At 37.0% G+C, this 72,089-nt stretch overlaps 3 protein-coding genes and 1 non-coding gene across 5 annotated transcripts; 1 reads left to right on the forward strand and 3 right to left on the reverse strand.

Annotated features, from left to right (window-relative positions):
• Positions 1 to 15,994: 15,994 nt before the first annotated feature.
• On the reverse strand, positions 15,995 to 16,101 carry LOC111882491 (small nucleolar RNA R71). The gene has a single exon (XR_002847162.1). It is a non-coding gene; the product is annotated as a small nucleolar RNA R71 (small nucleolar RNA).
• Positions 16,102 to 17,017: 916 nt separating this feature from the next.
• Positions 17,018 to 17,863, forward strand: LOC111882477 (uncharacterized). The gene has a single exon (XM_023878840.1). It carries the CDS (start codon positions 17,018 to 17,020, stop codon positions 17,861 to 17,863), a length of 846 nt encoding a protein of 281 aa, XP_023734608.1.
• Positions 17,864 to 45,978: 28,115 nt separating this feature from the next.
• LOC111882482 (probable serine/threonine-protein kinase At1g54610) lies at positions 45,979 to 53,223 on the reverse strand. 2 transcript variants are annotated; one of them, XM_023878849.3, is made up of 7 exons: positions 52,373 to 53,223; positions 51,994 to 52,278; positions 50,014 to 50,331; positions 48,432 to 48,653; positions 48,251 to 48,345; positions 47,780 to 47,888; positions 45,979 to 46,796 (listed from the first exon to the last, which is right to left on the reverse strand). In XM_023878849.3, exons 1-7 carry the CDS (start codon positions 52,790 to 52,792, stop codon positions 46,446 to 46,448), a joined length of 1,800 nt encoding a protein of 599 aa, XP_023734617.1. In that variant the 5' UTR covers positions 52,793 to 53,223; the 3' UTR covers positions 45,979 to 46,445. The 2 variants fall into 2 exon arrangements, with proteins under 2 accessions (XP_023734617.1, XP_023734616.1); XM_023878848.3 differs by having other exon boundaries at positions 45,979 to 46,799.
• A 4,857-nt stretch (positions 53,224 to 58,080) lies between these two features.
• On the reverse strand, positions 58,081 to 63,719 carry LOC111882487 (TSL-kinase interacting protein 1). The gene is made up of 8 exons (XM_023878856.3): positions 63,452 to 63,719; positions 61,581 to 61,713; positions 61,041 to 61,201; positions 59,918 to 60,162; positions 59,647 to 59,791; positions 58,931 to 59,431; positions 58,492 to 58,584; positions 58,081 to 58,387 (listed from the first exon to the last, which is right to left on the reverse strand). Exons 2-8 carry the CDS (start codon positions 61,696 to 61,698, stop codon positions 58,334 to 58,336), a joined length of 1,317 nt encoding a protein of 438 aa, XP_023734624.1. The 5' UTR covers positions 61,699 to 61,713; positions 63,452 to 63,719; the 3' UTR covers positions 58,081 to 58,333.
• Between the last annotated feature and the right edge of the window lie 8,370 nt (positions 63,720 to 72,089).

Below are 72,089 nucleotides of genomic sequence, written 5' to 3' on the forward strand. Positions count from 1 at the left end.
AGTAGTGTAGATTGTATGCTAGTTGTCTTTATGATGCTTACATGGAAGACCCGGAGGTGGCTCCGAGCACTTGTCTGTAAGACTCAGGGTTGTGGGCCCCAACCTGGCAAGGATGACCACGAGGCGGCTCGTGGCATAATGGCAAGACTATGGTTGGCACATAGCACTTTTATTGATTGATTAGATATGTCTAATATGTTTGGCTCATGGTTATGTTTTGTATGTGGTATTTTGGGGAACTCACTAAGCTTTGTGCTTACAGTTTGTGGTTTATGGTTTCAGGTACTTCCGATTCGAAAGGGAAGAGCTCGGCTTGATTGCAGCATACACACCTATGTTGTTCTGCAACTTATGATTTTGGTAATTATTCTGGTAATTGTTTTAATTTGGAATACCTTAATGTTGGATAAATGTAAATGGATGTTGAATCTATATATATTAAAAATAAAAATTTTACCCTCGATTTTTGGGATGTTTCACATGATTCAAGTAAATCAAACCGATGTGACGATTAGATCTTCAAATTCTTATTCTTCAAGCAAACTCTCCTTCAAAGGTATGCCTTTTGCAAGTTTCTGACTTCCAACTTCGAATATCTCAGAATATCCTCTCTCCAAAAGCTTCTCCAATCGATAATGCAAAGGAGTATTTATAGTTTTCCAAAATACATGGCTCACGTTGTGAGATAGGGGTCTCACGTCGTGAGCTAGGTGTTTATCCGTATCGAGCAAGGATTTTGACTTTCCCCGTACTAATCTTCTAAAATTTCCTCCTTGCGTCGTGAGTGTAACATTCTGTTTGAAATAAAATAAATAAAATAAGTAAATAAATAATTAACCCTAAACCCCGAGAGGCATAATATATTTTATTGAAGCTCTAAATCCATAATATCTCAGCGAGGTTTTGGTCTTCGGGAGTTAAAAGTCATAATCGAGAGTTTGGGGGTTAAAATGGAATTTTTGGATTAATTTGGGAAGAATTTTGAAGATTGAGGGTTGTTTAGTAAATTATGGGTTTGATTTGAAAGGATTTTTTAAGACAGGCGATGCTTGGTAATTATTATGACTTAAATTGAAAGGACTTTGGAGTGATAGGGGTTGAATGGTAACTTATGGATCTGTTTTGAAAAGGTTATGAATGGGAGGGACTAGAAGTGTCAAATCTATATCAAGATTGTATGGGACACGGGACTTAAATCTGTCACTCCTTCACTCCCATTTTTGGATAATTATAACCCTAACCCTAACATTACTATTGTAGCCGCCACCTTGGAGTGCCCTCAGTCGTTGTTGCGTTGCCAAGCCCGCCGCCGCCTCTACTTCGCCATCGAAATGCCACCACGATTGTCGGACGTCGTGAAAAAGGCAAAACGTCACGTGGGTCATCGGAGTTGAGAGTCATGATTGTTGATGTCGTTCGTCGGCAAGGATGCAACCTCCATTTTCCCGCTGCTACCGCCCCTCCTCCTCCCATTTCTTCTCCGCATCAGCTAGCTCGTGCCGTCGTCGGCGCCATCGCTCTTTGCGGCTGTATCGTTTTCTTGAAAAACATCTCCGGTCATCGCTACAGCTGATATGGTGGTTGTGGTTATGTGTTGTAATGCTTCTCAGTGATTGCGAAGTGGGTGTGTGTGTGCATTCTCTAGCTGGAAAGCATAGGCAACCACCATGGTAGCCAACCATGGTGGTTGCTGTCTCCTTGTCTTCTTCGGCCGCCACCAGCCGCCGTGAAGGGTGGTTGTGTGCATCTTTTGGGTGTATGCAGGAGCGTATTTTAATAGTGTGACATTGTATGGACTTTTTTTTGGCCAAGAAACTGAAAAAAACCTACCACCACCATGAGGAGGTGGCTGCCACTGTTTTGCCGCCACTAGCCACCATCTCCGGTGGCTGTGTGTTCATGTGTGTGTGGATTGGTGCTTGGAGTACTTTTGTCTTTATTTTGGCCTAGAATCATAACCACCACCACCATGAAGTGGTGGCCTCCGCCGTGATCCGTCATCGACCACCACCGCCCGAGGTGGCAGTAGGTGATGCTCGACATAGTGAAACCCTAATCGGCCCAATAGCTTAATATTGGACTTCGTTGGCTGGTGGTTGGCTTGAAAACCCTAATTAAGGTTTAGAAAACCCTAATTTTGGGAAATGTTAGTTTTGGATTTGCCAGGACCCATATTTAGACTGTTAGATTGGAGTTTTGAATTATCTCCGACTACATTGTATGATTGGTCTAGTGGAGTGATGGACTTAATGGATTAAGCCCTTAATGGTTTATGTGACATCCCCAAAATCTCGGCCAGAAAAGACCGATTTCATTTATGCTTTTTAAAACATTTTCAGAGTAAATCCGTTTGATTTTAAAAGAGATGCGGAATTTGTTCCCAAAAACAAAACATGATAAAATAGATATTTATCAAAACATTTCATATAGAAATATGATTTCATTTCATAATCAAAAGTCGGGATGTCATGTTCCGATATAGATCATAAAGCATAAACGATAACATCACAAGTCGTTCAACAAATATATACATATACAGACTTGTAAACAAAACAACTTGATGATTCGTCCATCTTAAGCTCTTGCGCCACTTCCTGTAATACAAATAAACTGAGTGGGTCAGGCTTGGGAGCCTGGTGAGCATATAGGGTTTTCAAACCCACAATAATTATATTTAATTACAACAATCAACAATAAACCCGATTACCCATTCCCGTTATCCTCACCTTACGTTCCTAAAAATAACGTCTATGAACTTATTTCAGGATTTTCATCGGGACGGACATTACTGCAGAGGGGCTTCCTCAACAATAAGTGTCCTAAAGGCAACCATGTGGGGGATAGAGTACACCGGTGAACACGTCGTTCACAACACCTACAGGTAATGAGCCTGCTAGTGTTCCACAAGACAGTCTAGAATAGTCTGTGGTCGTCATCCATACTCTGCTGAATGACTAGAATAACACCAATAACACCGAGGCCTCTCATCTGTTTATTTCACACCAATTATCTACCCATGTTCTACCCAACATATTAGTAGATAAAAAAATATACATTTTTATACATCGTTTATAAAACCTGTATAGCATGCTTTAATAAATACATATTCCACATAACAGATGAGGCATACACACATAACACGTATTTCATAGAGAATATATCAGATCTATGAGATAGAAGAGAGTGAATATACATTCACACATATAACCACAAAATATTTACACGTTGCACGTATTTTATATTAAATACTTCATAATATCGCGTTGGAAAGAAAATAACTACACATTCACATCCCGTATTCTTAAATACGTTTAAAAATTACTTGTATAATATCGCGTATTGAAAAGGGACTATACACTCACCTGATCAGAAGATGATCCGACAGCACTACGGCTTATAGAAGTAGTATCTCTCCGTAGATCTGGAAGATCTTCACAAAAACCGGGCTCCTCGCGGGCAGGGCTTCGGCTCGGGAATAACGCTCTTCGGGATCCTCGGGGCTTCGGATCTTGCTTCGGGGCTCGAGAATAATACCGGGGCTTCGGGATATGATTGGCATGCAATTTGAGGCAAAACTTAGAGAGAGGGAAGAGTTTGAACAAGAGAAAATGGCTGATTTCGAGTTCTATTTATAGGCTGAGGGTCTGGGATTACGCGGGGCGTAATCTCAAATTACGCAGGGCGTACTCAGTACGCGGGGCGTACTCGGTTACGCGGGGCGTACTTTGACGTCACTGCGTGTGTCGACTGGTGGCACTCGAGTATTGGTCAGACAAGTTGCATCCGACTGAGTACGCGGGGCGTAATTGACTTGTCGAACTTCTAAATTGCGTAACTTTCGCATATGAGCTCCGTTTTCGACGTTCTTTATATCCACGCGAAGGTCAGACCATACTCTACAACTTTCATTTAGACTCTGTCGGCTAATTTTGACTTTTATTTTTATTATTTATTTTTAGAAGGCCGGGACAGAAAAACTTCGTTATAAATTCATAACTTCTTCGTTTGACGTCCGTTCTCGCCTAACTTTTCATCGTTTCGCTACTAAAAACGAGATCTTTGATTCTCATTTAGATTGTTTCGGCCAAAAACCGCTCGATCTCAAATCGAGTATTCGGGCTGCATACTGCTAAGTCGAAACTTAGAAAAATCATAACTTCCTCATACGAAGTCAGATTTGGGCGTTCCTTTTATGCACGCTATCGGTTTAACGAAATCTACGACTTTCGTTTAGATTGCTAAGGCTAAATATCGCTCTATCTTAAATTCATATTTTACATCACTCGACGTCGTGCCGGTTCTGTCGCGAAACTTCGACAGGTCATAACTTCTTCGTTATAACTCGGATTTTGGCATTCCTTATATCTCCTGAATCCTTGTTTCAACCACTACAACTTTATGCAAAGATATCGGGCTTATCTCACACTTTAATTTTGATGCTTATTTTATTCTTAATTCATTAAATTATAATAATTAAGAAAATAAACACATAAATCATATAATTCACAAATAATACATTTTTATTATTTCAAATTGGGGTTACAAAGGTTAACCTAGACTATTACATTGCTAAAAATGGCAATCCCAGAAACACGGGCGTTACAGTTTAAGTAAGAACACTTAACCCTAATCGTCGTTTTATGTGGAAACCCTAATTATGATTGGTCTTCAAGTTGGGCCTCTCTTTTGGGCTTTGGTGTTTGGATTCTTGTTGGGCAATCTGAGGACAAGTGTATAGACCAGATTATTTGGATGGGCTTTAGGGTAAGGCCCATGTAAGGGGTATAGGGCTAATTTGGAAAATTAGGCCATAATTGGGCCTTGGTTGATTATCTGACTTTTGGGTCTTCGGAGTATGAGTTAGGCCTTGGTCTTGGACTAAGCTATGTTAGGGGTAAAATGGTCCTTTTACCCCAAGTGTTTATTTATGGTTATGCATTGAAAACCAAATGGTTAATTTGGTTATTTTGACAATTGACAGTTCGGGGATTTGTCAGCCAGCAGCCAAAGAATTATTTGCGGGACTTCAACAATGCAAGGTGAGTTTCCTACTTGTTTAAACGGGTTGAAGGCACCAATGTCGGCTCGTGTAGTTTATATGTTCTTGATAGGAACACGGAGTGTGGGCAGGGCCCATATCTCATTATTACCTGAGTATAGATATCATTTAGATTGTTGGATTACTATACTTGTTGTCTGTGTGATACATGTATGTTTTGTTAGGAATGTGAGTGTGGGTGAGGCCCGTATCTCATCATTAGTTGAGTGTGGGCGGGTCCCATATCTCATAGCATTATTTAAGTATGTATGTAGGAATGATTGATAGATTTGGCTATACTTGTTGTCTGTGTGATACTTGTATGTATGTTTAGTAGTTGAGTGTGGGCGGGGCCCGTATCTCATAGTCAGTCGAGTGTGGGCAGGGTCTGCATCTCGAAGTTAGCAGAGTGTGGGCAGGGACCGTATCTCCTAGTTAGTCGAGTATGGGTGGGGCCCATATCTCATAGTCAGCAGAGTGTGGACGGGGCCTGTATCTCCTAGTTAGCTGAGTGTGGATGTAGCCCGTATCTCCTTGAGTGTGGGCGGGGCTCGTATCACCTAGTAGAATGATTATGTGTATGGTATGTGGTAGTTTGGGGAGACTCACTAAGCTTAGTGCTTACAGTTTTTAGTTTTGGTTTTAGGTACTTCCGGTAGCAAGGGGAAGAGCTCTGGATGACTGCAGTGCACACACCATTTGTTTAGCCTGGGATGTTTTTACTCTGATATATTGATTTGAGTTTTGATAAGATACTCTGATTGAATATTATGACTTATGTGTTTGGATGAAATGGTTTTGATAATTATGGTTATTTTAATAAATAAAAAAGAAATTTTTAGCCGTGATTTTTTTGATGTAACAGTGAGCTTGACGAGTCACGTCGTGAGCTTGGTTTTTCAGCTAAAATCTTCTTCTTTTAAGCTCCAAACCTTCAAAGTTCCAATGCTTGTCAATTCTAGTCCTTATTCTTCAAGAGTGTCTGTAACACTTGGATTTTTGGTATGTTCCTTTTAGCCCCTTTTATTTATTTATTGCATATTGGCCCTTGGAGTAGTACGCGGGTGTACCATATGGTACGCTTAGCCTACTAGCTGAGAAGCTAGTAAGTGGGGTATGGTACGCTTAGCGTACTAAGGTGGAGTTGGATCGCGGATGCAAGGCCTTGTACGTTGGGCAAACGAGGGTTACACTTTGCTTACTCGAAGGTTAATGAAACCCTAATTTTAGGGTGTTTCGCCCTATATAAAGACCTTAAGTCCCTTGGGGTGGACTCTTTACTAGCCTCCATATCTTCTAAACCCTATAATCGGCCTTAAGCCTCCATTGTTGTATTTTTTAGCTCGTGAGAAGTATTTGGTGTTGGTTTTGTTCATTTTGAAGAGATTGAAGGAAGTGGAAGGTTCACAATTTGGTGGGAAACTTGGAGATCCAGAATCATCACCCATTTTGTAAGCCTTTTGAGGTATCAAGGTTCATACCTTGGCTTTTGAATGCTTAGATCTCTTTATGTCTTGATTTTTTTTGCTTTTGGTCCCTTTTTGGGTTGGCTGGCGAGTTAAGACGTTGTAGAGATTGTCCTTTTACCTCTGAAAATTTTATGAAGTTCTTAAGCATAAAGGTGCAAGCTTTATGGGATTTTTGGTCACATGCATGTATTAAGTTATCTATTAAGTCCTTTTTAGCTTTAAGAGCTTCATTAATCCATGCATGCATGTCAAGTTAGCAACTTTACGTGATAAATCAGCTCAAGGAAGTTAGATCTATGTCTTGGAGTAAAGTCTTTATGGATTAAGAGTTGGAATTGAGTTTTCGCTGAATAGGGAAGTACGTTGGGCATATTAGCAGGTACGCTTAGAATACAATCCCTAAAGTGAGTACGCTACGCATACGTGTTGAGTATGACCTGCTTACTAAGTCAGTTAGGCTTCACATATTGGATCTTCAGTTGGGTCTTTCTTTTAGGCTTTGGTGCTTTGGGCTTGTTTGGCCATTTGGATTCTTATTGTTTTAGGCTGGGAATATGTTGGACATTGGATTATGGCCCATGCAAGAAATTTTGGCCCAATTTGGAAAATTGGACCATGTTTGGGCCTTGTATGATTATCTTGGTCATTGGGCCTTTTAGATTGTGAGTTTGGGCCTTAGTCTTGGACCACACTAGTTAAGGGGTAAAATGGTATTTTTAGCCTGATTATGGACAGAGAGTTATGGATTGGAATCCAACTATTAATGGGATGAATATTTTATTATTTGATATTGATAACTCGATGATTTGTCAAACCAACAGCCAAAGATTTATCAGTATGATCCAGCAGTTCGAGGTGAGTTTTCTCACAGTGTTTAGCGGGTCGAAGGCTCCAATGCCAACCCATGATCTGTTATGTTATATTACTCGTTATCTGTTCGACACGTGTATGTGTATGTGTTGTATGCTTACTAGGAGAGGCCCGATGGTTATTTTGTATGCTATTACCTGTTATGCTTATATGAATTGTATGTGGGCGGGGTTCGTTATGCGAGTTACGGTGGGGCCCATTGTACTCATTGGGTAAGGCTCGTTATGTGATATGTATGTATGGTATGTGTTATCCTGTGGAAATCACTAATCTTTGTGCTTACGGTTTTCAGTTTAAGTTTCAGGTACTTCCAGTTCCATGGGGAAGGGCTCGAGATGATTGCAGAGCACACACCACCTCGTTCTGCATTTTGTGATTTACTCAGATTTGATATTATGTTTGATACACTTATTTTATCTGCATTTTATTGATGGTGTTTTAGAATACTAATTTTATTAAATTAAAAATGAAATTTTTGGGTCTTATTTTTGGGACGTTACAAGTTGGTATCGGAGCCTTGGTTTGAGGGATTTAGACATACTCTCGGGTGTGTCTGAACTCAAACTAAGGATTTGGTAAAGTTTTTCAAAAAGAAATGTATTTTTAATAAATGAGTTTTTTAAGACAAGAAAGGGTGTGGTGCATGCAATCAGCCGAGCTCGACTAAGTTTTCCCAAAATACCCATATATGTTATATGATATGGTTTGATCTGTGAATTTGTGAATCGCATGCTAGTTAGCACTAAGGATCTGCTCAGTTTCTTTTGCATGATAGAATTCTAGGTGAGATGCTTTTATATACCCATTATATGAGCTTGTAGACTTGCATGATAGTACTGATCAGTCAGTGGTAGGATGGCCTGATTAGGTGATGCTTGGTTCTGGTTAATTGATGCTCGAATGTTGCTTGCTTTGTGCTTTTAGGAGTTCTTACTAACTTAAGCTAACTAGTAAGAGAATATGCTAAGTTAACTATTATGGGAACTAAATAATTTTAAAATGTTCGGTTTTAACTCTATTGTGCGCCTCTTGTTTGAGTCAAAGCGTTGTAGTGTGATACCTTTCATTCAAAGAATTATTTGGTTTTAGTGATACGTAATTGTATTAGTGAGCTAGTTAGAGGAAGTTATCGGGAGTTCCTTCTGCAGCTGATGGTGGAGAGTGGTGTGGAATTTACCCTAGGAAAACCTAGGATGAGATCAAGTGATGGGAGCCTTATCTAATAGGGAAAGTTGTATGGATATAAAGTCACTTGGTGGATTCAAGGAAATCCTCGAGGAAAGTATGGATAGATATGGAAGGTAGTATGGGCTCGTACGATTGGAAGCAGAGGATTTGTACTCGATTTTAGGAGAGTTGCGATGAAACCGAGAAGCTTGTAGAGATTGTAATCCCTCGATGTATTCTAATGCTTATTCTGATGGTTTATATGGTCTATTTTTAGTATGGTGACATTGCGAGGCAAACCTGTTGGTGGTTCTGGTGCTGGAAAGGGCTCGGGCTTAGGTTCTGGAGTCGGGCAGCTAGATGATCAGACTAAGGGGTTTATCTCATCTGAGATTATGTGTTTCATTCTCAAGCAGACTCATGTGATCTTTGATACGGTCAAGGAGAGCATTCTGGAGATTCTAGTTGAGCGGTTGAGCGCCTTTTGCTCTGAGATGGTGGCCTTGGTTGGTGCGCGTTCATTGATCTTCAGGGATTTCCGGGCATATGGAGCTCCAAATTATCATGGGGAGAAGGACCCGATAATGAGCAGAAGGTGGTTAGTGGATATTGTTAATGCCTTCTACACCAGCAGTTTCCCCAAGGGGAAAATGTCAGGCTTGCTCCCTGACTTCTGAAGGATAGGGCATGAGATTGGTGGGAGGAGGTTGGGCGCTCCATGGGTGATGTTGAGTTAATTCGATGACCTGGAATGATTTTGTGACCAAGTTCAGGGCTGAGTTCGCACCAGTGATTGAGGTGCAATAGTTGGCACGAGAGTCTCAAGATCTCCGCCAGACTACTGAGATAGTGGTTGAGATAACTACGATGTTCCGGGAGAGGGCACTTTTGGTTCTGTAGTACGTGGCGGATGAGGAGATGAAGAAGGCTCGGTATCATGAGATGTTAAGGAGTGAAATTCGACAGTTTGTGAGTCGATCTGATGCAAGACGTTGGAGGATATGATAGCATAAGCTAGGGAAAGGGAGATTGATCTGGAGATGGAGAGGAAGAGGAAGTCGGATGAGGATCGTGTATCAAGGGGTTCGGGTAAGAGGCATGTAACACCCAGAAACTAGAAGGCTAATTAAGGAAAGATATTATGAAAATTGAAGGTCTGCTCATCGAGTCCAAGGGGGACAACTCGACGAGTAGAAATAAGTTTTCGGGACGTGGGTGAAGAGACCTATTCGATGAGTTAGGGAGGACCAACTCGACGAGTTGGTCTGGATTTGGGAAACCCTAGATTCGGGGTTTTCCACTCTATTTAAGCATCTTAATCCCCACCTTATGGCCTTATTTCCAGCCTCCAAGTCCCAAATCCTAATCCACGAAACCCTAGAGCTTTGTGTGAGCTTGTGAGCCATTTTGAGTGATCTTGGTGTGTTTTTGAAACTTAGGGAAGAAGAAGGAACTAGAGGATTCAAGAAGAAGATAGTAGATCCAAAGACTTCTTTCCATCCCCTTCAATTTCTGGTAAGCAAGTCTCAACCTTGCTTAGTAGCTTGATAGATCTCTTTCTTTCACTTTATGAGGGTTTTTGGTCAAAGAAGCTTATTCCTGGGAAATGGACGTCCCAAGTGATTTATCGTTCAGATCTGGGATCTAAAAGGGGTTTCATCGCATAAAGGTGCAAACTTTATGACCATGGAATCCCTATGTAAGTTTTAAGGTGTTGTTATGGCCTTTTAAGCCCCAAAAGGTCATGCATTGAAGGAAAGCTTTAGACTTTACGTGTTCAAATGATGTTTAAGGCCTAGATCTATGTTAGTGTGCTTTAGCTTTGAGTATTATGGCTTTTGGACAAAGATATATGTCCTAAAGAACTAAGGTTTTAGATAAACCCATTAAGAGGGACTAATAGCAGGTAAAGTTGGAAAATTTACCCTTGAAAGGGTATTTCCAGTAAGTAGAAGGAGTATGGAGTTTTGAACTGGAGAGTAGAGGCTTAATCTGTTAAGATGGCCCAAACAGACTATGGGACTCGTCTAGTCCATAGAGGAACTCGACGAGTTGTATCGTGTTGTCCCAATTTTAGTTTAAGGTAGAAATCGACGAGTCTGTGAAGGGACTCGACGAGTTGATTCGGACAATCGCCACTATGAATGGCCAGGAAAATCGGCGAGTCAGGGGGTGACTCGACGAGTTGGGTCGCGATTTCAGGGTTCTGGTTTATAGAACTCAGCGAGTTGATGGAGCAACTTGGCGAGTTGAGTCAACTCGGAGTGTTGACTTTGACTTTTACCAAGCGTTGACTTTGACTTTGACCATGAGTAAAATGGCCATTTTACCCTAAGAAGGATGAGTAGTTCTTGACTAAGTATTATGTTGGTAATGGTAGCTCGAGAAGTTGAGAGATAAGCAGTTCGGAGATCTGCCAGCTAGCAGCGAGAGGTTTATTCACGGGATTCTACAGTCAGCTTGTGAGGTGAGTTTTCTCTAGTAGGAACGGGTCGAAGGCACCAATTTCGGCTCGTTTATGTATGATAGTGGATACTGGATTTAGATCCGATGTCGCGGTTAGCCCGATGTAGTTTATATGTTTTCGGATTTATGTTCGATGTCGGGCGAGGCCCGAGGAAGGTTTATATGAATTTTTCCGAACTACAGTTCGATGTCGGGTGGTACCCGAGGAAGGAATGCATTTGTGATACTTGTATGTGCCTGGTAGGGAAGTGAGTGTGGGTGGGGGCCCGTATCTCATTACTAGCTGGTGGACGAGATTACATATCTAGGGGCCTTGAGACTAGCAGTTGTAGTGTAGTGATTGACTGTTATGTACTAGCATGACTATATGTTATTGTTTATATGCATATAGTGGACAGGGCCTAGAGACAGGCAAGGCCTAACAGAAACATATATGTATACCGAGTGGGGCTCGATGCCATTCGGGGCCTAATGCCAGATTCTTCCGATGTTGGGCGGGGCCCGATGTCGCGGGCTAGGCCCTATATATGTGCTTATGTGTATGGTATGTGGTAGTTTGGGGAGGCTCACTAAGCTTCGTGCTTACAGTTTTCAGTTTTTGTTTCAGGTACTTCCAGTAGCAAGGGGAAGAGCTCGAGATGACTGCAATGCACACACCATTGATTTAGCCTAGGATGTTTTTACTCTGATATTTTGACATATGATTTAGATACAATATTTTGAACTATGATATTTTTGGGATGATTGATGAAATATGGTTTACTTGACTTTAAAATGAAATTTTTGGACTATATTTTTGGAATGCTACAAGTTGGTATCAGAGCCTTGGTTTGAGGGATTCGGGCACACTCGCGCGTATGTCTGAACTCAAACTAAGGACTTGGTATGAAAACTTTCGAAAGAAAATCATTTTTATAAAAAGGACTTTGAGAAAAATAAAAGGATTTTGAAAGGAGAAAAGGACTTTGATAAAGAGAAAAGGGTGTGGTGCATGCAATCAGCCGAGCTCAAGTAAGTACTCCCAAATTACCCATACAAGTTTATGTTATGATATGTTTATGAGAACTGCATGCTAGATTAGGACTAAGGATCTAGGAAGGATGCCTTATGTGCCTGTTATATGTGTATCAGCTTTATGAACTGCATGATAGTACAAATTAGTCAGTGATATGATGGAATGATTAGGATATTCTTCATTATGTGTACTCAATGCTCGAATGTTGCTTGCTTTGTGCTTTTAGGAGTTCTAGTTATATTTTACTAACTAGTAAACGAATATGTTAAGTTACATATTGCACGGACTAAATAATTTCAGAAGGTTAGGTCTAGCTCTATTTCGCAGCTCTTGTCTGAGTCCAACCATTGTAGAGTAGGATCTCTCATTCGAAGAATTATCTAATCTTAGTGATATGTAATGGTATTTGCGAGCTAGTTAGGGGGAGATAACAGGGACTTCTTATGCAGCTGATGGCCGAGAGTGGGATGGAGATTACCCTAGGATAATCCAAGGATGAGATTAGTGCTAGGAGCAGTAGTAGTGAGAAGGGACTTGGTGGAGTCGAGGCAATCTTTGTGGAAAGTACGGATAGATGTGGAAGGTAGTATGGGACCGTACTACTGAAAGCAAAGGGTCCGTACTCGAGTCAAGGAGGGCTGAGATAAAACCAGGAAACTTGTAATGTGTGTGTGTGGTCCCTTGATAGTGATGAGTATTCGGATGGTTGTTATGATATGTTGCAACATGGTGACGCTACGTGGTAGACCAGTGGGCAGTTCAGGTGTCGGTGAGGGATCAGGCTTGGCCTCTATAGCCGAGCAGCTGGATGAGCAAACGAGAGAGTTTATTTTAGATGAGATTACGCGCAAGATTTTAGACCAAACTACTGTGATATTTGGTACGGTCAAGGAGGGAATTACGGAGATTTTGGATGAGAGGTTACCGAGATGGCGGCCATGAAAGGGGCATGCACATTGAAGTTCAGGGAGTTCAGAGCCTGTGGAGCTCTAGACTATCATGGGGCTAAGGACCTCATTGCAAGTAGACAGTGGTTGGCAGATGTCGCCGACGCCTTCCGTTCTAGCCGGTGTCCCGAGGGGGACAAGGTACGACTCGCCTCCTGTATTCTGAAGGACAAACCGTGTGATCGGTGGGAGGAGGTTGGACGTGCTATTGGAAATGATGACGCATTGGACACGATGACATGGAGTGACTTCTTGGCCAGGTTTAGGGCTGAGTTTTCACCGGTTATTGAGGTGCAGGAGTTAGCACGAGAGTTCCAAGACCTCCAGCAGACTACGGAGACAGTGGCGGAGATCACCACCAAGTTCAAGGAGAGAGCCCTTCTTCTTCCGTAGTATGTGGCGAACGAGGAGATAAAAAAGGCTCGATACCACGAGATGCTGAGGAGCGACATTAGATAGTTCGTGAGCCGGTCCAGCTGCAAGAAGCTGGAGGATATGATCGCTCGATCTAGGGAGAGGGAGATCGACTTAGAGGCGAAAAGGAAAAGGAAGTCGGACGAGGTTCAGGCATCCACGAGATCTGGCAAGAGGCCCAAGACATCAGATTCTAGATCGAGAGGTCATCAGGACCGTAGCCGTTGTGGCAAGTGCGGAAGGACACACGAGGGTGCGTGTAGGAGCGGCAGTAGTGGTGATTCAGGTTGCCTCAAGTACGGCCGAATCGGTCATTATAGCAGGGATTGTACTGCTACCATCACCCAGGGATCAGATCTGATCTGTTTCTATTGCAGTTAGCGGGGCCATAAGAAGGCCCAATTTCCGAGTTTGGCTACAGCTGGAAAGGTGATGGTACCTGCCCCTGTGACATTGAGGATCACAGACGGTTGTCAGGTCCAAGCAGAGGCTCCTGCGGAAATGAGCAGGGATTTCCAGTTGATTACAGAGGAGACACGAGCAGCTTCCGATGTTGCAGGTGCGTATCTTTTGCTTTTCTATCAATTTCTGTTTATGATTTTATTGTTATTTTCTTCCATCCATATGAGTAGTTGTATCTTGGGATTATACTTCCTGTTTACGTTCGGATTATATGCCATCTGCATACCATGAGTCTTAGGGTAATAGTGAGGGGACGTCTCCGTATAAAGTGGGTTCTCAGGATGCGGTAGCTGTAACAAGTGTGATTGGAACTCAGAAGTGTTCTAAAAGTCTTTAAGGGACTTACTGCTTTAGTGTCGGTTGGTTTTGGAAACACTTACAATGATAAGCGTTGGTTTCCAGCAAGATTGATCATTGGATGATACGAAGGATTGGGGATCCTTCTAGCCAGCTGTGCTATAAGATGTTAGGTGAACCAAAGTGGGGGAGAGTTCTCCAAGGGTTCGGGAATAGAAGGAAGTATGAATTTAGGATGAGTTCACATTCTCGTCAGGAATGGAAGGCAGACCCAGTGGCTGATTGGATTGAGGGTGATATTTGCATACTTAGCTATATTTTTAGTATAGATTTATATCATTTATTAGCTAATTGTTTACATTTTATGGACAAAGGGTACTTAATAACGTTCAAATTGTATTTTCAATCTAGAAAGGAAGCTCGGGAATGGAAGAAAGAAGAAAGATGCTTAATTCTGAAGCTACTCGACGAGTAGAGACGACTACTCGACGAGTACATACGAAGATTCACGAAGAGTTACGAGAAGTCCTTGCCGCATACGGATTCAACGAAGGGACTCGGCAAGTCGGTAGGCTACTCGACGAGTAGCCCCTGTTTTGAGATATTTATAAATAGCAGCCACAAATCCAAATGAGTTCTCTTTCTGGCTTTAGTTAAGTTTTAGTTGAAGTTTCTAGTCTTGTAAAACTAGAGAAAACCTTATTTTTATTACTTGTCTTTTAGAAAATATTAGATATTAGTTTTAATTTTCCGTTCCCTGAGTTCGATACCCTACTTATTTAGTCATACCACAATTGACAGGTCCACTGCCTTCATGTGTTAATTATATAATCAAAAGTAGGTTTAAAACTAGTTGAGTTTACACACATCAAGTTTTTGGAGCCGTTGTCGGGGAACGGTTCAAAAATTAATTCTAATCTCTAGTTTTATCGATCCTTTGTGTGAGATTTATCTTGCACAAAGTTATTTCTTAGGTAATTTAGTAATTAGGATAAGTTTAGTTAATATTCTATTTTTAGGAGTTAGTATATAATTTTTTCATTTCTGCTCTGAACTCGCCGAGTGCAATCGAAGCAACTCGGCGAGTCCATCGATGTTACACAATTTCGTGTTTATTTTATTTTTGTTCTTTTTACGCGTTTTTCTTGTTTTGATTTCAGGTTTACATGACCCGAGGATCCAACACACCTTTGGTCCCTCCATTTGAAGACTCGGAATCCGTACTTAGAAGAAATAAAGATAAAGTCATTTAAGACAATCACCCGCCGAAGAAATCACCATTCAAAGACCTCAAATCAGTTTTTGGGAAGAAAAAGGACAAGAAAGAAGGTGAGGCCAGCAGTCAACAAAGTGAAGGAAGTAAATTAGAGAGTTTTGAAGATAATACAAAAGAAACCGAGATTGAGTACAATTACGACTCCAAATCCGAAGAAGAAAGTGAATTTGAAGACGAACCCGTTAACCCCATGGCTAACATCGATGAAGTTCCCCTGGGAGAATGGAATAAGAGGATACGAGATGATACCAGCCTGGGACTTGTGCAACCCATCATTCCCGCTACTGCCACTTTCGAACTAAAGGCCACATACTTGCTCAACTTAAGGAAATCCCTTTCTATGGGAAAGATCACGTAGACGCTTACAAGCATTTGGATGAGGTCAATGATGTTGCTGATTATTTTAATGTTCCAAATGTTCCTCGTGAAACCATGCTGCTTCGTATGCTTCCAGTCACATTCAAGGGTGCTGCAAAGGATTGGCTAAAATCACTACCACCAGGATCCATTACTACATGGGCCAAAATGAAGGAAGAATTCATTGATCAGTTATGTCCTCCTTCAAAGATAGCCAAACTGAAGAGAGCAATTGCTAAATTTGAGCAACAAGCTTGAGAGTCCTTATACGAGGCATGAGAGAGATACAAAGGTCTACTCAGAAACTGCCCACATCATGATTTTAATAGTCAACAAGAAGTCTCCATTTCCTATGATGGAGTCAATGTAACAACTAAGAAGCTCCTTGACTCGCAAGGACCCCTCACAAAGAATCCACCCCCGGTGATCAAAGAACTAATTGAAGAATTCTCTAAGCACTCTAGAGAATACCATAACCCAAGGAATGACTTGACTAGAGGGGCAGTAAATTCCATTAACGGTGATATGGCAGCAATGATGGTAAAGTTTGAAAGCATGGACCGAAGAATGACTAAGATGGACCAATCCATCCATGCTATTAGGGTAGCATGTGAAAACTGTAGAGGACCTCACCTTACAAAAGATTGTGATCTTGATGAGAATGGGAACCGGAAGGTACAAGTATGCTATTCAAGTGGTGATAGATTTGATGATAATTGGCGAAAACCGAGGAAAGAATGGCTACCATATGATGAGTACAAAAAGACAAGGGAAGAAAAGTATAAGCAAAAAGATAGAGGTTTTTACCAAAAGGAGGAATCGGTACATGAAAAGAAAACAGATTTGGAAGACATGCTTACAAGATTCGTAGCCGTATCCGAGAAAAGACACAATGATACCGATGCTACACTTAAAGATCAACAAAATATGTTGAGAGAACACCAACTTATGATGAAAGATCAACAAGCTTTGCTTAGGAATCAGCAAGCATCTATTCTTAACATAGAAAAATAGCTGGGGAAATTTGCACAACAAGTGAATGAGAGAAGACCGGGTGGACTTCCAAGAAATACCAAAAGTAACCCGAAAGATGCACATATAAATATAATCACAACTAGGAGTGGGAAGATTATAACCCTTCTGACTCCTATTCAGCATGAAGATCCTAAACTAGTGCAAGAGCATAAAGAAGAGCATGCAGAAACACAGAATCCCAACTCGACTCGCCGAGTCGAAGAAATGGATTCGACGAGTCCCCCAGCTGAACAAAAAAACCTGCCTCCGGTTAAATCATATCAGCCTCCACTTCCCTATCCAGCTCGAGCTAGACAAGAAAAAAATGAAGTAGACTACCAGAAGTTTCTAGAACACATAAAAGCTCTTCAGATCAACATGCCATTCATAGAAGTGGTTGCACAAATGCCAAAATATGCAAAATTCCTCAAAGAGCTGCTAACCAATAGGAAAAAGATGGAAGAAGTAAAGAAGTTGGTCCTAAACGAAAACTGCTCAGCTACTATGTTGAACAAACTCCCTAAGAAGAAAGGTGATCCGGGAAGCTTGGCATTGCCCTGCCAATTTGGAAACTTAGCTACCATTTATGCATTGGCTGACTCGGGGGCATGTGTAAACCTCATGCCTTACTCATTTTTCAAAAAGTTAGACCTTCCAGAGCCAAGGCCCATTCGTATGGCAATTCACCTAGCAAACAAGACGGTTACATTCCCTAGGGGAATATGTGAAGATCTCTTGGTGAAAGTGGATAAGTTCGTGTTCCCCGTGGACTTTATAGTTTTACACATGGAAGTGGATCCCCAAGTTCCGATCATACTCAGAAGACCTTTTCTCAATACAGCAAGTGCTATCGTCGACATGCGAGATTCTAAACTTACCCTTCGGGTAGGAGACGAATCAATCACTTTTGGAGTTGATCAAGCCATGAAATATGCAAGGAGTAGTGATGACACGGCATTTTCGATTGACATGTTTGAAGAATTATTAGAAGATTGGAATGAAGATGAGCCAAATAAGTACACTGTCACATTTGAAGAAGAATTTGATGCTGACGGGACCTGCTGGAAATAGAGAGACTGCTCGAGGAAGCTGATTATAACGATCTGATCAAAAATGCAGAAGATTCGACTCGCCAAGTAGCCTCGCCCGACTCGGCGAGTCCATTCAAAGAACCCCAAACAGTCATGAATATTACCACGGACTCGACGAGTTCCCTAGATGGACTTGACATGTTCAGCATTTAGAACACAAAAATTGAGCTTAAAACACTACCAGATCACTTGGAGTACGCATTTCTTGAAGATGGCCAGCAAAAACCTGTAATTATAGCTGCTGATTTGGCCAGACATGAGAAAGAAAGCCTTGTGGGTGTACTAAAGAAGAGGCGAGGTGCTATAGCATGGAAGATAACCGACATCAAGGGACTTAGTCCGGCCTATTGTTCCCACAAAATCAACTTAGAAGATGGATCAAAGCTGTAGTACAACGCTAAAGAAGACTCAACCAGAACATGCAAGAAGTTGTGAAAAAGGAGGTGGTGAAACTACTAGATGTCGGAATCATTTATTCGATCTCCGAAAGCCCATGGGTGAGTCCGGTTCAAGTGGTTCCAAAGAAAGGAGGTATGGCGGTAGTGGCTAATGAAAATAACGAATTAATTCCAACGAGGACAGTAACCGGGTGGCGTGTTTGCGTCGACTATAGGAAACTAAATGAGGCTACATGCAAGGATCATTTTCCGTTGCCATTTATCGACCAAATGCTCGAGAGGCTTTCCGGTCATCTATATTATTGTTTTCTCGATGGGTTTTCAGGGTACTTTCAAATTCCAATCGACCCACAAAACCAAGAGAAGACTACTTTTACATGCCCGAGTGGAACATTTGCATATAGACGCATGCCATTTTGGTTATGCAATGCACCAACTACTTGATGGCTATCGTTCATGATATGATCGAGAAGTTTATGGAGGTTTTTATGGATGACTTCTCGGTTTTCGGGTCCTCTTTTGAAGATTGTTTGTCCAACTTGGATCTAAAGCTAACAAGTGTGAAGAGTATTGTTTATAAAAAGTGTGAAGATCCGTAAGTATGCTTGTCGATTTTGAAAACATGTATAATTGTTGAACTTTGTATACATCACGTAGGTAAAAGTGTTGAACTCCCCGGGAAAACCCGATGTTTTCCCAATGCGTAAATTACATGACTTGTTTATTGTTATACCGATACGACGATTGTTTTTGATTTCCCAGGTGACATTGGATTAATTAAGGGTTGTGAGTTGTTACAATCACGCATTATTGAAAATGACTAGTTTGTAACTACAAATTATGAACGATCCTTGAGGCGTCGTCCATACTACTCACATAATCCAACCACCCTGACTTCTCTTGTTTAACGTCACCAATCTACTTACTCGGTTTCTCATAGCCCCACAACTGAGGAGAAAGGAGGGTAAGAAGCCTCCTTTATTTCCATAAGTCATTCAAGGCTATCGGGAATGCGAAAGGCACTTGGCCCGACTCGCATTTGACTTCTCGACTTCGCTAGCAGTACTAATGGACCCTTGGGGCCCAACAGCACAATAGAGCTATTGAAAGTCCTTTTACATGGAATTAGGTCATAGAAGGCCCATTAACATGTAAGCGCGTCCCCTTCGGGCCCAAAGATCATGTTATTGGGATAGCAAGGCCCAACAAGAACGATTTGAAACTTTCAAGCCCAAAGATTGAATATTGACTCCTCGTAATTGTCGCGTGTTTATTGAAGTACTACGGTTATTTGATTTTTGTTTTGTTATTGATTTGAGACCGAATCAATTTGTTTAGTAACGATATTGGTTGTTGGAAGTGTAATTGTTATTACGTTTCGTTGGTAGTCGTGGATCTCGTATTTTGTCTTAAGGGATTTGTTTGTTTAAAAGTAAAAATTTTACCTTTTCACAACCCTTCTTTTATAAAGTTAACACTTTTAGTCCTTTATATAAAAGAATTTCCATTTTAGTCCTTAAACCATTTTTCTTGACACTTTAGTATCATAACTTGTTGAAAAGAAATTATTAACCATATTTTGTTTTGTAAACAGCTTTAGTCTTTTCAGAATAATGTTTTCTCTGTTAAAACCCTCAATTTCGCAAATTTTACAGTTTTGGTCCAAAAGAGAAAAAAGTTACATTTTTGGTCCTTTTTGAATTTGAAAAGCATTTTTGACCATTGAAATAGTTTTAATACACTTCAAATCCCCTGTTTTACAGAAAACTTCCTTTTCAGCCCCTCAAACTTGAAAATCTCGCATATTGAGGCTTATTGGGCCGAAAAAGCCCAAGTTTAGCCCATTAAGTGTAAAATTTACATTTTTAGTCCTTCAAAAATGTTTTGTTTCAGATAAATTATTATGGAAACTGTTTGGACTGCTTTGACCCTCCTGAAACTATAATTTGTCGGTTTGGGCCCTTAGTTTTGTATTTTTAACAATTTAAGCCCAAAAATGAGTTTTATGTTCAAGTATGTTCAACCTAACCATATAAACTATTTTTCTTGAATTGATTAGTATAAAATAGTTTAGGTTATGTTTATTTCCTTCCCCGTGTTTTAGATCTCGGTTTTACACACTTGTTGAATAACATATTCATCACAAACACAAGATATCACACACATACATGCATCAAATCACACATAGCATACAATTACACATAGATCTACACATTTACTTGTATTCTCCCCCATAAAAACTCATAAAAACCGAAAAGAAGGGGTATGAAACTCACCTTGGTGTGGTTTTGGTTTTGGAAGGAAAAGATGAGAAGAATTCGATCCTAGCAACCTTTCTTGGAAGATCTCGAACTTGGATGCTTCTAAGGTGCTAGATCATAAGTTTGAATGAATTAAGAGATGATTCTTGAATGAAATGAAATAGCTATCTTATGGATCTAAGCAATATCTTACCTTAGATGATGATTTTTATGGAAGAAATCCCTTGAACACCTCTTAGATCTCAAAAATATGGAGAAGAAATGAGAGAGTTTCTTGAGAGAATTGTGAGTGAAATGTGTGTGTGTGCTTGGATTCGGCCGAGAGCAAGAGAGAGAGATAGAGAGGAGAGAAGAGAGGTTTTGAAGTGATTTGCATGAAAACATGAGATGGTGCATGGGAATCCTATGGACAAATGTGAGGTGGCATGGGAAAGTCAACTCTTCATTCTTTGGGTTGGGCTTGGGCCGAGAGTTGGAGAGGGAAAAAGAAAAGGATTGGGCCTTGTATACTTAAGCATTTTTCATGGTTATGTTAAGTGATGTTTGGTCCAAATAAATATAAATGTGATTTTTATGACCTATTAGGGCTAAATTAGGTTAATTATAGCCTAATATCGTTCATTTAAATAATTTATTTCATTCTAGGCCCAATATGGCCCAAAATATTGAAATAAATGGAAGTGGGTCCAATTAGAGCCCATTTAAGAGTTCTAAGCCCAAGATAGTCAAATTGGAAGCTTATTGGTACATTGGGCCCAATAAGGAAGTCCTAGTCCAAAATGGACTTAAACAAGAACTTCTAGTGTTTCCAATTGCTTATTGACTACTTCAAATGCTTGTATGAGGTGTTTGATTGAAATTTTGTTGTCATAGAGTAAGCATCATGTCACACCCCAAAACCACGAACGGCGGAAACGTTCAGGGGTGGAGGACGTCATGTACAGTATCACAACAGTGTAATATAATAAACAAGCAACAACATCATCCATTGCATTACAAGTAGAATTTTAATACATGTGTGTTCTTTCATTGTAGTAAGACACCAAAAATATACAATCAAAATAGAAGACAAGTCTTGTCTACTCCGTCTTCTCAAAACCTGGCCATCGTACCTGTCTACTGTTGACCTGAGAATACAAGTTATTTTGAAAGCGAGTATCAGCTTTAAAGCTGGTGAATTCATAAGTATTTAAGTGTCATTGTCATGCTTATGAAAATCTATCATGAAGGCCATGTAAACCTTTAAGTGAAAATGTTGATGTAAGTATGAAAAACCCTATAAAAACCCTTATTTTCTATAAGTATGAAGTGTAGTCTTCTACCAAGACCCGAATGTTTTGTTATGACTATGTAGTCTTCTACCAAGACCCGAATGTTCTATCAGTATGAATTGTAGTCTTCTACCAAGACCCGAATGTTTTGTAAGTAATATGATAGCTTTTCCTTTCTATTGACTAGTACTAGAGTACTTAGTCTAACTCCTCGTTTATGTGAAAGTATCACAAAATAAAGTAAACAGGAAAATATAATCATGTAAGTGTTATTGTCTTGGGTTACCAGGACAAACACGACATCGCCGAAGCGAAAGATAGACCCTATGGACATCCGAAGAGTGTCCCCTCATCCTCTGTAGCGGCAGCAGGGTGGAGGGAGGGTTAGTCCCCGTATCGATCTCTTAATACAGATCGTCAACCTAATGATCCTCCGAAGATTCACATCTCATCCACTATTGCAACAGTTGGACAGAGGGATGGTTAGTCCCGTCACTGACTACTAAGTAAGTAACAACCTTAAACATCCGTAGACATTCATCGACCACTGGTGCTAATCAGTGGGGTTCGGAATGGTAAGTCCCGCCGAATCATCCCATTGAACTGGGATGGGAAAGATAATTTACACAGTAAATACTAATAAATCATCCTCGTAATTCTAAGTACAAGTATCCAGGTAAATAAATACAGGATAATGCACCTAAGTAACAGTGTTCCTGTATGGTATTCATGTAATGTGTTCATGTAAGCGTAATCATGTATCATGTAAGTATATGTAAACGTACTCAGGTATCATGTAATCAACTGTAATTGTACTCATGTATCAGGTAATGTACTGGCATGGACTCATGAATAAACTGACTCTTGTGTGATTCCTTGTAAGTGGAATAATGTTTTGTTTCTTCAAACTATCCGTATGATAATTAACTGGAAAGTATGTGGTTGTTCAAGTAGATTTATGCACCCTCGATACACCAGGGTGCGGGAAACTAAACGAAGGATGAAAACTATAATCTCTAACATATAAATGAACATATGCGCATAAGTATAGTTTGATTCAAGAAGGTAAAATAATGGTTTTGTAAGATATCTAGGAGTTTTGAACAATAATTTAGAGTGACTTGATGTCATTAAACATTTCAAAACTAATACTTTTGTTATCAAAGTTTTATAAGATAGAAAACCTTTTCATGTGACACCTTTTGAAATATGTGAAATCTACTGAGTGAAAATACAGTTATAAAATACATAAGATTGATTTAATAACATACTGTTTTCCACTTGTATTCCCCCCATTAAAGCATTTAAAATCATTTAAAACATTGATTAAGGGGTATGAACTCACCTGTAGTTGGTGATTGGGATGAACTGAACGGTATAGGATGGCTAGGTGTCAAGCGAGGACTTGTACACGCACTACGATCCTAATGAACATATAATCACACATATATGCACTCAATTAGACTCAAATCACTAATTGATAATGTTAAGACATCCTAGACATAATAAACACTTTACATAAGTGTTTTAAGCCTTAAGGATTGCATCTAAGCTATTGTGGGACAAGGTATTTGTGTTTAGGGTTCCAAAGGACCCTACATGTGAGTTTACTCCCCATAAACCATCACACATGGAGTTTACGGTTGTAAACTCTTGAGTTTACGGCCGTAAACTCCCAACCTTGGGGGTTTGGTGTGTTTTGAAGTCCCAAATGATTCCTAGAATTATTCTAACTTGGTGGTTAAATCCTTGGAAAAGTTTAAGGTCTAGAAATAATCCAATTAGGAGTTTACGGCCCTGAGGCCATTCCCCTTAGAGTTTACGGCCGTAAACTCTAAGTATGGTGTGTTTTTGATGCTTTCAAGCCTCTTGCACTTGTGGTATAGGTTCTAGACTTTTATTCCTAGCATATGAAGGCATTAGGCACACCTTGGTGCCCTTTTTAGGAGTTTACGGCCCAAGAACCATGTCTTGGCCGTAAACTCACTTTGTTAAGTGATTTTGATGTGGTTCAAGCCCTTGATTTAATGGGAACAAGTCTAGGTAATTGTCTAAGGCTTTAGGAGCCTTAAAAGTACCATTTGAGTTTGATTTTTGGAGTTTACGGCCTATGATATTCTTGGGCCGTAAACTCCCAAACTTGGGTGGATTTTGATTGTTTTTCTTGTCCTTAATACACCTACAATTTAGTCTAAGGTAGTTGTATAACACAAGGGTCGGTTTTGGCTTCGTTTCGGGAGTTTACCGCCCAAGAACACCTTGGGGAGTAAACTCCTAGATCTAATGATTTATCCATCTAAATCATGTTATAAGCACATAATAAGCATTCTAACACTACTAGAAAGAGTTACTCACATTTTGGTATAAAAACCCGAAGATCCGTGAGAGAGAAAATGGCTTTTCTGTAGTTGGAAATGTGAATAATGAATGAATTTGGTTCAGAATTCTATTTATAGTCCTGAGATATTTTGGCAGAAAATATTTTTATTCCTGAAATGATCTCTAATATAATAAAGTGTTGGAATAACAGTGTTGCACAAAACCCTAGTGCACCCACTCTCCTGATATTTCCTGAAGTGTAAACCCAGAATTACTCAAACTTACGCGAAAAAGTCTGAAAATTAACTATGACTGCTATAACTTCTATTGAAGTGATATAGTTTGTACAGAATGGAAATTTCGGGTTGTCACACATCATACATGCTCTCATGTCTTTGATTCATAATTTGGCTTAAGTGTTGTAGTTACAAGGCACAAAAATTTCTAGTTGTGACATCATCCCCCCGTTAGAGGGAATTTCGTCCTGAAATTCTTTTGAAAGCTAGATCTTAGAATGCTAGAATAGATGAGGGTACTTTTTCTTCATTTGGTCTTCGCGTTCCCACGTGAATTCTGGCCTACGCTTCGCGTTCCACCGTACCTTCACGATCGGGATGCGACTTTGCTTAGTACGCTTCACCTCCCTGTCCATGATTTCGATTGGTTCTTCCACAAACAGGAGATTCTCATCTATTTCAATTTCGTCAAGGGGAATGACGAGAGTTTCATCTGATAGGAACTTCTTTGGATTGGAAACATGGAACACGGGGTGTACACTGCTTAGTTCAGCGGGTAGCTGCAGTTTGTACGCCACTGGACCTATTCGGGCAACGATCTCGAAAGGTCCAATGTATCGTGGGTTCAGTTTTCCCCGTTTTCCAAAACGAATGACCCCTTTCCAGGGTGAAACTTTTAACAGTACTCGATTCCCGACCTAAAACTCTAAGGGCTTTCGCCGTTTATCAGCGTAGCATTTTTGTCGGTCGCGCGAGGCTTGTAGTCGAGCTCTGATTTGAACTATCTTTTCTGTTGTTTCACGTATGATCTCCGGTCCCGTTAACGCCTTGTCCGATGCTAGTTCCTTTGCTAGCTGGGTTTCTCCCACCTCAGCCCAACACAACGATGATCTACACTTACGTCTATATAGCGCTTCGAAAGGAGCGACTTTGATGCTCGAATGGTAACTGTTGTTATACGAGAATTCAACTAAGGGTAAGTGGGTATCCCAAGACTTCCCAAAGTCTATCACACATGCGCGAAGCATGTCTTCGAGCGTCTGGATGGTTTGTTCGCTTTGACTGTCCGTTTGTGGGTGATAAGCGGTGCTCATGTCGAGATGGGTTCCAAGTGCTTTCTGAAGTGATTGCCAAAAACGAGAAGTGAACCTACTGTCTCTATCTGAGATGATAGACACTGGTACTCCATGAAGCCTCACGATTTCTCGGATGTATACTCGTGTCAGTCTCTCCATCTTGTAGGATTCTTTTATTGGCAGGAAATGGGCGGATTTCGTTAGTCGGTCAACTATTACCCATATAGTGTCTAATCCATCTGACGTCTTGGGTAGCTTGGTCACAAAGTCCATGGAAATCCCTTCCCATTTCCACTCAGGGATTATTGGTTGCTGTAATAACCCTGAGGGCTTCTGGTATTCCACCTTTACTTCGGCGCAAGTAAGGAACTTGCTGACATATGTGGCAATTTTTGCCATCATGTTAGGCCACCAATAATGTTGTTTAATATCCAAGTACATTTTGTCTGAACCTGGATGGATGGAGTATCGCATCTTGTGAGCTTCATTCATGACTACCTCCCTAAATCCTCCAAGTTTAGGGACCCAAATACGGTTCATGAAATAGTATACTCCGTCCTCTTTTACCTCTAGATTCTTCTCCATTCCGCATAATGCTTCGCTTGCTCTGTTTTCCGTCTTCATGGCATCTGACTGGGCTACCCTGATCTGAGTGGTTAGGTGAGATTGGATGGTTATTGAGAGAGTTTTCACTCGACGATTAGAGTACTCTTTCCGGCTCAAAGCATCGGCTACCACATTAGCCTTGCCTGGGTGGTACTTGATTTCGCACTCATAATCGTTTAATAGTTCAACCCATCTTCTTTGTCTCATATTCAACTCTTTTTGATTCAGGATGTGTTGGAGACTCTTGTGGTCCGTGAAGATAGTGCACTTCGTACCATAGAGGTAATGCCTCCAAATCTTCAGAGCGAAGACCATTGCTCCCAATTCCAGATTGTGGGTTGTATAGTTCACTTCGTGTGTCTTTAGTTGGCGGGAGGCGTAAGCTATCACCTTTCCGCGCTGCATGAGAACGCAACCTAAACCCTGATTTGACGCGTCACAGTAGACCACGAAATCTTCCGTTCCCTCTGGTAGAGATAGTATCGGGGCACTGCAGAGTGCTTGCTTCAGAGTTCGGAATGAAACTTCTTATTTGTCCGTCCATTTGAATGGTACACCCTTTTGTGTAAGCGAGGTAAGTGGCTTGGCGATCTTAGAGAAGTTCTGAATGAACCTCCTATAGTAGCCTGCTAGGCCTAAGAATTGGCGAATTTCTTTGGGTGTTGTCGGAACTGCCCATCCTTCCACGGCTTTGACCTTAGAAGGATCCACATGTATTCCTTCCCGACTAACAACATGACCTAAGAAGTTCACGCTACAAATCTAGAACTCACACTTGGAGAGTTTTGCGTATAGTTTCTCCGTCCACAGGGTTTCCAGGATTTGTCGGAGATGTTGGCCATGCTCTTCTTCGCTTCGGGAATAGACTAGAATGTCGTCAATGAAAACGATAACAAAGTTGTCGAGGAATGGTCGACAGATATGGTTCAATAGGTCCATAAATGCGGCAGGGGCATTCGTTAAACCGAAGGGCATTACGACAAATTCATAATGTCCATAACGATTTCGGAAAGCGGTTTTGGGTATATCCTCTTCCCGGACCTTGAGTTGATGGTATCCAGATCGTAGATCTATCTTAGAGAAGTAACTAGCTCCCTGGAGTTGGTCGAATAGATTGTCGATTCGTGGGAGTGGATAGCAATTTTTGACAGTGAGTTTGTTTAGCTCCTTGTAATCGATGCACATCCTAAAAGATCCGTCCTTCTTTTTGACAAAGAGGACTGGAGCTCCCCATGGCGAGTAGTTGGGTCGGATGAATCCTTTGCCCAAGAGTTCGCTGAGTTGGCTGGACAATTCCTGCATCTCAGCAGGAGCTAGTCAGTAAGGCGATTTAGCGAGGGGAGTTGCTCCTGGAACAAGATCAATTCGGAATTCAACTTGTCTCTCTGGGGGTACTCCAGGAAGATCTTCAGGAAATACGTCTAGGAATTCACGTGCTACTGGAATGTCTTGAATGCTAACCTCTTCCTTGGTTTTATCCACTATGTGAGCCAGGAACGTCAAATCGTTCTTTCGCAGATGGTTCTGTGCCTGGATGCACGAGATGAGGCGCAGGTTCGTGCTAGGTTTGTTTCCGTAAATAACTAGGGTTTCGTGATTGGGAAGGTGAAGGCGAACAGCCTTCTCAAACTCATAGTCGGTGTCCGTGTATTCGTCAGGACCGACGGCGTGTGCTTCCCCTTGATTCCCTTCAGGTTCATCTTCAAGCATCCCGTGAGCCACTAAGACTTGATGGAACTGAATACCCTGCTGCTCTCCCTCCATGAAGACTGGGAGAAGGTATATGAATAAACTATCGTTACTCCTATGACTCTACAACTATTGTATAGACTGAACGGATGTTCTCTTCTTGGAGGTAAAGGGGTATGTTTTTAGGTTCCCTAGCTATCACGATCTCCTCAGGACATGTGATAGTTGTACCTTGTAGGAAATGTAGTTGATCATGCTACATCCACTCCTTGATACGACTAAGAACAGTCCTAGCTTAACCGAGATACTAGCATTATCTTGTTTGGTTCGGTATTATGTTCTTTTTCCTAATACAATCAAGGATGTTTTTATTGTTATGTTTTACTTGTTTTGTTCAGAGTTGTGTTAGTCCCTCTTTTTGGTTTATAGTTGCATATCAATGTGTGGTTAGATACACTAGTTCACTATAAACAGAGCTCTGATACCAACCTGTCACACCCCCGAACCAGACGGCGGAAACGTCCGAGGGCTCTTGTGACTTTAATTGAATACCATCACAATGATTATACATGAATCATAACATCATTCATCACCATGCATTGAAATATTACAACTGATATTGTTTACATTCAGTACATTGTTTTAACATTACAATTTCATAACATAAACCGTTTGATCATTAATCTAAGCAAAACACCATGATATAACTTGATACATATTCTTATGTTTACCTGTTACCTGAGAATACAAGTTATTTTGAAAACGGTCAACATATGAAATGTTGGTGAGTTCAAAAGTAATGTTATGGAAAATGATTTTTGTGAAGTTTGAAAACCCAGAAAATCCGATATTTTCTGAAAAGAGTTGTTTATAAAAAGTGTGAAGATCCGTAAGTATGCTTGTCGATTTTGAAAACATGTATAATTGTTGAACTTTGTATACACCACGTAGGTAAAAGTGTTGAACTCCCCGGGAAAACCCAATGTTTTCCCAATGCGTAAATTACATGACTTGTTTATTGTTATACCGATACGACGATTGTTTTTGATTTCCCGGTGACATTGGATTAATTAAGGGTTGTGAGTTGTTACAATCACGCATTATTGAAAATGACTAGTTAGTAACTACAAATTATGAACGATCCTAGAGGCGTCGTCCATACTACTCACATAATCCAACCACCCTGACTTCTCTTGTTTCACGTCACGAATCTGCTTACTCGGTTTCTCATAGCCCCACAACCGAGGAGAAAGGAGGGTAAGAAGCCTCCTTTATTTCCATAAGTCATTCAAGGCTATCGGGAATGCGAAAGGCACTTGGCCCGACTCGCATTTGACTTCTCAACTTCGCTAGCAGTACTAATGGACCCTTGGGGCCCAACAGCACAATAGAGCTATTGAAAGTTCTTTTACATGGAATTAGGTCATAGAAGGCCCATTAACATGTAAGCGCGTCCCCTTCGGGCCCAAAGATCATGTTATTGGGCTAGCAAGGCCCAACAAGCACGATTTGAAACTTTCAAGCCCAAAGATTGAATATTGACTCCTCGTAATTGTCGTGTGTTTATTGAAGTACTACGGTTATTTGATTTTTGTTTTGTTATTGATTCGAAACCGAATCAATTTGTTTGGTAACGATATTGGTTGTTGGAAGTGTAATTGTTATTACGTTTCGCCGGTAGTCGTGGATCTCGTATTTTGTCTTAAGAGATTTGTTTGTTTAAAAGTAAAAAATTTACCTTTTCATAACCCTTCTTTTATAAAGTTAACACTTTTAGTCCTTTATATAAAAGAATTTCCATTTTAGTCCTTAAACCATTTTTCTTGACACTTTAGTATCATAACTTGTTGAAAGGACATTTTTAACCATATTTTGTTTTGTAAACAGATTTAGTCCTTTCAGAATAATGTTTTCTCAGTTAAATCCCTCAATTTCGCAAATTTTATAGTTTTGGTCCAAAAGAGAAAATTTTTACATTTTTGGTCCTTTTTGAATTTGAAAAGCATTTTTGACCATTGAAATAGTTTTAATACACTTCAAATCCCTTGTTTTACAGAAAACTTCCTTTTCAGCCCCTCAAACTTGAAAATCTCGCATATTGAGGCTTATTGGGCCGAAAAGCCCAAGTTTAGCCCATTAAGTGTAAAATTTACATTTTTAGTCCTTCAAAAATGTTTTGTTTCAGAAAAATTATTATGGAAACTGTTTGGACTCTTTTGACCCTCCAGAAACTATAATTTGTCGGTTTGGGCCCTTAGTTTTGTATTTTTAACAATTTATGCCCAAAAATGAGTTTTATGTTCAAGTATGTTCAACCTAGCCATATAAACTATTTTCCTTGACTTTATTAGTATAAAATAGTTTAGGTTATGTTTATTTCCATCTCCATGTTTTAGATCTCGATTTTACACACTTGTTGAATAACATATTCATCACAAACACAAGATATCACACACATACATGCATCAAATCACACATAGCATACAATTACACATAGATCTACACATTTACTTGTATTCTCCCCCATAAAAACTCATAAAAACCGAAAAGAAGGGGTATGAAACTCAACTTGGGTGTGGTTTCGGTTTTGGAAGGAAAAGATGAGAAGAATTCGATCCTAGCAACCTTTCTTGGAAGATCTCGAACTTGGATGCTTTTAAGGTGCTAGATCATAAGTTTGAATGAATTAAGAGATGATTCTTGAATGAAATGAAATAGCTAGCTTATGGATCTAAGCAATATCTTACCTTAGATGATGATTTTTATGGAAGAAATCCCTTGAACACCTCTTAGATCTCGAAAATATGGAGAAGAAATGAGAGAGTTTCTTGAGAGAATTGTGAGTGAAATGTGTGTGTGTGCTTGGATTCGGCCGAGAGCAAGAGAGAGAGAGAGAGAGAGAGGAGAGAAGAGAGGTTTTGAAGTGATTTGCATGAAAACATGAGATGGTGCATGGGAATCCTATGGACAAATGTGAGGTGGCATGGGAAAGTCAACTCTTCATTCTTTGGGTTGGGCTTGGGCCGAGAATTGGAGAGGGAAAAAGAAAAGGATTGGGCCTTTATGCTTAAGCCTTTTTCATGGTTATGTTAAGTGATGTTTGGTCCAAATAAATATAAATGTGATTTTTATGACCTATTAGGGCTAAATTAGGTTAATTATGGCCCAATATGGTTCATTCAAATAATTTATTTCATTCTAGGCCCAATATGGCCCAAAATATTGAAATAAATGGAAGTGGGTCCAATTAGAGCCCATTTAAGAGTTCTAAGCCCAAGATAGTCAAATTGGAAGCTTATTGGTCCATTGGGCCCAATAAGGAACTCCTAGTCCAAAATGGACTTAAACAAGAACTTCTAGGGTTTCCAATTGCTTATTGACTACTTCAAATGCTTGTATGAGGTGTTTGATTGAAATTTTGTTGTCATAGAGTAAGCATCATACATGCTCTCATGTCTTTGATTCATAATTTGGCTTAAGTGTTGTAGTTACAAGGCACAAAAATTTCTAGTTGTGACAGTGGATAGATCAAAGATTGATACGATAGCCAAATTACCTCTTCCAACAAATGTCAAGGGGGTAAAAAGCTTTCTAGGCCATGCGGGATTTTATAGGCGCTTTATTAAACACTTTTCAAAGATCACAAGGCCTTTGACTCAATTACTCTTGAAGGATGAACCATTTGATTTTTCCAAGGAATGTCATGAAGCATTCCATTTGCTAAAGGAAAGATTAACCACTACTCCTATCATGATAGCACCCAATTGGGACTTTCCTTTCGAGCTAATGTGTGATGCTAGTGCTTATGTAGTGGGTGTTGTTTTAGGACAAAGGGTTGATAAACATTTTCAACTAATCTACTATGCAATCAAGACATTGAATGTGACCCAAGAGAACTACACTATTACCGAGAAGGAGCTGTTAGTAGTGGTATACGCGTTTGACAAGTTCCGACCATACTTAGTTTTATCCAAGACAATTGTTTATACTGATCACTCTGCATTGAAGTATCTATTTGCTAAACAAGATGCGAAGCCTAGATTGATACGTTGGGTCCTACTTCTACAAGAGTTTTATATCGAAATACGCGATAAAAAGGGGATGGAAAACGTTGCTGCCGATCACTTATCAAGACTAGAGAACCCACTTTTGCAAGAGTTAGAAGAAGATAAAATTGGGGATGATTTTCCCGATGAGTATATTTCCGTAATAGCAGGAGAAGTGCCATGGTTTGCGGATATAGCAAATTATTTAGCAACCAAATATATCCCAAATGATTTGACTCGCCAACAAAAGAAGAATTTCTTTTCGGAAATTAAATATTACTTTTGGGACGAGCCATACCTTTTCCGAAACTGCGCGGACGGAATGATAAGAAGATGTGTATTCGGGAAGGAAAGTCAAAAAATTTTGGCACATTGCCATAGCGGACCCGCCGGGAGACATCATGGAGCACATTACACGGCTAAGAAGATTTTTGATATTGGATTTTATTGGCCTACAATTTTCAAGGATGCTGCTCAATATGTTCAAGAATGTGACTCATGCCAAAGAGCGGGGAATATATCATCCCGAGATGAAATGCCCCAACATAGCATCCAAGTGTGTGAAATATTTGATGTGTGGGGGATTGACTTCATGTGACCCTTTCCCATGTCTAAAGGGAATAAATATATCTTGGTGGCGGTTGATTATGTTTCTAAGTGGGCGGAGGCACAAGCATTACACACTAATGATGCTCGGGTGGTGGTATGATTTTTGAAGAAACTATTCTCAAGATTTGGAGTTCCTAAAGCTCTCATTAGTGACCGAGGCACTCACTTTGCAAATGATCAATTGTCCAAAGTATTAAAAAGATATGGGGTGCAACATAGGTTCTCAACATCATATCATCGGCAAACAAGTGGCCAAACCGAAGTAACAAATAGGGCGTTAAAAAGAATTTTAGAGAGATCGGTTGGAGGAAATCGAAAGGAATGGTCGGATAAATTAGATGATGCACTTTGGGCCTTGCGAACAGCTTTTAAGACACCTATTGGTACTACACCATATAGGCTATTCTATGGGAAAAATTGCCACTTGTCGGTTGAAATAGAGCACAAGGCTTATTGGGCATTAAAGGTGTGCAATTTTGATTTGGCTGAACTTAGAACTAACCGATTAATGCAAATGAATGCCTTGGACGAGCTTAGGAATGAAGCCTACACTAGTTCCTTGGTTTACAAAGAAAAGACCAAGAATTGGCATGATAAAAGACTGAAGGGTAATAAAGACTTTAAAGCGGGACAAAAGGTGTTACTTTTCAATTCAAGGTTCAAACTTTTTCCGGGCAAGTTGAAGACACGATGGGATGGTCCATTTGTAGTAAAGCAAGTTTTTCCACATGGGGAGATTGAGCTTATATCAAGAGACGGGGTTACTTTCAAGGTTAATGGTAATATAGTAAAGAAATATGAAGAATGAGTTCCAAAAGATGAAGGACTTGAAGAAGGGCTACTCTTGAGAGGCACTACAAAACCTTAGAGCGTAACAAAGTCCAGCTAAAGACTCTTCAAAAAGAAGCGCTTCCGGGAGGCAACCCGATTTTAGAGTTTGCTTTTCTTTTTCCTTTATTTCTCATTTTATTTTCATTTTTCTTAGGATTTGTTTTTATCAATATTCTTCTTCTGTATTCATGATGATTGCTTGAGGACAAGCAATGTTCAAGTGTAGGGTGGTGGCATTTTAAACATTTTAAAATTTTTTTGAAGCAAAGCATAGTACTCGTCGAGTCCATACGCTTACTCGGCGAGCCCGTTTGATAAAACCTGATTTTACACGAATTTGCGTTGCTACTCGGCGAGTAGGAATACCTAATCGGCGAGTCCACGTAATTTCCAGAAAAAAATATTCATTTTTACATTCGGTAAAAGGGGGGTTTTACCCTAATTGTAAAACATTTGCAGTCGTCATCCCTACACGACGAGCAAAGTTTTCTCTCAAAGATTTCATCTTGATCTCTCTTCTCTCTCGTAATCCAACTCAAAGGTAACTACTTTTCATTCTTAATTTGTTTAAAGGTTCAATCTTTGGTAAGTTATGCCTTTAATTTCTGCAAAAACCCTATTTTGACTAAACTTGAATTTTAGGGTTTTGATTTCTTGTTAAATTAGGACGTTTTAGACAAAAATTTCTTGAATGGTTATGCTTCTGGGACATACCGAACCAAACCCTTGGGATAATTTACACATTTGGTTGAGTTATTCCACCGAACAGATCTAGACTCGCAAAGTTCGTCCTACTCGCCGAGTCTGTTCGTGGACTCGGCGAGTCCATGCTGCTGATGGCCAGAATCTGACAACTTTTATTTTCATGTGCTTTTTTGGTTGTTTTCTTGGTTGTGTTGTGCAGAAAACACGTACAGGAGGGGGAAAACTTCAAGAGGGGTTAATCATGGGAGCATTCCATGGCTTAATTTTCCTCAAATAACTTCAAAGTCTTCACTTGCACGTGCTAAAAACAAGCTGGAGGCGTTGCAACGCAAAGAGATTTACGTTCCTAATGAATTAGATTGGGCATGGATGGGACAAGCTGGGTTGGAGGAAAGGCTGAACCGTTATTTGGTCAAATCTGTTGAAGTGGATGGGTAACAATAATTTGTGACGAGTGGACTCAATTATTCAAGCTTCAAGAACTCGTGTATCAAGAGTTGTGTTGGGAGTTTTTTGCTACCATTTCTATCCGGGGTGGTAATGACTATTACAGCTTAAATGTTATTTCATTCTGCCTTGGGGGAGAGTTGCGTCAGTGCAGCATTGCAGAGTTGGCATGGAGACTTGGTATTTATGATCAACACGTGATAATGTCTGAAACTTTTGAATCTTTCTTGGAATAGTACCATAAAGACTTGCCTGAAGATGTGGTTGCATCGACTTGGTGGACCACAATTGCAAATCGGGTTTACATTCCTTCATCCGCCCAAGAGGGGAGCATCCGTTCCCCGATTCATCGCTTGATACATCGTCTGATCGCGAGTTCTATTAACATGCGAAAGGATGACGATAAAGTCCCTACTCTAGATATCTTCTACATGTGGAGTATTATCACTCCCAATGTCTTTTGCAATTTGCCATATTGTATTGCAAAATATTTGGCGGGGGGGGGGGGGGGGGGGGGGGGGGGGCAGTCAAGGATCGGGTCACTTCAAAGATTAACGGGGGCATGTTTGTGACAAAGCTTGCCCTTATGGTATTTTGGACCAACAAGAGCACGGGCATTAACAATGATTTCTAGTCCTCCCTTTAGCATAACATTATTTAGGAGGGCTAGGATTATTGAGGATTTTGGTGGGGGGATATTTCTATCCCCAATGATGATGAACCATTAGTGCCAGAGGAACCGGGAAGAAGGGTGATGCAAAGGAGAGAGCGAGTCCGGGAAGACCCACCGGTTATTCCGGTGGAGGAAGAGCTACCCATGGATTGGTACAACATTGAGTCGAGAAGGTACCAAGACAAGATGGGGAGAGGCGTGAATTATGTTAACGATTCATTTGCTTATTTATTTGAGCAATTGAATTTAGCACCAAGGCCGGGACCCGGATTCCCATATATATCAAGTTGGTACGAAAGGATGCAAGCAAGGAGAACCCAAGCTGGAGGGAGTGGGCAGCAAGGAGATGAGGAGGAAGATGAAGAATGAAGTTTGATTTTATGTTTAATTTGGATGATTTAAAAACACTTTGCTATGTTTGTTTTTGTTTGGTTGTTTGGAACTTTAAAATTTTAGGACTTTAAGTAAGGATTTGCTTTTATCACTTTTGGTTGTTCTTGTTTTCAGATTGAGGCTAGGATGCATGCGATAGTTTCAAGTGTGAAGTCGAGAGTAAGGGTCAAGTCTAGAAGAATATGAGCTATTTTTTAGTTTAAGGTTGAGTCTGTTGTCAAGAGAGGGTTAAGAGTGTTGTTTATTAAAGGAAAAAATGAAGGAAAGACACTAAATCATCATACTCAACCACAGCAGAAACAGACTCGAAAACAGAAGAGACATTTATCACTCATCGATGTACTCGCCGAGTGCATCTTTTGGGCTCGGCGAGTCCGCTTGAAAAATCATGATTTATCTGCTTAAAAGCCTTCTGCTCGTCGAGCAGCCACATTTACTCAGCGAGTCACTCGATATTTCACTAACAACATTTGGGTTTTGACCATATTTGATATGGGTTTACTCATGTTCTTTTAAAGTTGTTTTCCGAGGATTTTTCAAGACTATTTTCCTGCATATTTGGAGTTGTACCACACAAGATTTGACACCCAAGGCATGGATGAGTTGTTCCCATGTCTAAAGTCAGCTGAAGATGGAGCTAAAGTGAAGAATATCAACCTCGCATCTACTATCCCAGGGGAGTTTGTTCCAATTCCCTCTTTATTTATCATTCATAATATGCAATGGGGACATTGCATAAATTAAGTGTGGGGGTAGGGGTTGGTTACATTAGTTAAATTTTAGTTAAGTTTTTAATTTTTTAAAATTTTTGCATGAAATTGCTAGGGCGAAATTAGGAAATTTTGGTAAAAGCAATTAGGATCCCATGCTAGTATTATGTTTGATGATTTTATGAGGACTCAAATGTTTAGTTGAACCTATATACATTATAATGCATTTGTGGCCTCCCTTATTCTAGTGAAATCATGGGACAAAAACACAACCACACTTAGTTTGAGGGATGCAATATGTTTAGCATCGTGTACCAGAAATGTATCCAGGAAAATTATTATCCTTAACCAATAAGGGTTGAAGTTGAGCGCCCTGCTTAAGCATGTAAGAATTAAGTGGAAAAAAATGAGTTACATGAAAGAAAAAAGAAAAAAGAATTACAATAAAAAGTTGTTAGAATTTTTTGAGTTATCAAGATTAAAGTATGAAGATTGAACATCAATATCCCAAAAGTTTAAAAGTTGAAGATACCGAAAAATCAAAAGATGGTGAATTCAAGGAAATTAAAGTCAAAATTATCAAGAGTAAAGAATTCCAAAGAGTTGTATAAGGGTATCAAGAATTGTAATTTTTCTTAGTTTATGTATGCTTGGGTTGCTCAACCAAAAATACCTTGAGATTAGGAGGTTTTCTACGAATGGGTTCGGAGAGATGCATAAAATGAGCATTGTTCGGAAAAAGTGGGCAAGTGTTTATGAGGATTGTGAGTATTTAGAATTAGGGAGTCTTTAGAAAAAAAAAATTAGACACAAATTCATGCATCGAGGTCTTGACATAATGGTTGGGTTCAATTGGGATTGCCTTATGTGATGTTAGTTTGTTTAAAATTCAGTTTCGCTTCGGGGCAAGCAAAAGTCAAATGTGGGGTATTTTGATATTTGCATACTTAGCTATATTTTTAGTAAAGATTTATATCATTTATTAGCTAATTGTTTACATTTTATGGACAAAAGGTGCTTAATAATGTTCGAATTGTATTTTCAGTCTAAAAAGGAAGCTCGGGAATGGAAGAAAGAAGAAAGATGCTTAATTCTGAAGCTACTCGGCGAGTACAGACGACTACTCAATGAGTACATATGAAGATTCGCGTAGAGTTACGAGAAGTCCTTGCCGCATACGGATTCAAAAAAAGGGACTCGGCGAGTCATTAGGCTACTCGACGAGTAGCCCCTGTTTTGAGATATCTATAAATAGCAGCCACAAATCCGAATGAGGTCTCTTTCTGGATTTTGGAGAACTTACTTGGCGACTAAGGAACTTGCCGGAGATTAGAAGGACATGTGAAGAACCCTAATCCTTTAATCTCGAAAGGAAGAAGGCAATTTAATTAGTTTTTCTACATTACTTTTGCATAGAATAATGTTAGGGTTTCTTAATTTCGTTTTTAGGGTTTTACAAATTGAAATCATGAACTAGAGTATTTAGGGAAAATGAATTTGATCCTATGGTTTAATACACTCTTTTTATTAATTGATAATTGGTGATTTTGTTAAATTAAGCTTGTTAAAGACCCTTATGCATTAACCATAACTATTTTATGTTAATTGCTAAGTAATTAAGCTGCATGAACATCGCTTGATTTCTTATCTCATATAATTCTATGTGAACATATTGCTATATGCCTAGGAATAATGAATATGAAACTAGGATTAACTAGAGAATGGGTAAATTAATGTGTGAGCTTGATTAATACACCATCAACAAGAGGTTAATTGAATCACCACTTCAATTAGCTAATTACAAGTCTTATCTAATCCAAATAATTGAACTAGGAGATTTATTAGTTTAATCACTTGATCACTGCTTAAATTAATATATTTTCTAAGGATTGGTAATAACGAATGTGAACTTAATTACCATAATCGGTAACCAATAACAATTAATCTATTACATTAACATAAAAATGAACCATAGGAGTAAATGAGTTGAACCTAAACAAAAACCCTTTTGATCATTGAATTTAGTTGTTTTCTACGTGTTTTCAGCTATTAGTTGATTAGTTAAGTTTTAGTTAAAGTTTCTAGTCTTGTAAAACTAGAGAAAACCTTATTTTTATTACTTGTCTTTTATATAATATTAGTTATTAGTTTTAATTTTTCGTTCCCTGAGTTCGATACCCTACTTATTTAGCCATACCACAATTGACAGGTCCACTGCCTTTGTGTGTTAATTTTATAATCAAAAGTAGGTTTAAAACTAGTTGAGTTCACACACATCAGAGGAGTATGTGAGTTGGGAGTTTGGGAAACTTCCCAATGTAGGGTTCACGTCTTTTGGTGTTCGATATTTGGCTTTGGATATCAGGTTGAGGAAATTTCCATCAAAACGTGAATTCAGCTAGGATGTTAGGTCTTATGCATGATCATCATGCAAAGTGTTGTAAGACTGCGGTATAGTTGTAGCATTCACTAGCAGCAGACGGCGTGGGAAGTATTGTAAGACTGTGGATAGCCGTAGAATTCACTAGCATCCAGACAGTGTGGAAAATGTTGTAAGATTGTGGGTTACCCGCGGCATTCATTAGCGGTCAGAAAGCGGAGTGTGGGTGGGGGACCGTAACTCCTAGTTAGCGGAGTGTGGACGGGGTCCCGCATCTCCTAGTTAGAAGAGTGTGGGCGGGGGGCGTATCTTCTAGTCAGAAGAGTGTGGGAAAGGCTCGTATCTCCTAGTTAGTATGATCAGAATCAGGAAAGGATAGGTAGATAGGATGGAGGTGAAGTTGTACATATGTAGCCCTAGACAAGTGAGACCTGGGAGCAAAGTCACTCCGTAGTACTGTTTAGGTGAGACCCATGGGTGGGGCCCGTGCGATCATAGCAAGGCAGGTGGGACCTGGCAGAGACCATGGGGTCGAGATATAGATCGAAGATTCTAGGATTTTTAGAGCCAATGGTGGCAATGTGGATAGAACGGTTTCGATAGCCGAAGTTTTCTTCGGAAGTCGTTGGGAGCGAATGAGAGGGTAAACATTGGTTTAGTAACCGGGTAGAGTCTGGTATTCTAGATATTGGACAGATAAGTTTGGACCTGGGAGGTCCCGGTTCCTTTGGAAGGTAGGCAAGAGGCAGCATGATGTTCGGACAGAAGTAGTGATTATGAGGGTTTTGGTGCGTGGGGTAGCTTGCGGATCAGAAGAGCAAAGACACTTACAGTTGGATTGGATAATCTCATAGTAATTGATTTGACCCTATTGCACAGCTCTCGTCTGAGTCTAACTGTTTCAAGGATGAATCTTCTACTCGAAGCATTATCTGAGCCTTCTGGCAAGTATAAGTATTCTACAACTGGTTATAGATAAGAGATTTAGTTCTGATGGTAGCATTGAGATAAGCAGGGTGGGAAGTTTTACGGTTGAACAGTTATTCGATGAGGTTTTGGCATGGTAGTTTTTGGAGCCTAGGCGGTCTGTCAGGGAGACAGACCATATTGGATTTCAGATCTCGAAAAGACAGAAGTAGTTCTCCGTATGAAAGTAAGGATTATCCTTCATCGGGTTTGGAAGGTCCTGATAGTTGGGTTCAGCTTCCTTGGGAAGGCCATTGATTGCGCAGGATGATAATAGTACTTCCAGGATGGTGAGTGGCGGTGGCGGTGGGAAACACTAGTGGTCCAGGACAGGTAGGAGAAGAGTTGTGGGTGTGTCGCGTGAGATGGTTGTGAGGTAGGTGACGGTGGCGGACTTCAAGGACGAAGTCCAGTTTAAGTGGGGGAGAATTGTAACACCCGAAAACCAGAAGGCTAATTAAGGAAAGATATTATGCAAATTGAAGGTCTTTCAAGGGGGGACAACTCGACGAGTAGATATAAGTTTTTTGGGACGCGGGTTAAGATACCTACTCGACGAGTTGGGGAGGACCAACTCAACAAGATGGTTTGAGTTTGGGAAACCCTAGATTCGGGGTTTTGCACCCTATTTAAGCATCTTAATCCCCACCTTATGGCCTCATTTCCAGCCTCCAAGTCCCAAACCCTAATCCACGAAACCCTAGAGATTTGTGTGATCTTGTGATCCATTTTGAGTGATCTTGGTGTGTTTTTGAAGCTTGAGGAAGAAGAAGGAACTAGAGGATTCAAGGAGAAGATATTAGATCCAGAGACTTCTTTCCATCCCCTTCATTTTCTGGTAAGCAAGTCTCAACCTTGCTTAGTAGCTTGATAGATCTCTTTCTTTCACTTTATGAGGGTTTTTGGTCAAAGAAGCTTATTCCTTGGGAAATGGACGTCCCAAGTGATTTACCTTTCAGATCTGGGATCTAGAAGGGGTTTCATCGCATAAAGGTGCAAACTTTATGACCATGGAAGCCCCATGCAAGTTTTAAGGTGTTGTTATGGCCTTTTAAGCCCCAAAAGGTCATGCATTGAAGGAAAGCTTTAGACTTTACGTGTTCAAATGATGTTTAAGGCCTAGATCTATGTTAGTGTGCTTTAGCTTCGAGTATTATGGCTTTTGGACAAAGATATATGTCCTAAAGAACTAGGGTTTTAGCTAAACCCGTTAAGAGGGACTAATAGCGGGTAAAGTTGGAAATTTTACCCTTTAAAGGGCATTTCCAGTAAGTAGAAGGAGTATGGAGTTTTGAACTGGAGAGTAGAGGCTTAATCTGTTAAGATGGCCCAAACAGACTATGGGACTCGTCGAGTCCATAGAGGAACTCGACGAGTTGTATCGTGTTGTCCCGATTTTAGTTTAAGGTAGAACTCGGTGAGTCTATGAAGGGACTCGACGAGTTGATTCGGACAATCGCGACTATGAGTGCCCAGGAAACTCAGTGGGTTAGGGGTAACTCGACGAGTTGGATCGCGATTTCAGGGTTCTGGTTTATAGAACTCGGCGAGTTGATTCAGATTGGAGTGTTGACTTTGACTTTGACCAGGGGTAAAATGGTCATTTTTCCCTAAGAAGGATTAGCAGTTCTTAACTAAGTATTATGTTGGTAATGATAGCTCGAGAAGTCGAGAGATCAGCAGTTCGGGGATCTGTCAGCTAGCAGCGAGAGGTTTATTTGTGGGATTCTGCAATCAACTTGTGAGGTGAGTTTTCTCTGGTAGGAACGAGTCGAAGGCACCAATGCCGGCTCGTTTATGTATATTAGTGTACAGTGGATTTAGATCCGATGTTGGGGTTAGCTCGATGTAGTTTATATGTTTCCGGATTTATGACCGATGCTGGGCGAGGCCCGAGGAAGGTTTATATGTATGTTTCCGAACTACAGTTCGACGTCGCGTGGTACCCGAGGAAGGAATGCATGTTTAGTTATACTTGTTGTATTTGTGATACTTGTATGTGACTAATAGGGAGGTGAATGTGGGCGGGGGCCCGTATCTCATCATTAGCTGAGTTTGGACGGGATTCCATATCTCATTATTAGCAGAGTAAGGGCGGGGCCAAAGATAGGCAGGGCCTTGAGACTAGCAGTTGTAGTGTAGTGATTGATTGTTATGTATCAGCATGACTATATGTTATTGTTTGTATGTGTATAGTGGGCAGGGCCCAGAGACAGGCGGGGCCAAATAGAAACAGATCTGTATACCGAGCGGGGCTCGATGTCAGGTGGGTCCTGATGCTGGATTTGTCCGATGCCGAGCGGGGCCCGATGTAGCAGGCTAGGCCCTATGTATGTGGTTATATGCTTATGTGTATGGTATGTGGTAGTTTGGGGAGGCTCGCTAAGCTTCGTGCTTATATTTTTCAGTTTTGGTTTTAGGTACTTCCAGTAGCAAGGGGAAGAGCTCGGGATGACTGCAGTGCACACACCATTGATTTAGCCTGGGATGTTTTTACTCTGATATTTTGACATATGATTTTGATACATTATTTTGTTATGATGATTCGAGATACATGAATTATGATATTTTTGGGATGATTGATGAAATATGGTTTACTTGAATGACTTTATAACGAAATTTTTGGACTATATTTTTAGGATGTTACAAGGCCCATGGTTATTGATTCGAGGGGGAAAGGCCAGCATGGCTGAGGCCGCTGCGGTAGGTGCGGCAAGATGCATGATAGGGGTGTGGAGGGTGGGTGGTTTTGGCTACTTCAAGTGCAGTCAGACTGGTCATGTTAGTAGGGATTGCACTGCTACCACCACCCCGATATTTGATCTAATTTGCTTTCATTGCAATCAAAGGGGCCACAAGAAGGCCCATTGTCCGAGTTTGGCTGCAGCAGGACCAGTGTCAGCACCCGCTCCTGCAACTCTTTGGATTACTGATGGCCGCCAGGGCCAGGCAGATGCGCTAATGGTGAAGAGCAGGGATTTTCAGCTGACGGTCGGGGAGGCTTGTATAGCTCCTAATATGGTGACGGGTATGTATCTTCTCCTTATCTCTTTATTTATTTATATTGTTTGCCTATATTTATGTGTTTTATTTTAGGCTCGTTCCTTGTGAACGGTATTTCTGCTTTGGTATTATTTGATTCAGGGGCTACCCGATCTTTTGTGTCGCTTACGCTTAGCAAGAGGTTTGTTGGAGCTCCGGGGGAGTTGGATTGTCCTCTTGATGTCAATATTGTTGATGATAGGTTTGTTCGGGTTGCGAGGGTTCATCTGGGTTGCACTCTCCAGTTATTCAACGAGCAGTATCCGGTCGATTTGGTTCTCATTCCTTTACGTGGGAACACGGTTATTGTGGGAATGGATTGATTGATCCCTAATGGGGTAGTGGTCGATTGTGAGCAACAGTTAGTTCGGATTCGGACCCCAAGTGGGGGAGAGTTACTGGTACATAGGGAGAGATCTCAGCGTAGGTTGATTTTGTGTTCAGCAGCGAGGGCTAGACACTATTTTCAGCAAGGTTGTTCCGGTTATGTCGCCTATGTTATGGATACTCGGGATAAGGGTAAGGTTCTCTCTTCCTTTCTTCAAGGATTTAATGTGTGTGTGCTTAAGAATGCAAGAACTTATAAACCCAACAAAACCCAAAAAAAAATGTTCATGTGTTTGAAGAACCCATAAATCGATTGTGGAGTTTTCGTATGGGCTTTCCAAGTTTTATTTTCATGTTCATTTCATATGGGTTTTCCATGTTCAATTTTCATGTTTAGGAATTGTTTTAGATATGTGTTTTTAGTTATGTGTTCTTGGGTCTAAAAATCATTTGTAAGGTTTTGTTTTGAGAGAGAGAGGTGGCCCCCTCTTATTTTTAAATTAATAAAATAATAAATAAGTATTAAATTTAAAAAAAAATAAAAAAAAATGGAAAATAAATTCCCCAAGAATATTACAGTAATTTTCAATATTTGGAAGAACCAAATACGTAAGGAAACTAGCTGAAAATGACCAAAAAAAAATCAGAGCTTGTACCAAAATCCAAAAAAATCCATACCACAATGATATTTTTGCAGTTTCGTATATATTTTACAACCATAAACTACCTGATTAATTCCAGAATTGATAACCACGTTGCCTCTTTATAAAACTCTATTATAGGTTATATATCACATTAAAAAGTTGCCACTTTTATGGTTATCCTATAAAAAGGTCAAATAAATTAAAAATGAAATGGCAATAATGGAATCCAAATCATACATCATTCAACCATTATCTATGAATCCCCTTTCGGATCTTTCCCTGTCAATATCAAAGTCACTCCCGATGGTCCCATTCACTCACCCAACCATGGTCCCTTCACTTCTTTATTTAGTGTCTATGCATTTGGTGCTTTCCTTCACATCTATCATCATGAATTTCTAAAACATTCTCTTGATACGAAATTTATCTCATATATGAAGTTTTTATCTTTTATTTATTAATTTAATAATAGTGATTTATAAAATATAGATTGAGATGTGTCTTGTATATTAGTATCGGTTTTCTATAGACGTTGATATGATTATATTTGTATTTGTAGTTACTTGTGCAGGTTAGATATAATGTTTTAAGACTGGTGGTGTACCATTTAACGTATTTTATCAAGCATTTGTAATACTTATTAAAATAAGTTATAACTTTTTGGACTCTGTTAATTTATCTATCTAAAAAATATAAGATTTTTATATTATATTGTCCAAAATATTAAATTCATCGTTCGTTACAAAATCTACCTATTTCCCCACAAACAATTATTAGAAAAAATATTTTTGGGTGAGATTGACAGTTACCTAAACATTATTGCAATTTGTCTAGTTAATCAAAGACATATCATGTACTTGATCATTATTTAAAAAACATACTTGAGTATACATTAGTCTAAAATCCAAATATTGTACTCGTTTTTGGAGGAAATAGGTAGTAGCAGTTGTTTGACTTTAGTTGCCATGTATTTTTATATTATAATTATTTATTTTATACTATTTAAATAATATAATTGTTAATTAATGATACCTCTTGTATATTTTAATACTGTTAAATTATTCCCAGAAAGAACCACATAAGTTGATCTTTGTTTTTAACTAAAGCTGTCAATTAAATATTTAGGACTAAAACCAAAAAAATAACAACATGGTATTATTTATTTGATTATTGTAATAACTTGCTTTTTTCGTTAAAATATTACGTTTGCAATTTTTTCGTTTCAGAAAATAATATTTTGTAAAATCTGTCTAATGATAATATTGCATTTTTATTTTTTACTACAGTTTTCTATTTTTAAAAGTTTGTTCAAATTATAAGTATGAAATCTTGATAATATTATTATAATTAGAGAAATTTTTCATAATTTTAATAAAATATCATAATTATCAAATCAGTAGATAATAAGTTATTTTTAGATATCTAATTATTTAAAACTAAGTGGGAAAAAAACTAGTTGTTTCATTTATTGTTGGCTATTATTATTTTGTATACTGGTCCTATATATAGAGCCACACACGAACAAAACACACACAAGTGGCTCAAGTTAAGGTCTTCTTCAGCTCCTTAAACCCTTTGAAGCTCTTATTTGATCACATAAAAATGGAGAAAAGTAAATCATTTCCAAATTACTCGACTCCATATGTTGAAGCCCGGTTCGCGTTTGAGGATCGAGACAAGTCGTTTAGCTTCAACGGGCCCGGAGACCGAGAAAACCCTGAAGTGAAGAGAAGGAAAAGAGTGGCTTCATATAATATGTACACCATGGAAGGAAAACTCAAGTCTTCTTTAAGGAATAGCTTCAAGTGGATCAAGAACAAATTTTCTGATAATTATGGTTCTTGAAGTTGTTGATTTTAATCTTGTGTGTACATATATGTGTTTGGTTTTTCTTTTTTGTGCTTTTCAGGATTTTTCTCTTTTATGTCACGTGATGTTGGTTTGTGTAGATTTAAGGTTGTTTTTAAAACTCGGGAAACTTTATCTTTAAGATGAATAAACATCGAGGATGAGAACTTATGCCATCCGTTTGTTTATTTTAATGATAATTTGCAATCCATGGATTGTAATCAAATCATTAGATTACAATCTAAAGTTGCATAAATAGAGCGGTTTTTCCAAGCTTTTTTGGACCGGGTTGGATTAGGTCGGGCTTGGACAAGTGGTAATATGATCGGATCACTCGGGTTGTATCCGAACTATTTGCAATTTTTCATATAGGACTTCTCCTCAACCTAGCTTTATCAATGGGTTTCTTGAATCGGGTTCGACAAAAACCGGACCACTTTTTGATCGAATAGATTTGGAATCTCTTTTTACAATGCAATGATTGAAATTTTTATAATTCTATCTATTCCGTTTTTTATTATAAATACTAAAGTTTTACGTTTGTATATTTATCGTGTGATTCTAAGGTCCCCATTTCTAATCAGTAACATGAAAAAAGGTAAATCACAATTTCCACGAAACAAAAAGAAAATGATATGCATTAATAACTTGTCGCCTTCTTACAACTACGCCGCTTATGCAGGATTATAAGATTTATAATCGTAAATATAAACAATATATTAATTGTAATTTATAACATTAATAAACTCAAACCGTTTATTTAAATTAATCGGACAAGATAAAGCCTTTACCCATTATCACTCCAATGTTTCAAACCCGGGTTGACCGGACTTGGCCTTTTCCGAACCTTGTCGACCGGGCCCCGACTTTGGACTGGCCCGATAGTGTGTGTTTTATGTTACAAAGAAAATGTACCAAAGATACAATCATACAACAATTTTACATAGAAAAAAAAACCACTTAATCACATGAACAATGATTTGGTTTATTGGTTTTATAGTTCATTTATATAAAACAAACCCAAGAAAAACATATATGAAGTACCACAACACAAAAAATAGAAAAGAATTACCCCACAAAAAACCCTAATGATCATCTAAATTAAAAAGCTTCGATATCTTCTCAATATCCAAATGTCGAAAATCAACATTAGACATGGATCGACGATTGAGACCATTTCGATTCTCTTCCATATTATTAACGGTTTGTGTGATGGATGCAAGTAGAAGTGGGAAATTTTTTATATTTTTTAAAGCATTTGGGTGAGCTTCAGTTCTTGCTGCCCGATTATTATTGGGTGGATTTGAATCGAATGCTAAAGTAAATGGTGGGGAGGGTTCCATTGTTAAGTTTGTTCTCTTGCTTGATGTGTTGCTACTTGTGCTTTGACCCGTTTCTTGTTCTTGGGTTACTGAGTTCTTGTCTACATGTTTCTCCTGCTGTGTATTGAAAGGAAAATGTTATGAAACTCAATTATTAAAAAAGAAAAGTTGAATATTTTAGTCAATTTCATATTGATCTTCGATTTTCGAATTGGTTTGTTTGACATAAGAAGTCTGCTTTAAGGAAAGAATAGCGTATTGAAATGACAAAATGTTATCATATTGATCTGCTGATTGTGCTCATCAGTAGTCATACAAAAAAAAACAAAAAGAAAATCATCAAATCTTTTTTTTAGCCTAGGTATGGCTTACACGCACCATTTTATGAAAATTTGTGTTTTTGGTGTTGAAAAATGATAAGGTGATTATGAGTTCGCAAGTTCTTATAAATCTTTGGGTTCTCAGAGAACCTGGCTCTAGAAGTAAAATAATAATTGTTATAGTATATTAAAAAGTTTGTACAAAACATTGTCCTTATCTTAACCATATGTATGTTACGAGAAAAGTCAAGGTTGGAAGTTGAAAAGCTGATAGTTATATAATGATTGATTGCGATTCACAAAATAAAATTAATATTTATATGGTTTAAAATAAACCACATGATCTCAATGGGTAGTACCCGTGTATTGCGTGAGTAACAGTGTATATCATTTTCGATTTAATGCTATTTTTAAATTTAATTATAAATAATTCATTTTTTTCGTCAATTTTTAATTCCACGCATGATGGCTGTTTCAAGTATCAACCATTTGTCTTCAATGTTACGTCATTATTAATTTTATGTAAGCTTCGATTTCAATTTTTTTTAACGATTGTTATTATTATTAATAAATCTATAAATTACTTATTATCAAATTTCCAATATGTGATAATTCGATTTAGGTTTTACATACAACATCATAATTAAATTTTTTTAATTATTTTAAAAACAGTCATTGTATATTTATTTAGTTTAACACCATAAGTTAGATATATATAAATATAGATGTGGATATAGATATAGATATAGATATACATATATAGATATACACAGATACCTCTTTAGATGATTCGGAATATTCGGTCGAGAGTTCAGAAATGGAAACGTTTCTTGCGTGATCCTTCCGAGCTATCCTCGTTCGTTGCTTGGTTTTTAAAGTTCTATTCCTTTTTTTAAAAAAAATACACAAATATCATTGGTTTCTTGTCCCATGAATACGACAATAACCATATTAAGGCTCCATTTGTTACACATAAATAAATAAATAAAAAGAGAGAGCAGAAATTTGAAATTTGAATTTTTTGTCCCACCCTGAAAGGTGGGACAGAGACTCGTTCTCGATCTCTCGTCTGCACAAAAGACGTAAACGCCCTCAACGTAGCCCTAGAAAGCTTGTCCAGTCTCATCCCACAACCGGACAAGATTTCTATGGCTATTTATTTGACAAAGAGGTTGAGGGAGGGCATTAACGTCTTTTGCATAAATCACATGTAAAAATCACAAAAGGGAAACATCAAACATTACATACTTCTTTCCATCATGGAATTGTATTGGGACATCCTCGTCTTTGTTTACAACAGGCAAACCCGAGAGGTCGCATGCTAATGGACTTGAAGAGAAAAACTGTCAAACATCAAGTAAAAAAAGTTAAAAACCACAATCAAACGGGACCCACGTGAAAGTAAAATATGTTTTTTTTTTAAACTGACATTGTCTTGGAGGGCAGAAGTGGAAGTTCCACGGGATTCGGGGTCCAAAGCTAGAAGTGTGGTCAAGAGGCCAAAAGAAGAAGAGGGAAAATTTGTGAAAGCTTCTTGAAAACTTGGAACATAGTTTTGTGGAGGTCTGAAGGTTGTTGGTGGCTTGATTTTTTTCCAGTAGTCTTCATGAGGGGACCCACAAAGCTTAAAGATCCGGTGAAGCTGCTCAACCTGTAAACATAAGTATTTAGCATACTGCTTCTTTTTTATTTATTGGAGTTAATGGGAACGTGATTCTTTTTTTTTTATTTAATGCATAAATAACAACTTAATAGAGAAAGCCACGAAAAAGAGGCTTTTCACATTAACTTTTATAATATATATATATATATATATATATATATATATATATATATATATATATTTCAGACAACATTTTATCAGCATAGCACTTAAAAAAAATAAATAAATAAATAAAACTTAATGGACTTAATGAGGACAAAGTAGAATATGAATGCTTCTTATGTACTTAATATGAAATAACGCCTGAATAAACAAAGGGTTTCCCTGACTTTCCTCATTAAGTCCTAAAATTTTACAAATTTGCCCCGATTTGTTTTGTCCTTCCTTTTTTCTCCAAACTCAAATATTTTTTAGGGTTAATCTCATGAAAGACCTTATATTTTGTGTTTTTCTCAGATTAAACCTTATCTTTATTTTTATTATGAAAAAGACCTTATATTTTTTCCGAAAAAGCCCTCGTCTTTTTTTTTTAAAAAAGAAAAAACCCTCAACTTTCTAAATGTGTCCAAAAAAAACCTAAACTTTTTTAGTTTTTCCTGAAGAAAAAAAAAACCTCACATTTTACAATTTGTTTTGGAAAAAAAAATGGCTAAAAGGGCCAAGTCGTAAAAAAGAGTTAATCTCAAAAAAGACCTTATATTTTGTGTTTTTACGGATTAAACCTCAATTTCATTTTATTTTTTTGCCTGAAAAAGACCTTGTATTTTATCATTTTTTCAATCTGGCCCTTTTAGTCATTTTTTTCCAAAACAAAAATTGTAAAACGTGAGGGGTTTTTCGAGAAAAACTTAAAAGGTTGAGGGTTTATCTGGAAGCATTTAGAAGGTTGCGGGTTTTTTTCAGAAAAAAAAATACAAAGTTGAGGGCTTTTACAAAAAAAAAAAAAAAAAAATACAAGGTTTTTTTCAGGCCAAAAATGAATTTGATGTTTAATCCGAAAAAAAACACAAAATATAAGCTCTTTTTTAAGATTAACCCCGGAAAAAACAAAAAAAATGCAAGGTCTTTTCATGAGACAAATAAAATCGAGGTTTAATCTGTAAAAAAACACAAAACATAAGGTTTTTCATAAGATTAACCCAAAAAAAAAAAAAAAAACCATTTATCCAAATCGGAAAAATGAATAAACATATCGTCAAAAATTTCAGGTAAAGCTAAGCAAAAAGAAGGACTTAACAGATAAAGTCAGGGAAACAGTTTTGAGTTTTCAACATCAAGTCCTAACTTTCAGGTTGGATATTTATTTTTTATTTTTTTGTGAAAAAGAAAAGTTGTAGGAAGTAGTAACCTCTGTTCTTCCTGGCATAATGGGCCTACCAACAAACATTTCAGCCAATAGGCATCCAGTGCTCCAAAGATCAATTCCAACTCCATAATCTGTAGTGCCTAACAGCAATTCTGGAGCTCTATACCAAAGTGTCACAACTCGGCTTGTCAGAGGTTTTTTTTGTTTTGGATTGTAGTAATTTGCAAGCCCAAAATCCGCTATTTTCAGCTTTCCATTTTTGTCTATCAACAAGTTTGATCCTTTAATGTCCCTGTGTAAAATCCCTCTTTCGTGACAGTGTTCAAGACCAGAGAGCAACTGCTGCATATAGCACTTCACCTGTTTTTTTTTTTTTTTTTTACAAAATAAATCAAATTCTGTAACAAAAGTTCTTGGGGAATGTATTAGAAATAGCAACAAACAAATACTACTTCCATTTTCTTTATATTACAGCATTGTGGTTTTTTTCTCATTTTTTTTTTCTTATTAAGAAGTTTATTTTGAAGAAAGTTGTCCATTTGACCATTTATAGCATTGTGCTTTCGATTTTTTTTCCTGTTACAATATTGTTATCTATACTGATAAATGAGAATCTTTTTTGGCACATGTCATTTTATAGTTATTTTCAATTAGATTTTTTCCACATGCATTCTATGGGTTTATTGCCTTTTATTATTTCCTTTGTTTATTGTTTATGTGATACATGTCTTTTAATTTCAAAAATCCAGTAATTGACTCAATTTCCTTATAAATTCAATAATTTATTCACTTTTACATAAACAATAAACAAAGGAAATAAGAAAAGGCAATAAACCCAAAAAATGCCATGTGGAAAAATTTTAATCTACCCTAATAAATAAGAATGATTTTGCCACATGTCTTTCTCTCATTCAATTTGCCACATGTCATTTTGTCATAATTTAGAGATATATTTATTTTCCACTTGTCATTTATTTCATTTTCCATTTCTAATATATTATTAATTAGTTTCCATATATTAAACCTACCATAATGATATTAATTTCAAATTTTAAATTTTAAATTTCAATTTTAATTTCAAATAAATTTACAGTTAAAACCTTTGTGTTTAACATTTTGTTATAATTAACCTGTTTAGTATATACAGGTCTGATAACTAAACAATAATTTTAATTTATTTATTTTTTGCATGTTTTTTTTCTCATAATTTTTATTTATTTCAAATTTCAAATTCAAATAAACTTCTTATTTAATCATTTCTATTTAACATTTTGTTTTAATCAACCCGTATAATATACGGGTTTCACAACTAGTTGAAAATAACCACAAGATGACATGTGGTGAGATGTCTTTTAATTTCTAAAATTCAGTAATTGACTCACTTTCCTTATAAATTCAATAATTGACTCACTTTCCTTGTAAATTCAAAAAAGTCTTCAAAAATTTGTGATTCAGGACAATTCTTTAAAATATGTCAATAGTTTTTTTTTGTTATAGATTAAAGTACTTACGTATTCATCATTTCTATCGTATTTATTTCAAAATTTCACTTTAAACATGCTTAATGTTTACACCTTCATATTTAACCTTTGGGATAATGCACTAAAAGGGTAACATAGTTTAGAGTGTGTACATATTTAGTCACTTATGTTTATTTTTGTATACATTTAGTCATTTATGTTTTTTGTACATATTTAGTCACTTATGTTTTTTTATTTGGTACACATCTGACAATCACGGTTAATGGTCATATGTGTACAAAATATAAAACATAAGTGACTAAGCATGTACAAAAAAAACATAAATGACTAAATATGTACAAAAATAAACATAAGTGACTATGTTCCCCTGTTAGTGCATTATCTCTTAACCTTTTTTAATCAACACGGGTCTCACAACTAGTTTGAAAAATAAATCCAATTATAGCAATGAAAATTGTTTTGTATATGTATAACTTTGCTATAAATGGATAGATTTTTCAAATTACAATGTTTTAATAGGATGAAAGTGTTAAAAGTTGACCTGTGGTTCTGTTAACCTTCCTTCTGGACGAGAAATAACTCTGGTTAAGTCTGATAGCATGTACTCAAAGACTAGATAAAGACTATATTGCATTCTAGATGTTGCAAGACCTTCAAGTTTGATAATATTTGGATGATCTAGTTTCTGTAAAATGATAATTTCTCTTGCCATAAACTTCACACTTTCTGGCTCTGATGTGTCAAAACGAACTTTCTTTAAAGCAACAATCTTTCCTGTGTCCCTATCTCGAGCTTTATAGACATTGCTATATGTTCCATGGCCTATCTACAATCACAACACAAAGAAATATTTTGATAATGAACATGAATCATGAAAAGAATACATATTTGAAACGATTTAGTCAAGATTATGTACTTACCTTAGCAAGCTTATCATAAGAATCAGCGGTTTTAGATGCCAGATTAGCCAAAACTTCTCTTGGAATATTATCAACAAGCCATTTAGGCCATCCATCAATTAAATCGTCTGAACCAATCTTCTTACCAACAACAATTCTCTGAGAAACATTCCCAATTCCTTCTTGATTAATCTTCATATCATTCTGACCTCCTCCTTCCTTCCTCGTATTACCATCATCAACTTGATTATTGTTCTTCTTTACACTATTCTGCTTCACAGGCATTTCAACAAACGGTTTCTGTGCAGCATTGGGTTTTCCCCCAATTCCGCCTGTAACATACCCATTATCAGCTTTCAACTTATGGAGGCCGCCGCCGCCACCACCACGAGACTGTTGGCGATTATAAGTTGGTGAGGGCTTTCCCTGAACGCAACCCATACGTGGGATTTTTTTGGAGTACCGAGTACGTGAAGAGCACTAAACACTGACTTCTCAAGGCATCATTGATGCCGCTGCTGAACAAACAACAATGCTATGAACATAAGGTGGCGTGTAAAAGCAAGATTGTGAGAAGACAAGGATAATGATGATGATTGGCAAAATGGGAACACACTAGCTTGGGTGAAGTTAGTATTGGATAGAAGAATCGAAGGAAAAGACAATGGGTTGATGATGGATAGGCCGGCTGATGGGGAAAAGGACGAGAAACGGAATCCATTGACGTTGGGATCGGATTTGGGGCTGTGATTACGAGGGGGGTTTTGAGTGCTAGGGAACAAATTCTTCTTTGGATTTGGCGGGCGCAGAAAGCTGTCATCATCCCGAAACCGTTTGAGAATTGAGATCCTCACCATCTGCCTCAATACCGGTACCTGCTGTTTTCAAATATGAGAATATCTATATCTATAAATTATAATAATAATATGTTCAGTAAATTATACTAATAGTCCTTGTAGTTTCGGTTAATGTACATGTTTAGTACCTAATTTTTTTTTTAAATTTGACCATCCTTATGGTTTGGTATGTTCCTGGTTTAGTCCCTATTATACTTGAAATAATTGTCATACCTTTATGTATTTATTTATATCTTTCATTTTATTATTTTAGGGAATGTTTCCGAATGTATTATATTTTGTTATAATTTAAGGTTTATAATTTGCAAATTGTAATGTATTTGGTTATATGTACACATAATGCATAAACAAAGGGTCTTTCTTCTATGCCGGCTTGAATATCCAACCACCCGTCAAAGCATAATTGTTGGTTAGATTCTCGCATGTTAGTCGTTGTTGTAACTTACTAATAATAATTGCACCAAAATTATGTTTGCGAGACATGTTCAAAAGAATTGTCGTACATTTAATCATGTTGAAATAAAATTTAGTTTAATCTTTTATTTTTCTTTAATAAAACAGTAATCTTCGACAACATTTTGGAGTACAACATTCTGACTATTTATTGTTCATCGCTTCTTGTTCATCATGTTCCGAACAGCTTGTTGTATTTAAGAATTAAACAACTCATTTTGAAGATATTGAAAGGTTAGCTAAATACAAGGGAATAAACATATACATGTTAAGACCCTAAAACTAGTTTGCAAAGTTATATAAGGCTAAAAAGAGCATTTTATGGTTTTCGCTTCGAAAAATCAGTGTCATTCCAAACTTATTATTTATATTTTTGGTTAGAGTTTCATATTTCAAACTACATTTTTTTTGGCTTCTGGCACCATAAAACTATCTCTTCAAGGTATCTAAGACTTGAAAGAGCATTCTATGGTTTCCGTTTTAAATATCCAATGTCATTTCGGACTATTGTAGTTATTTGTATTCCGATTTAAGATTTCATATTCCGGACTACATTTTTTTGGCTTCTGAACATAAAATTGAAAAAACAAGTAACATTTCAATATACCCTCATATTTAGCTAATCAACTATGTCTAAACAGATTGGTAATAGGTCTAACAAGTAGTGTAGTTTTTTTTTTTGCCCATATACCAAAAAATGACTTACTTTTATTAAATTTAATTTCAGATATTGTTAATTTATCAATATACTAATACTTTAACTTTCTACCCTAATAAATGAAAATGTTATTGTCACTTGTCATTCTCTCATTTAATTTGTCACATGTCATTTTGTCATAATTTTGAAATATATTTATTTCCCACTTGTCAATTACTTCATTATTCATTTCCACTATATCATTAATTTAGTTTCCATAAATTACACCTACTATAATAACTATTAATTTCAAATTTGAAATTTGAAATTTCAATTTCAATTTCAAATAAATTTACACTTTAAACCTTTGTATTTAACATTTTATTATAATAACTCGTTTAGTACACGGGTCTAACAATTAAACACATAATTTTAATTAATTTATTTTTTGTATGTTTTTTTTTTTCATAATTTTCACTTCTTTCATATTTTAAATTCAAATAAACTTCTCATTTAATCGCTTCTATTTAACATTATGTTTTAATTAACCCGTATAATTATACAGGTTTCACAACTAGTTTTGTTAATATATTAATATTTGAACCTTTTAACAAAAATAGAATAAAACTAAACTCCTTACATCTTCCCCACATGCTAACGGTAACAAATTACCGATGTCTATCCTAACCTAACAAGGGGAAAAAATCAACCCTATCATCATCCCCAATGGGAAATGAGGATCCCCTCGTTTCCAAGATTTTTCTTTCATTAAAATATTACAAAATTTCAAATTACAAACATGTGTTTTCAAACTTTACCAACGATTATCTAACACAACAAAATTTGAAACACATAAAATTAAACTGATAAGACAATGAATATAAGAAAAAACTGATAACATCAGTTTTGATTTTGTAATTACTCACGATCTGTTCGATTTTTGATTTTGTAATTACAATCTGTTCGGTTTTGTAACTTGTCTTGTTAATAAAAAAAAGTATTATCCATGTTAGGTGTTGTTTGTTTTTTCTGAGGCAAAATGTCTGCAGTCTGTGAACCACATCTATAGACCTCTGCAGTAGAAGAGGTGGACCAAACGTCTGCAGTCTGAAAAAAGAAGACTTTGTTTTTTTTAACATCTGCGAGCTACTAAAATAAACTGAAATCTAAATAAACTGATTTTTTTAAGCTTCAAAATGATTTTTTAATATTTTTATGACTTTGATATAAATAATTAACGAATCTAGATCAACTTTTATGTATTATTGTATAAAAAATAAAAATAAAAATGGTATGAATTAACATATATATTTGATAAAAAAACAACAACTTTGGTTGCAAAGTTATAACTAAACATTATAATTAGTGATCAAATAATTTGATACATAAATAGATGGAAATAAACTTCGATTTTTTCAATTAAATCCATTAAAAACGTACCACAAATATTTTCTCAAGAAATTGATGATAATGTATTAAATAATGTTTTACAAATTTTGGCAAAAAAAATAAGAATATATTATGATTTTTTTTCATATTTATATAAACAACTTCAACGACTATTATTGTGATAAATCTCTATTTATAAATTTGTCAGAAATATCATGTTTGTATCGTCGAACGTTTTATTTTAAGTTTTGTAATTTTTTTTTCTAAGACTGTTCACTATTTGGATAAAACCGAATTGTCCAATTGGACAATTTGGATCGGACCATTTAGTTTGAATATTCGGATTTTTGGATTGGTTTTGGTTTGTAAAATAAAAACCGAATAGTCCAAAAAAACCGAATTGCAATTTATAATTATTTTGTTCTATTTAATATATATCTTTAATAATTTATAAATTTACTAAATTATTCTTTTAGTATATTAAAATTTTTCATCTACTATAATACTTTAATATGTACTTCTTATCAAAAAAAATTGTCTATAAAGTAGTAAATTATAATATATTTTTCTTGATAGTTATTTATAAATTTTAATTCACAACTAATTAAACAATATTTTTTAGTTTATATTATAAAATAAGTTAATACTAAAGTTATATATTTGTTGAAATGTCTTAATTCTTGAAAACCGAATTGTAAAAAACCGATCCAACCGAATTATAATTTGGTTAGATCGGATCGGATTTGAATTTAGTTTGGACTATCTGGATCTACGTTTTGAAAACCGAAATTAATTTGGATTCATTTGATCGGATCGGATTAAACCGATCCATCCAAACGAACACCCCTATTTTTTTCAAATTGTAAATTATTAAAAAAAAAAAAAAAAAAAAAAAAAAAAAAAAAAAAACACTTAAAAAAAAAAAGATGTATATGTTTTTTAAGGCTTGAAGATGTCTGAAGATGTTAGAAGACTTTGGTCCGCATCTGCGCCAAGAAGAGGGCGCGCAGACATTTTTAGGTCTGCAGTCTTCAAAAAAACAAACTGTCTGCGAAGGTTAATGTCTGTGCGTGGTCTGCGCGGCGCAGACAGAAGAGGTCACGCAGATCTGTAGACAAAAAACAAACACTACCTTAATGATTAGGGTTTAGGCCCAAGCCCTTTATGGTTAAGAATAGGTTTTTTATGTAACCCTATTTATATCAGGTTTAACATATTTATCAATGAAACAATCTATTATCTTACATGGTATCAGAGCTTTAGGTTAAAACCTTACTTCTGACCACAGCTCGTAGTCGCCGCCCTCCACCTCCGACCTCCGACGACCTTCTTTGATAGTCTTCGGAGATGTCATTATTATGTTCCTTATTTTTCCGTTTCTTCTCTTCTCCGCCTAAATAATAAAGCAGTCGGATGGCACCAAACCAGAGTCCTTTCATCGACTTATTCTACTAACTCATCTACTTCTGCCTATTCACCTTCCGCCTCCTCCTCGGCTGGCCACTTCATCAAATCTCTTTTCCGATTCAGCCCCTTCGGATGTTGTGGCTATCTATCTCCGATGGCACCTTCTCTGCGGGGCATATGTAGTCGTTTCTTTCTCTATCAACACTGCAGTTGCCGATCTCGCCAAACTTGGTTCCGTCCGTCGCAGCTCGAGCCCTCTCTCTCCCGCTGCCTTTCTTCGAACCCATCCGCCACCGTTGCATGATCGTTATTGTCGCCGCCGCTCCTCTCTTCTTATACAAAGGAACCGATGTTGGTCGTCGCTTCTTCGCTCTCCTTCTCCGACAAGTAGTTGTTAACCGTCATCATTAGAGCTCTGTCACCGCCGTTGTCATTATCTTCATTTATGTTATGTTTTATGTTTTTGTTTTTCTAGTTTTGCAGGGGATATTAGTGATTAGGGTTTAGGCCCAAGCCTTTTAGGATTTAGATTAGGTATCTTATGTAACCCTATTTATATGAGGTTTAACCTCACTGTTTATCAATGAAACAATCTGTTATCTTACAATCCACCATTATTACCAACCAATCACAAAATATATCTTAATGTTTATCTTACAATCCACCATTATTACCAACCAATCACAAAGTATATCTTAATGTTTACGTGCTCATAATAAAATCATAAAATTGACATAATTATTGTTATACAAACAATAAAACATCTACATTTTGATATTTTAATTGCCTTCGTAATTTGCTCTGTTAAAGTACTACCCACATCATAATAATGTCAATAATACAAGTATTGTTGAGAATAAATCCCAATCTAGATCAAGACCATAAGTGCTAAGAAGCCATCACATATGAAATTTGAAAATGAATTTCATCTATTTGATAACCAAACACACCATAAATTATGAAATGTAAAAATTGGCAGGAATAATGAGAAGAAATCACCACTAGAAGTAGTACTAGTGTTTCCAAACTCTATAAGTCCATTTCTATATCAAAAAGGATTTGATACGTATTGTAGTCCCAAAATAACATCTACTAAAAAACTAAAAAGTTATAGAAATCCACTCCAAAATGATTCTAAGAAAGTTGTATAAAAGTCCCATGAATCAATTTTATACATTTTAAATTTACCTAAATTTGATGCAACTTTTTGCTGGCTATCCATATTCCATACGAACTTACTCAAATCTTCCAAGGCATTGAGTTGCCAAGATCAAAGGGACCTAAAGACTCATTCTGTACCAATAAAGTAAAATCACAAGATTAGCTAAAAATGCTATATGGGTGGTATTATGACATCATCTATTAAAATAAGAATAGTAATAAATAAAATCATATACCCAGTTTATGCCTCTTAGCCCAAGGCTTCTGCTGTCTTCATTATATTGTTGGGGACCAGAAGTATCTTCAGCATTCGCAGCTTGCCTGTCCCCCTATATACAAAGATAACTAATTCATGTCACACAGGTGATTGATTCCACAACCTTTCTAGGGCTATTTTGGTCATTTCCAACTTTTGCACATACAAGAGATTGAAAGCGAGTCTTTGTCCCACCTCTTTGGGCGGGACAAAAAGAATTTAAATTTTGTATTGTGTTTGGCGTCTGTCGGTCTGATAACCGGACGCCAAACACGGTACAAGGCCGTCTATTATGCACGGCCTTGTACGCCAAACACAGTACAAGGCTGTTTATTATGCACGGCCTTGTAGAGTGTTTGGCTTGCATTGGATTGGCACTGATGTCAATGAAGGGGAAAAAAAAAAAAAAAAAAGGAAACCTCTAGAAGACCGGGGAATTTGAAGGAATTTGAATTAGAATCATGAGTAGCTCTAGCAACACTGACACGAACATTTTTGGTAGATGAGGAGAATTTGCGGAAGGAAAAGGCATTACAAGTCTGTTCAGCATCCAATATTGAGAGTTGAGGTTGAGGATCGTTTTTCATTTGTTGTGAAGAGATGATGGCATCCAAAGAATCAGAAATGAATGATTTTGGATCAAATTTATTCATCTTGGCTTGTAAAGATGCTTCTGATAAAAGTCCACCAATGCTTAAAGCAGTTAAACTATCATCCCATTTAAATTGTGGTTGTGGTTGTATTTTTCCTTGTAATGATGCTTCTGATAGAAGCCCACCAATGCTTATATCGGTGATTAGAGAAGTCTTTTGAGGCACCGAGTGTTCGGATACAAGTCCACCTATGCTCAAATTGGTTAACTCGTCATCCCATGGTGATGTTGACCGTTCATGGCTTTGACCCATGTTGACTTTTTCATCCTGTTCACACAAAAAAAATCAAGAGAAAAAAAAAAGGTGAAACATTGTTGTATAAATAGTTAAATACACATTTAATTGGACAAGCTTTTTAGGGCTAATTCACATGATGAAGATGAGGAGGAGGGTATTCACGTCTTTTACACAGACAAAAACTCAAGCAAGAGCATAAAAATGGGGGCTAAAGGGGAAGGGTAATGATAGAAAGGAATATTTACCACATGCTGAGTATCATCTATTTCAGCTGTTGCTTCTAGAAGCTTCCTTTCTTCTGTAGTCTCAATCTGTTTCTGAATGGTTTCAGATGTTACACAATTTTGTGGAGAAATCCTTGAAGACTCACCATCAGAGAACCAGCCATAGCTACAAAAAATGAAACATTGTTTTTTCAGTTATTTTTAAAACTACAAAGTTCAAATGGAATAAGCGATTCCAATTCCAACGTATGAGAATGAGACGCTAGCAGTGGAAAGGGAATTAAGGTCAAACCTTAAGCGGAATACAGGAGGAGTTTCTAGAGCTGTGTAAACATCTCCAGCAGTAATAGCAGTGTCCTTTGATGTCCATTTTCTAGGAATAGATGTGTGTTGTCTGAGGTGTGATTCATAAGGTAAAAGCATGGGTTCCCCTATGGCTATGCTTGAAGCACCCCATTTTGTATGGATGTGGTTGATAACAGATGATATCTTCTTTCTAGCTCTTAGTGTGAGTTCAAGGAATGGATTAAGAGCATCCTGTAGAAATGTTTTGTATTATTGACATAAATATAAATAGTTCAATTGGCATTTGGTTTGTAGAATGTTTTGGAAAGAATTGAAATCTAGTAAAGAAGTTGTAATTTGAAGGAATTGAAATCTGGGATGCATTTGGAATGGAATTGAATTCCAATCCTTTTAAATCTGTTCAAGAATTTGGAAAACAAATAATGGCAAATCATAGAAATTTCCCTTTATTTGTTTTTTGAAATTTATTATTTGCTTCATAAATATTTGTGATTGAAAATAACTTCTAAAATACATATTACATTGCCTTTTTGTGTTTCTTGCTCACGAAACTTTTTTAAAGCTATTTTTAGAAGAAAAAAAATTATACGTATTAAGATGGAAATGAAAATATTTATTCTAGAAACTAACTTCAGTTAAAAACAAAGGGTTTTATGCAGAAAAATCTCATTATTTTGGGAAAAATTTTGATAAAGTCCTAAATTATTATTTTTTTGAAAAGAAAAGTCCAGATTATTTAATTTTACACAGTAATCTGTCATTTCCTGTTAAAATAAAAATAATGACTTTTTCATTAATTTGGCAAAATATTAAATAATCAGGACTTTTCTATTCAAAAAAAATTAAAACTTTATCAAAAAATTTCCCAAAATAATGGGACTTTTCTGCATAAAACCCAAAAAAACAAATTATTAACATTCAAAATACATACTTTTAAAAGAAGGGTATTTGTATATTTTTAACAAGAAGAAAATGCTTGGAATGCCATGGATTTTAATTTTAGGATGGAAAGTTGAAATCCATGGATTTTGTGAAGTTGAATGGAATGCAGTTCTGTAATGGAATGGAATTGAATTCCAATTCCAGCAAACCAAACACCCTAAACTCACCTTCTCTAACCCTATTCGAGTAACTTCATCAACTGGAAAAAGCTGCAGCTTAATTTTTGTTGAAGGATCAACAACTTTTCCACTCTTCAATTCCAATGTTGTTACTTCTTTTCTAGTTTCTGTAGATGCTTCACTTACTGAAAGCTGCTGACTGAGCACTTCTGTATCAGTACTAAAAGGTTAAACACATGATCATATTATCAACAGATAGCAGTGTACTTTCATTGCATACATTGAAAAATTATTTTGTATTTTAATGGAATTTGCTAAAATTCGGTGGATTTTCAAATTACAATGTTATAATATGATGAGATAAAAGTAGAAATTTTATATAAAACAAACCAATGAAAGTTCATTGTTATTTCTTGCATCTAACCCTATCAAGAAAACTAACATAGTAAAGTGAAAGAAAATAGACAAATTGTAGTAAGATGCCTAATGTTGATTCTAATGCAATATTCAATATACAAAGCATTAGAAGCTTAAAGTACAACATCATTAATCAAGATTTCAAGAATAAAGTTGCAGAAGATGAGTGACCTGATGCTTTCTGTGTAGACTTTTTTTGTCTGTTTGTGGCCTTTTTCACTTTATTTGTCCCACCAATGAGCTTGCCTGCTTGAGCTATACTTCCTTTTCTCTGCAGGGTTGGTTTCATGGCAACTTTGTTTTGCTGTAAATAGAAATTAGAAAGTGATAAATTCATCATCCTGATATCCAAGCTTTATTATCAACATATAAAGCTTTTGTATTCAATTATGAGGAGTTGAGGACAAGGAGGGCATTTATGTCTTTTGTACTGACAAAACCCTGTCCTGCCTTGTTTTACCTAAAGGTGGGAAAAAAATGTGTTTTATTGTCTAAATGAAAACAGTCCCAGTCTCAGTCAAACTTGGTACAACTTGTTTTGTTTTGTCTTGTCATTATCATAAATAAAAAATTATTTTTATTTATAAATGGATTTAGTAAAAGATGGCTACAAAAAGGAAGGTTGAGACTTGAGAGTCTATGCTCTATATTGCTCTACTACTTGATAGTAAGGATTTCTAATTGTACTGAAACGTCAGATTTATTGACTATGTGAAATCTTTAAAAACTTTATAAATTTTGTGGATGATACATGAGTATATGTATACATATAATAAATGTCCACATGCTGAAAAACAGTCAGAAATCAAGATAACATAAAGTGAAAAGGTCATAGGATATATAGTCCTAGATGAAAATATCAAAAACTGAATAGTGCATATGTGCTATTACAAAATAAATAAATAAAAGAAGCTTGATAAGAGTGCAATATGTAAGTTGCCTATTCAATACAAAGAAATCTCATATTATGATGTATAATTATGTTGAAAAAAATCACAATAATGTACATTCTGTTTATTGATCAAGTTCCACTACTTCATCCCCTTGGTTGAGCTGAGAACTCAATTGACCTATAAATCATAAACCATCTAATTTCACTGGGTGTCTGCTGTGTAAGCAACTTCTGCTAAGTTCTAACTAATTTGAATTTTTTTCTAAATGGTGTAATGTTCTTTCCTACTCACAATATCAGTCACAAGTTAGGGGGAAAATAACTAGATAGCATTAGGGTTTTGGCATTTAAGGTTGCCCAACATAGGTTAGTGCATCTTTATGCCTAGAACTTAACGAAACATACTTAGGTATTTTGATATATATCAAAACTTTTATGTTAGTGAGCAACAACTCCTATTTTTTTAGAAAGTGGTCCCTTTTTACATAAAGGAAGTATAGTTTACACAACTTCATACAATAACAGATAAGATTTTCTTATCAATTGTTGCATTACCCTCCTTCTCTATCTCTTTCCACCGTTTGATTTTAAGTAGAAAAGAAAACATATGTATGTATCATGTTAACAAGATGACATGGTACAGTCATGAAATCAATATTTTCTCTGTCAGGAGGGCTTTACAGTTCCTTGCCAAGCTTTGAATCTCTATGTGCATCGCATATATACACATAGAATGAGCAGTAACATAATTATATAAATTAGGGTTTCAAAATTAATATTCGGACATACATCTCTATTGATTATTTTAGAACCTTAGATACCAACCACAATCTGAATGAATTACACATAAGAAATGAGGGAATTATCAGCAATCGCTCAAAAAGATCACAACGAGGTTGATTCATACGATAAGAACAGCAAGCATTAGCATCATCCAACGAACATCAAACTATAAAGTTCGTCATCAGATCGAATCAAAATAAAGTAAGGTTTCGAATTCCCCAAATCAAACGATTGATTGACCTAGAACTGGAATTTGTATGTAAAATTGAACAAAAAATATGAATTGAACTGTAAATTGAGTACATCAGATCCATACAAAACAGGGATTCATTCGTATGTTTTGTGCATCATTGAATGTTTTACGCACCTCATATAAACCAGCGGGGGCTTGTTAATCGTACAATCGACAACGACTGTGAACTGAATTGTTTGAAAAACAGCGAGGGGCGGAGGAATGTTGGCAAGTGGCGGGAGCTCAATGTGTATTCAAGAAGTTGAATAAAAGTACCAATTTTCAAATGACCCTCGCTAATCAAACGCTTTTGCTATTTATCTTCGCAAGTAAAACACAATCACACTTCACAGTAATACATAAACTTATTGGCATTGCCGTACCAAAAAAAAAAACAAAAAACAAAACTTATCATTAGTATTTTTCTTTTAAAGGGTTCTTGCTGAAAGTTTCAAGTCGGGGTTGGCAGGGTTGCCTACATATTAGACTATTCAGAAAAACTCGGTCATATTCATAGCAATTTCCATGTTTCGCACATACGGAAGTGCATATTGGATGAGGATGCGGTTGTGTCATTAGATGACATTCAGGTTGATGAGCGTCTGAGCTATGTTGAGAGGTTCGTGGCTATTTTGGAGAGAAAGGTGAAGGTTTTACAGAGCAAGAAAGTACCTATGGTAAAGGTATGATGGCAGCATCGGAAGGGCTCCGGGTGAGCCTGAGAGCCAGAGGCCGAGATGCGAGAGCATTACCCGGATCTGTTTGTTGCAGCAGACTTCGAAGATGAAGTCTAGATCAAGTGGGGGAGAGTTGTAACATCCTGGACTTTAAGGTCTAGATCAATTAGCCTTGATGGACTCAAATCCATTATTTTGTGCAAGAATTGGGTCATGAACTACTCTAAAAGGCCCAATGGGCCGAAAACCACCAAATTGGGCCCATATTATCGGACTCAAGCACTAAAGGCCCAAACCACCTCTCTCATTTCTCCCTCTCGGCCCAACATATATATATATATATATATATATATATATATATATATATATATATATATATATATATATATATATATATATATATATATATATATATATATAAAAGGAAATGGAGGTTAACTTTGGAGGTGTCACCTCCATATTACACAACAAATAATAAGACAATTGCATCTCATACTTCCATGCAAGCTTGTATGATCCAACATGCATCAAGGTTTCTCTCTCTCCTCTCTTCTTGATATCTCGGCCAAGAGCCACAACCCACACACATAAACTTCTTTAAACATCTTCCTTAATCACTCTTAAGTATTCTCTTCCTTCTCCCTCCAAAAATCTCGAAGTGTTGCTTGTGTATCAAGGGGATTTCCACAAGAACGTCATCATTTCTTGGTAAGTTATACACATCCAATAATTATATAACTCTCTTCTCATGTTGGATCACTTATCTTAAACATTTTTGGTAATCATACTCCTATAATCATCTCAAGTTCGAGATTTACTCAAAGGTGTTGCTAGGACCAAAAACCTCTTCGTCTTTTCTTCAAAAATTGAACCCATAAACCCAAGGTGAGTTCATACCCCTCTATTTTCGGTTTTCACTTGTTTTATGGGGGAGAATACAAGTAAAATATGTGGATCTATGTGTATTTGTACGTTATGTGTGACTTCTTGTGTTTATGTGGTAAATATGTACCAAAAATGTAATATATTCGAGATCTATAGTTCAAGAAGGAAAAATATGTGATCTAGGTTATATTTCACTTAACATGTCAAGATAAACTACCGGGTTAATATTATAAAAGCTCTAAATTTTTAACTCGTAATTGGAAAAAGCCCTAATATTTTTTTTATTATTGTTATGGCCACAACTTTTTCACATAATTATTACTCTAGCCCACTTAACGATTTTTATGGTTAACTTGGTTAAATTTTTTTGCAAAATCAGTCCTAAAATGTTCAAATTTAGTCATTGAGGTTTGCAAAAAATTACACCACATGACTTTTTAACTTTATTTTTCGTTTTTTGTATAATTTATTTATTTTAGGTTTTTTTTTTATAAATATATATACATTTTTATTTGCTTTTTCTATATACTTTATTTATTTTCATTTTTTAACTTTATTTTTCAACAATTTGATTTTTTTTACCTTTTATACCTTTTGTTTTCTATTTTATATTGTATATATAGAGTATATTAGAGGTTTTTTTTAGTTTTTTTCATATTTCTTTTCGTATTATATTTTAATTTTTTCATCTTTAAACTTTTTTTCTTATCTGTTTTTATTTTTTGTATTTCAAAACACGAATATATAATTGCAATGTAGATTCAACAGACAATGTTAGCTTGGATATCTTTGAAGAAAATAGTCGGAGTCGTGCTTTAACAATTTCAAAGGTGCTACTTGCTTTGAGATCAATCTTCACCAACCATAACCCTTGTATGTATTTCATTCTTTTTGTTATAGTTTAATCCTTAAATTCCCTATCTGAATTGTTATATTATAATCTTTTAGCATCTTTAAAAATCTGAAATTTTGATAAAGTTGATAATTTTGTTTTTCAATTGTTGCAGATAAACCTCAAATTCCAAGAATTGCTCATTTGTACTTGGTAGACAGAAGTAAACATGATGCATTAGCTGCAGAATGGACTCAACGATTTGCAAAGTAAAAATTGAGCATTTAGGAAACCAAATAGTCATGTGTGTTTTTAGTTCATATATTATGTATGAATTATATTATATATTTCATGTATAAGTATCGTTTTTTCTTGTATATTACATTGTAAAATGGCTTAGGAAGTGCATGTTTTTTAAATTTGGAAGATTTTCAAAATACTCGGTCCATATAAGTTAAAAATACAAAAGAAAAATAATAATAATAATAAAAACAAATAATTGGAAAACAAATAAGAAAAAAATAAAAAGATGACAAAACTAAAATATAATACGAAAATAAATATGAAAAAAAACCAAAAAAAAACTCTAATATACTCTATACATACACTATAAAATAGAAAACAAAAGGTAAAAAGGTAAATAAATCAAATTGATGAAAAATAAAGTTAAAAAATAAAAATAAATAAAGTATATACAAAAAAGAAAATAAAAAATGTATATATATTTATAAAAAAACCGAAAATAGATAATGTATCCAAAAAACGAAAAATAAAGTTAAAAAATCATGTGGTGTAATTTTTTCCAAACGTCAGGGACCAAATATGATCTTTTAGGACTGATTTTGCAAAAAAATTAACCAAGTTAACCATGAAACTTGTTAAATGGGCTAGAGTGATAATTCTGCGAGAAAGTTGTGGTCATAGCAATAATAATAAAATATTAGGGTTTTTTCCAATTACGGGTTAAAAATTTAGGGGTTTTTTAATATTAACCCTAAACTACCCTACAATCTTTATAATAAGCACACAACAACATAGAATTTGTTATTGGACCATTTTTGAGAAATAAACAAAAGTTGGGGAAAAAGATGTCATTCACGGTTTCTACAAGGATCAAAAGGTCAAAACAGTTAAAATAGAAGTTTTTATGAACATTATGCTTTCCAAAGGACTAAAAAGGTAAATTGTAGCCTATTGGGCTAAAATTTTGGGCTTTTCGGCCCACAAGCCCAAAAAATATGATTTTTAAGGGGCTGAAATGGTAAATTTCTCAAAATAGTGGGTAGAAAAGTAAATAAATCTATTTCAGGGGTCAAAATGACCCTTTTTGCCAAAAAGGATTAAAAATGTAAATTTTTGGATTTTGGGTCAAATTTGTAACAGTTGCGAAAAGTTTGGATTATAAATGAAAATCTTTTTACTAAAGGGGATGAAACTGCCAAAAAGTAAACATTGGGCTGAAAACCTTATCTAAATAAGTCTTTGGGCAAAAATGTAAAGAAAAACAGTTTAAGGACCTAAAATGTCATTTTTCTATAAAAATGGATTAAAATTGTCATTTTTATTAAAGAAGGGTTGAATAGGTCAAACCAATATTTTGAGTCAATCATATTATTATTATTAAGATATTTGGGTTAAAAATACCACATTATAACTTACGAATTTAGAATGAAAAATATACATATATTTTCATAAATCTAAATATCGTTATAAAACAATCGACAAACTTTTGCCTTTGCGATTTAACAATTGTCAAACAAAATTCCCGACATCTATACTATACAAAAACAAGTAAACATTCAAATTGTTGGGCTTGAAAGATTCTAATCATGCTTATTGGGCCTTCGTGACCCATTAACATGACTTTTGGGCCTAACATAAATAATACATGTTTATTGGGCCTCCTGTAACCCAATTACATGCTTAAGGGACCCTCAATGGCTTTTACATGCTATTGGGCCTCATTGGCCCATCAACATTGCTAGTAAGGTCCAAATAAATCATATGCGAAATAGGCCAACGCGCCCTTCGTGTACTAGACAGCCTTAAATAACATACGTGATTAGTAGGACCCCGTGGCCCTCTTCTCCTCGTCTGTTAGGCTTACATTCTATTCAAGTAAACAAAAATCAAGTCGTTAATCAAAGTCAATCAAATTCATTCGGATTAAGTGAGTAATAACGAGCGACACCAATAAGTGTCTGTCGTAGTCTGTAGTTATAATCAAAGTCTCCTGGAGGGAGAGCGAGAGTTTGTGTATAGATCTATACGGGGGTGACTCTCCCACACCTAAGTTGTTTGCTACAGTTAGACTCGGCCAGTCTAGGGCGAAAAAATCTTAAGATCAATTATGGCGTTCACTAGAATGCCAAGACAGACGAACTAGTCATTATCATGCATGGTTATAACGACTCACTTAAAATCCAATACCATCTAAGTAATCAGGGGAAATCATATTCATTCGATGTGACGATACAATAATACAAAACGATCATACTGTGTTATCGGAAAACATCGGGTTTTCCGGGGAATCAACATTATTCTCTTGTACTTTCAATAACTATAATGCAAAACTTCTCATTTATACACGATTTGAAATCATTCACGCATATACCTATGGATCTTCACACTTTTTGTATAAACAATTGCCGTTTCAGAAAATATCGGATCTTCTGAGTTTTATAAACTACACAAAACATTTTCATATCAACCCTGCTTATGAACTCACCAACATTCTATATATTGACGTTTTCAAAATAACTTGTATTCTCAGGTAACAGATAAGCTGAAGAACAATACCAAGTGTGTTAGGAAGTTATGTTTTGAAAACTCTCAAATAATTTATGCTATGAATATGTAATATTTGGACAATGTACTTGATGTGAACAATGTCAGTTGTAATGTATTAATGCATGGTGATGTTTATGTTATGTTTCATGTATATTCACTGTGATGATATTTCATTTTAAGTCATGTGAGCCCTCGGACGTTTCCGCCGTCCGGTTCGGGGGTGTGACAGGTTGGTATCAGAGCTCTGTTTATAGTGAACTGACATATCTAACCACACATTGATATGCAACTACAAACCCAGCAAGGTACTAAATAACTCTAAAGAAAACAAATAAAATATACTTACTTGTGTAACTTGGGAAATATGAACATAATACCAAATCCAATAAGATGACCCTGACATCTCGGTTAAGCCAGGACTGTTCACAGTTGTATTAAGGGGTGAATGTAGCCTGATCAACTACATTTCCTCCGAAATACAACTATCACATGCACTGGGGAAATCGCGATGGTCGGTAAACTTAAAACGTACCCCTTTGTTACCAAAAAGAGAACATAAACTCAATTTATATAACAACTAAAACATCTTAGGAATAATAGTAGTATATTTATATGCACTCTTGCAGACCGTATGTCCGGCTTCCATCACCCTGGAGATCCGTATTTCCCTAACCAGGGGAATAACGGATGGCTGGAAGAGGAACCTGAAGAAGACCCCGAGGAGGAGTCTAAAGAGGAACCTGAAGCGGAAGTCAAGGGCGGACCTGTCGAACCAATGGTAGACCTGGAAGAAGAAGAAGTTGAAGGAGACCTCGAGGAAGAACCCAGTGATGACGATGACGGTGATTCGGACGCGGAGTCCGAAGTCATCAACCCCCTTACCCGATTAGGGTGCCCGCTCATCGGATAGGCCCAACTGGCCCTACACCCCCTGGGGTATCAATATTTGGAGGTGGAGCAGGCAACAGGGACAGAGACCCCCGTTTGGCATGGCACGCGAGTTCTATGACTTGAGGGAGGGAGCACCGACTGATTGCGCGCTTCCAGTTATGGTGAGACGATTGTGGGATACTGGCGATCAGGCTCAGAACACCGATGATCAGATGCACCAGATGCGGACTAGGGTTGAGCGGGCGGAGCAGGAGACACGAGAAGTTATCCGAGAGTTCCACATGAGACAAGTGAGGTGGGATACTCGACTCCAAGACGCGGAGTGACAGGTAGCTCGCCTTCAGGGAGCATCCACTTCGTCAGCACCACCCTCTGGCACATCCCACCATGCCTAGGATTAGTCGTATCCATCTTTAGTATTATGCTTATATGATCTATGCTATGTACCACCGACTTTATGTTTAAGTGATTACACTACTCATAGGGTCGTTATGTTGCCGAACTTTGTACTTTTATGTATGCTCTTTCGAGCAAATTTTCTTGTATCGAAGTACGGATATTATTAGTGGAAAATATTATGTGTTTATTTATGACGTTGTTATCTGCTATGCGCTAAATTTCTGTGTTGTATGTCAATATGTGAAACTACTTAAGTACCTACTATACACCTAGTTTATAGGACCACGAACTCACAAAAATTTTAGGCACTCAACATCTTTCCGTTCCATGACAGAAGGATGCCTCAACGACCTGCCCATGGAAACCCCGAACCGATATCACCAGAAATCAACTGTGACATCCCCATTTTCTCGGCCAGAAAAGACCGATTTTGTTTATGCTTTATAAAAATCAGAGTTCCTCTTTTAATAAAAACGTTGCGGAATTTATTCCCAGAAAAACACGATAAATACGTTATCAAAGCATTTCTGAAGACAAATATTTTTATTCATTTTAAAACATTTGGGATTTCATCGTCAATACAGAAACATAAACATAAACAGAACTTACATTCATTATCACTAGTGATTTATATCTCCTTAATCTCTCAGTGTAATGTGACTTCATAACAACACATGTGATATAAATAAACTGAGTGGGTCGGGTTAGGAAACCTGGTGAGTACATAGGGTTTTCAACCCACAATAATATAATTATTATGTTTAAACAATTAAACAATCAACCCAATTACCCATCCCCATTATCTTCTTTAATCTTAAGGATCTACCCTAAGAATCAGCTATTCCTCGTTCATTTATTCCTAAGGATAATCCTAAGGAATCAACACAAAGTCCATCGTTGCCACGGCTTACACAACAGACACTAAGTCTACATAGTCACCAGGGGTTAGGCATCAAGTATGCATGATCGCCAAGGTTTACACAACAGGCGCTAAGTTTACATAGTCGCCAGGGTTTAGGCATCGAGTCTGCATGATCGCCAAGGTTTAGGCACCAAGTCTGCATGGTCGCCAAGGTTTGGAGTACACCGGGTGAACACATCGTTCACAACACATATAGGTTGCGAGCCTGATAGTGTTCCACTGGACTATCTAGAATAGTCTGTGGTTGTCATCAATACCATGCTGAATGACAGGGCCATCGTTTGGGAAAAGGCTTCTCACATCGTCCACCTCTCACCCTCACCTTGTGGTCTATAACATCTTTCAACTCATCATCAAACTCATATTCCATCTATTCCATCTATTACATCTACACATGTTTTACCCCAACATTATCATAGATATAAAATATATATACAGTTTAAATCATTTAAAACATGTATAAAATCGTTCATCCAGCATAGACAACAAGTATTCAGATAATTGTTGGATTAGTGTCTAAGTCCATAACTATTTTGGTATGTACTTGACCCGATGGTGCATGGTCCTTTTGGGTTGCCTTCACCAAAGCAACTTGATAGGATGAATTATGGAGAGAAAGGATTAAATATGATTTATTAATATATTATGGGAATAATATATTAAAGGAGAAATCATATTGTTTAATTAATATTAGTCAATAATTAATTGGTAATTAGTTTTGTGACTAAAAAAGATTAATTAAACTTAAGGGACTGGAATTGTAATTATAAGATAATTGCAATTTGGGCCATGAATTGTCTTATATTAAGGAGTGGACGAAATCTATGGGGAAGCCCATAAGAAATCGTCCAAGGCCTTAATTAAAGGAGTCCATGGGTTGCTTAGGGCTTAAGCATCCAAATTAGGGTTTCCTTGTTAGATAACCCTAATAGCCTCACTATATATAGAACCCTTAAGGCTCAAAAACGTGGGGAACTTCTCTTCTAGGGTTAGAACACGTTTTGGGCAGCCTCCATCCTCTCTTCTTCTCATCCTCTTGCTCTTGGTGTTTGTGAACCATTAGAGGAGTGACATTTGTGACTCTAAGCTTTCTAAAGTCAATACAAGGAGGATGTGAGATTGTTATTGCTACATAAAAATCAAGGTAATATCTTAAACTTATTCTCATGTTAATATGATTACTTGAATGCTAGAATTAGGGTTTATAGTCTTGGATAACTTGCATGTACAATAGAGAAACCTAGATCCAAGCATTAGGGTTTGTATGAGCACATAGGATGTTCTTATAGCCAAAACCCATCAGTGGTATCAGAGCCTAGATTGGTTTCTATTGTATTGATGCCTTGTATGTTGAAAAAATTCAATTTTTGTGGTTCT

The sequence above is a fragment of the Lactuca sativa genome, chromosome 4, assembly GCF_002870075.4.
Source record: "Lactuca sativa cultivar Salinas chromosome 4, Lsat_Salinas_v11, whole genome shotgun sequence".
Classification (NCBI taxonomy): Eukaryota; Viridiplantae; Streptophyta; class Magnoliopsida; order Asterales; family Asteraceae; genus Lactuca; species Lactuca sativa.

Bases quoted from the DNA above. Each gene is read 5' to 3' on its own strand.
- LOC111882487 (XM_023878856.3), bottom strand. From the start codon at position 61,698: ATGAAACCAACCCTGCAGAGAAAAGGAAGTATAGCTCAAGCAGGCAAG. The intron at 61,202-61,580 runs GTCACTCATCTT...GTACTGATACAG, and splicing joins GTCTACACAGAAAGCATCAG to AAGTGCTCAGTCAGCAGCTT. The intron at 60,163-61,040 runs GTGAGTTTAGGG...ACATTTCTACAG, and splicing joins CTCGAATAGGGTTAGAGAAG to GATGCTCTTAATCCATTCCT.
- LOC111882482 (XM_023878848.3), bottom strand. From the start codon at position 52,792: ATGGGTTGCGTTCAGGGAAAGCCCTCACCAACTTATAATCGCCAACAG. The intron at 52,279-52,372 runs GTAAGTACATAA...TTGTGATTGTAG, and splicing joins CTTATGATAAGCTTGCTAAG to ATAGGCCATGGAACATATAG. The intron at 48,346-48,431 runs GTCAGTTTAAAA...GATGTTTGACAG, and splicing joins CTTCTGCCCTCCAAGACAAT to TTTTTCTCTTCAAGTCCATT.
- LOC111882477 (XM_023878840.1), top strand. From the start codon at position 17,018: ATGGATTCGACGAGTCCCCCAGCTGAACAAAAAAACCTGCCTCCGGTT.